This window comes from Suncus etruscus, chromosome 5 (genome assembly GCF_024139225.1).
Source record: "Suncus etruscus isolate mSunEtr1 chromosome 5, mSunEtr1.pri.cur, whole genome shotgun sequence".
NCBI lineage: Eukaryota > Metazoa > Chordata > Mammalia > Eulipotyphla > Soricidae > Suncus > Suncus etruscus.
Genome location: NC_064852.1, coordinates 129,800,383 through 129,872,471, shown reverse-complemented (window position 1 = coordinate 129,872,471; position 72,089 = coordinate 129,800,383). Strand labels below are relative to the sequence as shown.

The 72,089-nt window shown below is 36.7% G+C and overlaps 1 protein-coding gene and 1 non-coding gene across 3 annotated transcripts; both read right to left on the bottom strand.

Annotated features, from left to right (window-relative positions):
- Positions 1–28,841: 28,841 nt before the first annotated feature.
- SLC40A1 (solute carrier family 40 member 1) lies at positions 28,842–48,909 on the bottom strand. Of its 2 annotated transcripts, none has more exons than XM_049773212.1 (8): positions 48,713–48,909; positions 48,145–48,212; positions 43,060–43,219; positions 40,405–40,520; positions 38,913–39,039; positions 32,335–32,580; positions 31,057–31,713; positions 28,842–29,226 (listed from the first exon to the last, which is right to left on the bottom strand). In XM_049773212.1, exons 1-8 carry the CDS (start codon positions 48,753–48,755, stop codon positions 28,913–28,915), a joined length of 1,731 nt encoding a protein of 576 aa, XP_049629169.1. In that variant the 5' UTR covers positions 48,756–48,909; the 3' UTR covers positions 28,842–28,912. The 2 variants fall into 2 exon arrangements, with proteins under 2 accessions (XP_049629169.1, XP_049629170.1); XM_049773213.1 differs by having other exon boundaries at positions 31,057–31,710.
- A 7,442-nt stretch (positions 48,910–56,351) lies between these two features.
- Positions 56,352–56,458, bottom strand: LOC126010619 (U6 spliceosomal RNA). The gene has a single exon (XR_007496639.1). It is a non-coding gene; the product is annotated as a U6 spliceosomal RNA (small nuclear RNA).
- Between the last annotated feature and the right edge of the window lie 15,631 nt (positions 56,459–72,089).

Sequence of the window (72,089 nt, the reverse complement as noted above, 5' to 3'; positions counted from 1 at the left end):
GGGTCCCCTGAGCACTGCTGGGAGTGACCCCCAAGCTCAGTGCTCTAAGAATAGCAGGGTATGGTGCAAATTCTGCCCTCTTCCATCACACTTACATATTCTCTCTCTCTTCTCTCTCTCTCTGTCTCTCTGTTCTGTTTCTCTCTGTCTCTGTTTCTCTCTCTCTGTCTCTGTTTCTCTCTCTCTGTCTCTGTTTCTCTCTCTCTCTCTCTCTCTCTCTCTCACACACACACACACACACAACCAAAAACAAACAGAAAAAAACCCAAACCAAAAAACCAACAAAACAAAACAAAACAGAAAGGCACAGAAGTGGCTAAGGGAGTATGAAGTAGTTACCAGCAATGATGCCTAAATTTACTACTAATAGAATAGGTAGCTGTCAGATTAACTTATTGGAGGATATTATAATAGGCATGGCTCAGAGGGAGTTAAGTATTAACTTAAGTTAAGTATTAAGTTAAGTATTCCATTTGACATGATAAGTCTTAGATGTCTTTTGAATGTCCAACTAGAAAAAGTATTGCTTGACATATCTATACATTATATATGAATGTAGCCATATTGAAATCTGAGGCAAAGCAAGTACTGATATTATCACAGTTAATATGATGATGAAGCTTTAAGATTGATGATTCGGGGGGCCGGGCGGTGGCGCTGGAGGTAAGGTGCCTGCCTTGCCTGCGCTAGCCTAGGATGGACCGCGGTTCGATCCCCCGGCGTCCCATATGGTCCCCCAAGAAGCCAGGAGCAACTTCTGAGTGCATAGCCAGGAGTAACCCCTGAGCGTCACAGGGTGTGGCCCAAAAACCAAAAAAAAAAAAAAAAAAAAAAGATTGATGATTCGGAAAAAATTTGCATGGGTTTCTGTTAAACCACTTTTTTCAACTCCTACTTATATATTAACTTCAGACATGCACATGACTGCCATAATTCTTATTAAATCTCATCTTGTCAGGAAGTCAGATAATTTCTGTCACCTGTTGCAATTTTTTTCTTTTTTTTTTTCACTTTTTTTTTTTATTTAAACACCTTGATTACAAACATGATTGTGTTTGGGTTTCAGTCATGTAAAGAACACCACCCATCACCAGTGCAACATTCCCATCACCAATGTCCCAAGTCTCCCTCTTCCCCACCCGACCCACCTGTTGCAATTTTTAAGATTCTAATACCCACTAATTCTAATTCACACTTATTTTCTCTTTTCTCTCTATTCAGTTGTGTGTCTGCTGCTTTCATCACCTTGAAAAGGAACAGCAGCAGCATTACCTTAATGCAGTGCTTCTCAATTATTTTCTGTCATGTCCTCCTAGGAAGAAGATAACATTTTTCGCATAACCCTCCGTGAGTCTGTAAATAGTATCTTTATTAAAAAAAAAAGCTTTAACCTGCAAAACAAAAACATATAAAATAATTTGCGCTGATTTTTAAATCAGAGGTGATGTCTGGATTAATGGCTATAATGAGCTTGTTTTGCAATGCATAGCTTTTCATAGACTTACAGAGACATAAACATGTCGCTTAGCTTGTTATGACAGTGTTTGCTGAGGTCAAACTCGTCCCCCTTTATGGAGCTTCATGCCTCCCCTGGGAGGCGCGCCCCACTATTTGAAAACCACTGCTAATGTTTCCAAAGAATCATGCATGGGTGAAGGGTGTGGTGTTTTGTATGACTGAAACAATATCATGAACAACTTTGTAACTCTGGATAAAAGAAACCCAGCTGTATTATGAACATCTTCATCAACACAGTGTTTAAATAAATAAAAAAATAATACATTAAAACTATATAATTGTTAGGCAACTTCTTTTTCAGAAATGTTCTCCTTAAGTAAAGCTCAAGAAAAAGACAAAAATTGAAGGCAAAGTTATTGGTTGACTAATAGATTCTTTTAAGTACAGAATAGGATTTTAAATTAAATATAGATTGTACTTTCAAAGGTAAGGGAAAGAGATGGCAAATCTCTCTTATAAATATTTAAAAGTATGAGTTAATAAAACATATTAACAACAGAAACTCATACAATTAAAAATAATTTTCCAAAGAATCTATTGATAGACACAAGGAATCAAATAAGACAGAGCATGTAAGATTATGACCTCCTTCTAGAGAGCATTGATAAAGATAAGTCCATGTTCCATCAATCACAGTAACAATTAATAACCCCCTTGTTTTATTCATATTATGAGACAGGTTCTTTGCATTCATTCTCATTTAAAATCCTCTCCAAACGCATATGAGAATGATATTAGAATTAGTGTTTCACAGATAGAAACTATAGCATAGAGAGATTAAAAACTTTCTCAAGCATCTTGCTGAGTAAAATTAGATAATGCTTAGGGGTTACTCCTGGCTATGTGCTCAGAAATTGCTCCTGGCTTGGGGATCATATGGGACGCTAGGAGATGGAACCGCAGTCTGTCATAGTCTAGCACAGGCAAGGCAGACGCCTTACCACTTGCGCCACCACTTTGGACCCTAGATGAACTTTTAATTGTCACTAGGCTAGGCAAATGTAATAACCACTACATCACTTAGTTCTGATATCTTTCTCACATGTCTTTGGAGAAGATTTTAAATGAGAATGAATGAAAAGCACCTGTCTCATAATATATGCATGAAACAAGGGGATTATTGATAATGATGATGTCATATTTTCAATAGTCTAGAACATGGCACACATAATAGGAAAATTTATAAGTATCTGTTGGGTTCTTCATTGGAAGATGTAAATCTTCAGTCTCATTAAAAATTTTAATGAAAGAAACTAAGTTGAGTAAACCGTTATAGAAACATGCTGGTGAGATATCTTCAAAGAAGCAATTTTAGTCACTGATGAATATTCCCTACATGTAGAGGCACTGGTTTACTTGTCTCTTAAAACACTAGGTACCCTCCATTTTTTTTTAAGATGAACTAAGAGAATTACACAAAACTCTTCCATGTGATGAAGAAATCAGTAAATCATAGATCATCCAAGTCATGAATATTTCTTGAATTTGGAAGACCTTAGATCACAGTTTGTTAACACAAATTTGGTTTTTTTCCTCAATGTTTTCACAATTAATTCATATTCTTTTAATGACATACATCCTACCTCTTTTTGAACTAGCTCTTGGAGTTATTCAATTGAATGATTTATTATGTGTTCATCTGATTTTTTGATTGTCAGGAGGGAGTTATGCTAGCTTTCTCTCAAAAACAAGGAAGATATCAACCTCTTGTTTTGCTTTGTTTTGTTTCTGAATCTATTTCTCTCTTTCCCCTTCGCTTCTCCTTGTTTCTGTTGCAATGACTATTGGTGACACATACTTGGCTGTGGTATTTACTGGATGTTCCCACACTTAGTTTCAGTGCTTTCACACATTTGGTTGTAGTGCACCAGTGAAGTGCACATCATCACCGAGTGCAGTAGGCAGGGCAGTGTCAGAAAATGAATTTATATCTTCATGGCTACAAGGCAAGTACTTGACCTCTTTCTGGGCCCCAGACTTGTTGATAAGCTGACCTTGGAATGATTCTTTACTCGCCAAAACACAATTTGCGGCTGGGAAAGTTTCTTTTTGTGTGTGTGTGTGGTTTTTGGGTCACACCCGGCAGTGCTCAGGGGTTATTCCTGGCTCCAGGCTCAGAAATTGCTCCTGGCAGGCATGGGGGACCATATAGGGAGCCCGGATTCAAACCGATGACCTCCTGCATGAAAGGCCTTACCTCCATGTTAGCTCTCTGGCCCCAGTTTATTTTTTCTTATGGGACTTCAAATTTGGTGCGGATATTAGTTCTTGCTAAAACTCTTTCCCAAAAAAATAAAAGGCATCTCAGAAGGTGTGCTAAGAAAATGCTATGAGAGCCACCCCCCCAAGTCAGCTCATCGGCCAGCTCCATAGACTCTTTATTCTTAAAAGAGATACAAGCTGAGCTGAGAAAGTTCATGGGTACTCTGGTCTCTCAGTTGAAAACTCTTGCATACCCTTGGGAGGGGGTGGGTAGCTTCAGCTACCTTGCTGAAGCTCTGACAGCTATGCCCTTATCTCACTATCACCACCATGCCAATTCCCAACTTCACTAAATGTTGGGAGAGCCTCCAAATAACATAAAGTCCAGATATACAGGTTTTGGGGATGAAAATTCTGTAGTCTCTTCAGAGTGAGGACATGCATCTTCTCTCCCACTTTCCTCTGTACTTACTAAAGTCTGTATAGCCACACCCGCATTCCATGGCTGCCATTATGTCATCCCACCCTGCTACCTCCAAAGATCCTGGACTTCCTGGTGCAACAAATTCAAATTTTTCATTACTGACACCCCAGGAGGAATACACCAAATTAGATGTGAAAGTAGAGTAGAAATTGCTGAAGCTCAATAAACAAAAACAATAACATAAAAGATTCAACTAGCAAAAATAAATAAATAAAAACTTAGCAAGCCTTCAGAAATGACTTTGTGACACCACTGTGAATTATAATAATTTTCACAAATTTTCTTTGAATTTCAATAGCTTTTTTTTTTTAACCATTTAGTTGTAACAAGCACTGTAAAGTAAACTATTTTGTGCTTGCCAAGTGGGCAGGCTTGGGGATGGATGGTATCCTTATAGTCTACTGAGCAATGTTGGGAGTGATTCCTGAGCACAGAGCCAGAAGTAACCCATGAAAAATGCCAGGCATGGTTCAACAACAAACAATCAAAAAATAGAGAAGCACACATGCAATATAAACTAATAACTTTATGGGAAATTAAAAATGAACAAGAATGGTTTGGTGCAAAACAAAATAAAAAGATAGGCAAAAAGGAGGCTTGGAATTAGTTCAGGCATAGAATAACTAATCTGTAGTTATGGGCCTCAAGTTTGATCCCAGGCACCAACGCACATAAACATAGCAGGTAGCACTGCTGTGTGTATCCTCTATGCTGTAAGAAGATATGTTGTCTCTCATCTACTTTAGTCAAGTATGTTCATTTGAGCACTATAACTAAAGTGTGCAATTCTTTTTTTAGATTTTTTGGGCCACACCCAGTAATGCTCAGGAGTTACTCCTGGCTCTGCACTCAGAAATAAATCCTGGCTTGGGGGACCATATGGGATGCCAGGAGATCAAACCAAGGTCCGTCCTGGGTCAGTCATGTGCAAGGCAAATGCCCTACCGCTGCGCCATCACTCTGACCCCAAACTGCAATTCTTCTTTGTTTTTGTTTTTGTTTTATTTTTGGGTCACACCTGGCAGTGCTCAGGGGTTACTCCTGGCTCTATGCTCAGAAATCGCTCCTGGCAGGCTCAGGGAACCATATGGGATGCCAGGATTCGAATCACCGACCTTCTGCATGAAAAGCAAACACCCTACCTCCATGCTATCTCTCCGGCCCCCAAACTGTGCAATTCTTAAGGAGCATAGCAGTTAAGTGTGTGAGAAGTAAATGATCTCAAAAAAAGGGAAGGAAAATATACATTGTTTAATAATGAGAAAACAGCAGGCTAAATGACACATTATTTTATAAATAATAAGGAGTTTAAGGAGATAGAAAAGAAACTGCACTGTAAAATCCCCCACTCCCCCCGCCCAAATCTAGGTTCTTAGAGTCAACAAGAAGTTAATGAGAAGAGAGGTAAACTCAGGATATTTGCTGTAATGAAGCCAGAGCTACCAAGAAGTAGCAGCACTTCTTCACAAGCCAGCAGGGGGACAGGGGGAAGTTACTACCCAAGGTTCTCCTCCTTTCAACTTGGCAATTTGGGGGGAAACAGATGTCTGGTCCTAAGTCCCCTAGGAACAAACATGGATGGCTTTGCTATGCTCACAAGGACAATAGGATTAATGTGCTTACAATGTGATAGGAAAAGGAGAAAGATAAACATAAGGAAAATTAAGAATGTTTATTTACTGGTATCCAGTTACCATTAGTGTAATTTGTCATTCATGGGGTGCAGTGCTAGGCTCTTGTCATAGAGAGAAAGGAAGAATCCTGTCTTAGGGATATTATATGACATCATTAAGCTGAGAGAGGTGCTACAAAAGCTGATGGAATAAAAAATCAAAGATATAAATAGCTAATTATAGACCTATTACTATGAATTACATCGACAAAAGATGAGTGAGCTAAATTTTAAGGTCTTAAATATGAGATTTATTAAATGCTATATAATGTGAATACTCAAAAATAGATAAAAATCATGATTCCTAGAATTAAGAAGGCAACAAATAAAATAAAAAACACACAATTAAAGTAGTCTTGGGGATTGAGGGGCAGGAATGAAATATGAGAGGGTTATTTTTGCTTTCATCACACATCCTATTTACTTTGGTATCATGTGCATATAACATAAATTGATTAACACATGATTTTAAAATTAAGTGATTTCTAAGAACAGTTAAGATAAAGTAATGATTCATTTTTTATCTACCCACATGGGATTAAGTATAAAATCATTAGAGGTTTCCCTCTTACATATCTTAGTAAATATTAAAAAATAGAAACCATTTTAGTTTCTTCTCTTAGCTGTAATAAATATAGAGTCCAAAGTTCATGAAGGAAAGTGGTAGAAATGAAAGATGTTATTAGAATAGCTTGATGAGAGTTCGCCTTTTGAACTAAATTTATTTGACTCAAAAGGAACTTGCATTTTTCCATCATTTGCCTGTGCATGGCCAGTTGAACCAGAAAGTGAAGTGAATGTTTTCCTAAATGCTAATTTTGAATCTATCCTTCTGCACATAGAAAGTCACCTATCCAGTCAACAACCTTCAGAAATTGGCATTCATTTTTTTAAAAATGAGGAAACTGAAGATCAAACAGCTGGCAACAGTGGTAGTCAGTGGCAATCCAGGATGTAAAAGATATAAAGAGTCAATGTAGGGCCATGAGGCTCCATGTAGGCACCAAATAGATTCTATGTAGACTCCATGTTAACTTAAAGTATTCTCCAATGTAGAGACAATGTAGGACTATGAGGCTCCCTGTTAGTCTCCAAGTAGACTCTATGTAGATTTCATGTAGTCTCCAATAGTACAGCCAATGTAGGCCCATAAGACTCCAAGACTGTATTATTCCCACTCCTTGTGTCAGCTGGCCATTGAGATAATTCTCTTGGGCCTGTCTGTTTATTTCTCTGCTTGTTTATTTTGGGAGCTATTCCTAGCTGTGTCATGGATTGCCCTCAGTGGAGCTTAGTTGTCACTGCCAGCAGTGTTCATGGGACTACAATGGCATGAATCAAAACAAAGCAAGGTAAGTGTTCTGCCATTAAATCATATTCCCATGCTTTTTAAGTATAAATGAGAACTAATTTTGTCCTTATGGAAACCCAAATTTGTTCCTTCTCATTTCTTTGAGCTCTGCCATCCTGCCTGGTTCATCTTGCAAATAAGCTTCCTAGCATTTGCCATCACAATGCCCTTTCGTGGAAACTGTCACTCATCTATGTGGGAATAACAGACAAAAGAAGCCTTTTTTTGTCCAAACCATTTGTTTTCACAGCATCACCCTACAAAGCTGTTTGATGTGTGAGCCTTTACCAAACAATCCTGACTATTGAAGGGACTGGGCCAAGAATGGAATGGCCAGAGAAAAAGCACCTAACTTATATAAGCCCTTACAGCTATTTTTTCATGAGCCCTCCCAATAAAGAATCCCACTGCAGTTTACATATTCATGGTGTAAGTCTCTTCACTTGATGAAATCTGTGCCCCACAAATCTGCACCTTTGGGGACTATTGCTCTTAATTATAGCAGTTGCTCTTCCCTTACTGTTTATTATCTTCCCATTACTCAGAAAATTCCTCTGAGGTAGCCAGCTGGACAATTGAGAGTGGGGAATGTAGTGGACATTTTCTATGAGAACTAGTTAGCTTTCTCCAGTTAGCCAGCAAACTATGGCTCCAGGAGCGTTAAAATAATTTCCAAGAGTTCCAGGCTCTAAACCTAAAATCTGTGCAGACTTTGCAGATGTGATAAGGTTAAGAAGCTTGAGAAGGAACCTAAATAACTCAGATACTATCAATCTAATTCAATCATTCTTACAAAAGAGAAAGTTATACAGTAGAATTTGAGGTAGAAAAGAGGAGAGATTTGATGTGTTGTTGGGTTTAAGGATAAAGGAAGAGAGCAGAAAAAATTGCAATTAGGAACCTCTCAAACCTGGAAAAGAGAAGAAAATGGAGCTCTCAGTGCTCCTGAGGGAGCATAGTCCTGACAATGATCTTATTTTTAAATCAGTTGAAATCCATTCCAAAATTTGGGTCTACCAAATTTTAAGGTTGTACATCTATGTTGCTGTTCAGAAAACACCATTCCTCGTAATTTGTTATAGTGGCAAGACGAAAAGATTTGACATTTTCAAAAGTCTTTTTAACCTTTCGTAGAAAATTAGGAACTTTGTGCAGGACTGACTCACTTTTCATGGAAAAAAAAAACAGAGGAACAGCTGCTTCTTCAGAAATAAGGAGGGTACTAAGGTTCATCACCATCTCTGTTTTTCAAATCACGAGGACAAAAGCCAGATGTGAATTATGGTTCTCAGGGTGACTGTTGGGGTTTGCAGTTGTTTGCTTTCCTCCATATTCAAGACACATCAGCCTTCCCTGCCCTGCTATTGTCTAAATAGAGTCACTTAAAAGTTTAAAAAAATCTTGCAGGTTGTGCAGTCTGGATGGAAATGGAGTGTTTCAAACTAAGCAAAGTAAGTCAGAAGGAGAAAGACAAATGCCTACAGGATGATCTCCCTCAAATATGGAGTATAAGGAAACAAAGGAAAGAATTAAACAATGGTCAGTGAAATAAACCCCAAGATTCTGTCTAATGAACCGAACAGCAGCAACAGAGTGGGAGAGAGAGACCAGCATCCTAGTGGTATGATGGTATAGAATATTACATGACATGCCTAAAACATTAATATCAATGCTACTATAGATTATGACTCCTCAATAATTCAAAAATATTGTCCAGTGTTAAACAACTTTTACCTCATTAAAAACAAACAAACATCTGTCAAAGAACAAGTACTTTTGCTTCTCTCTTTTCTTTTCTCTGGTGTTGTGATGTCCAGCAAAAGCACACTGGTTGCCATTTTCTCTCCTATACTATCTCTTTATTATGTGTGCATGACACATATACACACACACAAACACACACACACACCCTTAGTTACAATGCTCACTAAGGCTAGCACATGTGGTTGTGGTGTCTTGGAGATTGCACTTTTTGTGGCCCCAGAAATCACAATGACAGTGCAAGAGGTGGTTTCTGCTCTGCCATATAAACTGGTGCTAGGGAATGCATTTCTTAGTCTCACACTTACAAGACAGGTGCTATATCATTGAGTCAAACCTGAAAACTTATTCTTCTTTCTGTAAAGCAGTTAGCAGTAATGGAACAAATCATGAGAAGGAGATAAGAGCATCCATAACTAAATTGAAAGGAGGAACAGGAGTATCAACTTAATGTCATCAGTGAGGTTCGGTAATTATTTGAATGCAGAGAATGTGTTTTACCATATGATGATCTGTAGTAAGTAGAACACACATACACAAGAATTTCACAGATTGGGCCTGAGCAGTGGCACAAGTGGTAGGGCATTTGCCTTGCAAACACTAACCTTGGACGGACTGGACTGAGATTCAATCCCCCAGCGTCCCTGGTCTTATTTAATTGGAGAGAAAAGCCTAAATTAGATTTTAGTAATATTTGGTGAATGGTAAACTTAGATTCTGTTTTATAAAATCATATTTTGAGTATAATATGTTAGTCAAAATCTGGATCATCTGTCATTTAAAGTAATAAAATCTTTGGCCACAGAACAAATCCTAAAGGTCTTGTAAATGGAAATGAATGATGAAGAATGAACTATAAGCTTCCCAATGTAAGAGCCCTGCCATGTAAGCCACCCACTCAGCATCTGGCCTGCCAGAAAGTGTTTCCACTGTATGGGGAAAATTCTTGGCCAAATACAACAATTAAATGAGATATAAATAATCAAAATCTCATAAAGGGATGCTTTATAAACTGGCAGTTGATATTTTTCTTAAACCACTGAATAGCAAAAGGTATCATAAATAATATACTTCAAGAAATTATAATATCTTCATTGACCAAAATCACTTTACTTGGGAATATGTAAATCTCATCTTTCTTCATTTTTATAAACCCTCTGATGGCTCACTTGTGCAATGATCAGCTATTGTGAACAGGTCAGCTCTATTATTAGATGGGTAGAAGAGTAAACAGTTCAGAGCAGTGAAAGAGATTTATTTTCCTAAACTGGCTGTTCCCTCTCATGGAAATCCCGATAAAAAAAGAACTTTTGTCCTTAGAAGAGCAAGTGACTTTGAAAACTAAATAAATGTTAAATTGCTCATGTAAATATGATTTTTTAGAGAGGATAAGTTACTTTTCTCTCTCTGTGGAACATAAGATTTCAAAGTACACCCTCTGGGGAAAGACATTGTTAATTGTTAATACCTAATTGCTTTGTAGTTGTAGAAAGACCATAAAAAAGGCATAAAAATCCAGTGGTTTAAACAATCTGTTTCCAAATCCAGGGGATTAAAGTCTGAGATCACGCTACTAATGATCATTTCTCCTTTTGAAAAAGCTTATAGATACTTTTTTCTTCCTTCCAATAATTTGTAAACAATTTGGTCATTCGTTGAATTTAGTGGCATTACTCCCTGCTTTCCTACATTCTGCATCCTTTCTATCCATGTCCCAATTTTTTCTTTCTAAAGTAAGGCTACAGTTATATTGGGTTATGATCCAGCTTACTCCAATATGACTTTAACTTACTAGTTTTACTCACAACAATACTGTTTCCAAATCAGGTCTTGTTCTTAGCTACTTGAATTTCAACATACAAATTTCCGATGGGCACAATTCAAACCATAACAGAACCAAATCCATGTTTTTATGGGGCCAATCTAGAAAACCAAGCTAAAAGAGAGAAATGGTAAGTGATGTTTTTCCCTCACTTTTCTTTTATGCATTACATATGCCATGTCCTCTCTGATTTGGTGTTTGGAGGAAAGAGCCATATTTATTAACAGAAGATCATTTTCAGAGTAAAAAGTAAGACACATTTAAAAATTATAAATATATTGTTAAAATTATAACATAGTAATTAGCCAGAGATTAATTGCCAAGAACTAAATCCCAAGAATGAGTAAAGTCAATGAGTAAAGCTTTAACAGATAAAATAAAATAAGAGTGTTTTAGATAACAGTTCATAAATAGATAAAATAAAATAATAAGTGTTTTAGATAAGATAGTTCATGTTATATCTTAAATTGCAGATAGCTTGATTTAGAGGTAAGGTTGGATACCTTGACTGTCATGTAACCTTTGCCTGTATTGGCCTTCTTCCTAAAATTTCTTGGCTACCTTGGGTCACACTCCTTGCCATCATCATGGTATCATGTTTATTTTTAGCAGCTAAATGTAGAATTTTCTCCAAGTTATTCTCCAATATTAACTTTCTTTTCTCTCTCGTGACTATGTTTACTTGTTGGTTTTAATGATTCTCAAGTGGATATTTATAGCTTTAATTTGATTTGTTTTATGGTTTCAGTTGTTTATATATAAAGCTCAATAAAGTTAGCTAAGCCATCTATTATTTTTGTTCACTAATTTTTTATTTTACTCAATCAGGTTCATAATCTTGGGTGCTTAATGCATTTCTTTCCCAGTTTGCTTCTATCAAGAGCCTTTCTAAAAATTATTATTGTCCCTATCTCTAATAACTACATCTTTCTTTGAATTTTCCTAGTCCAAATGCCTAATTGATTTTTGTCAAGTATTAAAGTTTCTTCTTTTAATTAGTCTTTCTTTCCTCCATTCCAAATTGTATCCTGTATATTATACCTGATCTTCCAAAAAGTCACTCCAAAATTAATGTTTCCCTCATTATCAAACTTAACCAATAAATGCATTTTTTAAATTTTTATTTTATTAAAACAATTGTGATCTACAGAGTTCTTCATAGTTGAAGAATATCATCAGATATACATGAGCCAGAGCCATTCCCACCACCAGTGTCAACCTCCCTCAACTAATGAATCCAGAATGCATCCTATCCCACCATCCTTCGACCCCTGACCTGCCAGTTTAACAGGCCCACATAAGTTTAGATTGTTAAAGTTTAGATCCCTTGATTCTATTGTTTTTGACTTTGGCTTGGATATTTAGTTCTGTCCTTATTTTTTCCCCACCAATGCATCTGAGACCATTTGGCCCCTGGTCCCCAGCCTTTCTTTATGCCTTTCTGCTTAGTTTTATAGAAAAATGTGGATATGTGGTAAAACAAAGCAATCTGTGTTCCATGGTTCTATAAAAAAGGCAGGAGCCTCTTTTTAAAAGATAAGAAATAAAGAAAAGAAAAAAAAAGGGTGTGGGGTGGCTTTTTTTTTTTTTTGCATAGGCATAGCAAAAGATGGGGAAAATATAAAAGAAAAATTTTAGGCCTAATAAACAGGGAGACCCTACCCATGAAGCATCTTGCCATAAGAACAACAATAGGGGCTTTAGGCATACTAAGTTGTCTAACCCCAGAGTCTTTACTACAGAAACCTGACTGCAACGATCATGATTATGAAGAACTATTACTGGGACCATAAAAAAATGCATTTAACTGACACCTGTGACCATTTTACCATGAGTATCCTCTTATGCTTTCCTCTATCACTTGCAAAACTACATGTAACCCTTCATTGGCCAAACCAAACTACTATATTTTTAAAATATATTTTATAGATATATGTATGAATGACAAACACATTTTATTACAAATCATAGGAGGTTATTTTCTGATAACCCAACATACTCTCTAATTGTAAGAATCGTATTTGCATCTATACTTTTCATTAACGCAAATGATAGGCATATAATATATATTCCAAAAATATCTTAACTGCCTTTCCAAGAAGGTTTGCTTTGGTGTTATTGGCATATTTGTCATCCTTTCATCTATTTTATTCATCTTGGTGCACCCTTACATTCTGTTCCCTGAGCTCTACATTTATAAATTAATAGTATATAAACGAAAAACTATTAATTGACATTGGAAAATCCATTTGGCATACAAAACAGTGTTATAAACTTCCCATCTAATATACAGAGTTGGAATTATTGTTAATCTAAATATCTGTTTTGTTTAAGTTTGCATTAATGACCAGATTATGTAACCATATTTTAAAATGTCATAACAACTCTCTTAAGACTCTTCCATGGACAACTGATGATTGAAGACTTGATAAAGCACGGAAAGGGAAACTTCATGTAGTATAGAGATTAGCAACAAAATCCTTATATAATGGGCAATCAAAAATTACTTTTATATTCTGGCTAAAGATAATTCTACAGAAGAGATTTAGCCTGTCAGATAAATGTGTCCCACATTTTTGTCTTCATTATTTCACTAAGCACAGGATGATTAATACCAGCTGTGCCTGACTAGACATTTGAAAAAGTGGGTTCTGTCTAATGTCAGCTTGAAAAGAGCACAGCATACAACTACCTGGGCAAGAAATTAAAACCAAGTGATAGTATTCTAAGACCATGGTTCTGAAATGAAGGTAAGACAGACTAAAAGCAAGACCAAAAAGTAAATAAAAGAAAACTTGAAGAACTTTGCAAATTTACCTCTGACCAGGTCAGTTCAAAACTCTTACAAACAAATCTACACATAATCAAACTTCCTAGTTCTTGCACACAAATGGAAAGCATATTGGACTTTGAATATTTTTAAACAAGTTAGGAAGTTCAAGAGAAACTGAACCCATATGTTGTTGCCAAACCTCAAAAGTTTCTTGGACAAGATCAGGCAACAGCTGCATGAAATAAATCTGACATTGCCTGTCTGCCCTGTTCTACTTCTCAGCAGGAAAGACAACGTTTTTCCCAGTTGAGTTTACTGCTTCTATCTACTGTGGATTGACTGGAGAACGTTATTTCTAGAACTAGGTGTTTTCCAAGCATAATAATGAATTTTGGCAACTAAAAAGATAGTATTAAATAATCTCCCTCCTTTGTCTGGCTTACTCCTGTTTCTCTTTTAAGACTTCTGTACTTTAACCCTGTACTATGAAATGTACTTTATTCACCTGTACTACAAAAGAAACTATTACCAATATGAGAAGAAATCTCACAATGTAATAAAATATTCACATACTAATTGCATGACAAAAGGCTAATATCACATATATATGTTTAAAGAAGTCCAAAAAGTCAACAACAGTAAAAACAACCCATCTAAAAATGGAGAGAAGAGATAGCTACTTCTTTAAAAAAAAAAAAGCATTCAAATGACAAACAAAACAAGCACATGAAAAATATTTATTATTACTATTAATTGGAGAAATACAAGTGAAAATAGAAATGTTCTTATCTCACACTTGTCGGATTGACCTTTATTAAAAAGGCCAGAAATATATAGAAGAGTGGTAGGGTGTTTGCCTTAAACACAGATGACCTGGGCTGAATTGCCAGCACTCCATATGGTCCCCTAGACCATGCTAGAAGCAGATCTATCCAGAGCAGGGAACCAGGAATAAGTTCTGAGTACAGATTTGAGCACAGTCTTGTTTTCCACCCAGCACATATGACAGGTCAATACAAATAGTCAAATAATTATATTATACAAAGATCTTCCACAAAACAACACAAGTAGTTCACAAAACCAAAAAAAAATGAATTTAAAAAATTGTAGAAACCTTTAAGTTTAGAAAAAAAAATTTTGGTGGGTCACAGTTTTGGTGGAATCACTCCTGGGTTGTTCAGGAGACCCTATTGGATGCTGGAGATCAAACCCAGTTTGACCACATGCAAGGTAAAGTGCCATACTAGTTGTAATAAAAAGACAACCTGCTATCTATTAGATTGACAAAAAAAAGAGATAAAGTTCATAGTTTATAAAGACATTCAAAAATATGGTAAGAAGGGGCCGGAGAGATAGCACAGCAGTAGGGCATTTGCCTTGCATGCAGCCGAACTAGAACGGACGGTGTTTCATCCCAACATCCCATATGATTCTCTATGCCAGCCAGGAGCGATTTCTGAGCAGAGCCAGGAGTAACCCCTGAACTGTGCCTGGTGTGACCACAAAACAAACAAACAAAACAAAACACACACACAAATATGGGAGGAAAAACATACTTTTCTAGAAAAGAGTTTGGCATTTGTGAATCAAATTTTTAGATGTGCCTAACATGGTTTAATAATTCTTCCAGAGAATTCTTTATGGAGATTTGTACAAAAATTTGAAGCTGTGCATACAATGATATGAAGTCCATTGTTTAAAAAAGCACGAACATGTATGAGAATTGTTTTAGGCATAGTTCAGTTCAGCTCCAATTTCTGCGGTGAACTCTGTCTTGATTTTGACATTAAAAAACAACATTTTGGCACTGAATACCACTCAAACTATTTCACAATAAGCTTCCTTTCTCCGTTTGTTGACTTGACCAGGCGAGATTTTAGTTTGCATAAATCACAAATGATATTCCAAGGATAGTGCTTTTAAATGATAATAACATAAATTAGTTCATTAGTAGCTAGATAGTAGCTATTTTTACTTACATGAAATATAAATCACGTGAAAAGAGAACTAGGGACCAGAGCGGTGGTGCAAGTGGTAAGGCATCTGCCTTGCTCTCACTAGCCTAGGAAGGACCATAGTTCAATCCCCGGGCGTCCCATATGGTTCCCCAAGCCAGGAGCCATTTCTGAGTGCATATCCAGGAGTAACCCCTGAGTGTCATCGGTGTGGCAGGAAAAAAATAAAAAATAATAATAAAAATAAAAAAGACTAGAAAAGACCAATAATATATCAGAAACTCTAAGAGTAAAAAGAAATCCTTCAGGGGTCCTCAAACTTTTTAAACAGGGGGCCAGTTCACTGTCCTTCAGACTGTTGGAGGGCCAGATTATAGTAAAAACAAAAATTATGAACAAATTTCTATGCACACTGCATATATCTTATTTAGAAGTGAAGAAACAAAATGGGAATAAATACAATATGTGGCCTGCGGGATGTAATTTGAAGATCCCTGCAGCTGAAGCCCTAACCTTTATAGTCATGCTCTGAATGTATTCACAAATGTTCTCCAGAGAATGATATCAGGTTTTTAGTATTGAAATGCAATAACTGCTTTTAAAAAAAATTCCATACACAGAGCTAGAAAGTAGTACAGTGGTCAGGGAACTTGCCATGCATGTTGCTTATTATGTTTGTTTCTAGCAGTCTGGTGATAAGACAAAGAGTCCACACAACAAGCAAGTGGAGTTTATATGCTTAGCTTGCTAGGGGACCAAGAAGCAGTTTAACAAGAGCAGAAACTTTCGTGGCAAAAGAGGGAACCTCAAAATCCTACAGGTGAACTGGAGTGATCTCTGACACCCTATATGGACCCCTGAGCCCACCAGGAGTGATCCCTGAGTCCAGAGTCAGGAGTAAGCCCTGATAATCTCTGGGCATCACCCCCAGAACAAACAAACAAAAAATCTACACAGGACTGAGTGGAATTAAATGAAAAGTCACTGCTTGTCCCTCCCCCTCCAGCCTATTTTGTTGGAGAGTATCACATCACATTATTCCTTGATCTTCAGGTGGTTTCTTCATTAATGGTTTTGATCCATCTGACTGAGTAGGTGTAATTTTACACAGACTTCTCTAGTCACTGAAAGTACCAACTTTCATGAGCTCAGGAGACCATATGGGATGCCGGGAATTTAACCTGAGTTGGCCATATGTAAGGTCAGCATGCTATCCATTGTGATATCACCTTGGTCCCTTTCATTTAAGTATTTACTTCATCTTTTGGAAATAAAGCTTAGAATTTCTGCAACATGTTACATTAAGAACATGTCACCATTTTTAACTAAACAACTACATTGGATTATTTATGGCCAGTTGATAAGTATTCATTGTCTTAAAAGCAATGATTTTGACATTTTCAGAAATGTAAACATTTCATAAAATGTTCATAAAAAACATTCATAAAAATATGAATGAAATGCTGTCAGGGAAGAGAAAGGTAGTGCAAATTAAAGAATAGCTAGAAATGTGAAGACTGACAAGATGAAAATAACCTACAAGCTAGCAACAACACAAATTCGTAAGATAAAAATCGGGGCTGGAGAGGTGGCACTAGAAGTAAGGTGTCTGCCTTGCAAGCGCTAGCCAAGGAAGGACAGCGGTTCGATCCCCCGGCATCCCATATGGTCCCCCCAAGCCAGGGGCAATTTTTGAGCGCTTAGCCAGGAGTAACCCCTGAGCATCAAACGGGTGTGGGCCAAAAAAAAATCATGGAACAAAATTTATGACATTATGACATATTTATATTATGAATATTGCAATCCACTTAGATGCAGTCCTAAGATCACACAGTCTTTCACTCCCAGTTTACACAAGTATAGTTTTCATTTTCAAAATAAGGTGATATTTAGTTGTCAATGACAAAAAAATAACACAATAAACTAGAAATTGTCTGTTTTAAACTTCCTAAATTTTTATTTCCCCAAAAAAGTATAGTTTTATTCTCTAACATTCACTGGATGTATTAAGAATTATATTTGGGGCCTGTCTCAGGGGGGACAAAGTTGTAGTACAGTAGACAGGACATTTGCTGTGCTTACAGTTAACCCAAAGATTGATCCCTAGCTATTCGTATGGTCCACTGAGACCACCAGGAATGATCCCTGAGCTCAGAACCAGAAGTAAACTCTGATGACTCAGAAACAAACAAAAATTGTATTCGAGGCTTGGAGAGTTAGCACAGGATGGACACTTGTCTTACATGTGGCTCACCAGGATTTGATGCTCAGTACTCTACACAGCAAAGAAGAGAACCCTGAGTGTAGGGCCAGGATTAAGTCTTGAGCACTGCCAGGTGTACCTTTTATTGAGAATTATATGATGAATTAACTACATAGTTAACTACATAATAAAATACCCAGGTTATGATTTGGATCTGCTACACTGTTGGAGTTAACCCAACTACCTAACATTTTCAATGCTTCCAATTGATCTCAACAGCTTGATTTGACAGCCTAAAACAATATATTTCACTAAACATTTGGAGAGATAATTAATTTCATATCCCTTCTATTTTTTCTAACTTTTCTAGATCTTTTTCACACTTCCCTTGCTTTCCCAAAGTAGAACATTTTTATTTAATAGGTCTTGATAAGTTATTGGTGTATCTGAAGCATTTTATCAGCATTGATTTGGGAAAAATTTTTTTAAACGTGATGCTTTATTTAAGATTTGGGAATTTTTAAAATATTCCCTCCCCCCTCCAAAAATAACCTATCAACTCCTTCAAACATTCTATTTGTTGATGGAGTGGGAACCTGAAGTTCTTTTATTGTTCATTTTCCTAATTTTAAGTGATATGCTTAGATTATATTTTTGTTTTTTCTAAGATGTCTTTAAATAATATCTTAACCTCTTATTAAAATGAGGGTGGAAAGGTCTATTTTCTCCTTCCTCAATTCACAACTTGTGCCAATTACATCAATTCTAAATTATCAGTACTAATAGTATTTACATTAACCGTCGAACTAACCTTGTTTTATGACTTTATTTAAAAGATTCTGGGGTCAGAGTGACAATGTAGTGGTTTGGGCTTTGATTGCATGCAGCTGGTCTAGGTTCCTTCACTGGTACCCCATATAGTCCCCTGGTTTTTGCCAGAAGTAATCCTTAACACAAAACCAGGAGTAAGCCTGAAGCTGCACCAGATGTGACCCAAATTTCTCCCCAAAATTTCTGACTTTTGTTTAGGAGTTAATTCTAAAAATGAAAAACAGCATATAAAATATTACTGTCATATTCTTTGTTGCAAAATCAAGTATTATAATTGCAATTCAGGAGAAAGAAATGTAAATTTATGTAAGGAAAACTTTGCCACTCAAAGAAAATAATTTGGGAATCAAAGAAAAATGAATTATTTTTGCTCTTACTGCAACAGTTCTCAGAATCATGTTTCTCAGAATTAAGGCACAGTTTGCTCTGGTTTATGTATGAAAATGACTTGAACATTTTTTCTAAAAGTTTTAGTTGTCTTTTTATTATATAACAAATTGCAAATCCTTCATCTTATTATTTTGTGGGTAGCATATTATGTCATACTTAGCCTTTCTCCTGGCTTTGTTGTCAGGATTAACTTAAACTGTGCTTGGAGACCATATGTGGTGCTAGGAATTCTTCCACCATTCTATCTTGTGTGCAAGGCAGGCATCTTAATCGCTATGCAAAACTCTCTGCCACCCATACTATTATTAAAGTAATTCCATTCTTCCCCCCATATTCCTCTCCATCACTTCCTTATTTCTCCTGTGTCTTTTTTTTTTTTGGTGGGGGGCACCTGCATTGCAAGCACTTTACTTTCCGTACTATCTCTACAAGTGCCCATGGCCTCCATTTTAACTTGATTTTTTTTCTTTCTATTTTTATTTTATATATTTTGGTTTGGGAGCCACACCTGGCAGTGCACATGGCATATTGCAAACTCTGTAGTCAGGTATCACTCCTGGCAGGGCTCAGGGATTATATGGGATGCCAGGGATAAAACCCTTGTCTACTTGCAAGGCAAATGCCCTGCCCACTGTATTATCACTCTGGTTTCTAACTTGATTTAATAGAAAAGTATATATATATATCCTAAATTAATTATTAAGGTTACTTACCTTTCTGACACCTTATTTATATCTGTTATGTTTGTTTTACATTCTATTAGTTTATTAGTATCTAATTTATAATTATGTTAATGGAATTATATGACTCAATGTTTTAATCAATTTTAAAGGTTCTAGAAAGTAAATATTTCTTTTTTATTAATATCTTTAGTTAAACACCTTATTTACAAACATGATTGTGGTTGGATTTCAGTGATATAAAGAACACCACCCCCCTTCACCAGTGCAACATTCCCATCACCAATGTCCCAAATCTCCCTCCTCCCCACCCCATCCCCCATCTGTAATCGAGACAGGCTTTCTACTTCCCTCATTCATTCACATTGTTAGGATAGTTCTCAATGTAGTTATTTCTCTAACTGCACTCATCACTCTTTGTAGTGAGCTTCATGTAGTGAGCTGGACCTTCCAGATCTCCTCTCTTTCGTCTCTGAAAATTATTGCAAGAATATAATTCACTTTTCTTAAAACCCATAGATGAGTGAGACTATTCTGCGATCCAGCTATACCACTCCTAGGGAACACAAAAATACAATACAAATATCTCTTCCTTACACCTATATTCATTACAGAACTTTTTACACTAGCCAGACTCTGGAAACAACCAAGATGCCCTTCAACAGATGAATGGCTAAAGAAACTGTGGTCCATATACACAATGGAATATTATGCAGCTGTCAGGAGAGATGAAGTCATGAAATTTTCCTATACATGGATGTACATGGAATCTATTATTCTGAGTGAAATAAGTCAGTTATCTGTTATTTTTTAATTCATCTTTATTGAATGTGATGGACATGGCAATCATTTTTCACTTCCAATAATTTTCTCCTGTTTCCTTTTTGCATAAAACTGTGTGCTTACTTTTTCTGTTTTGTGTGTTTTTTTGTTGTTGTTTGTTTTCTTGTTTCTTTTTTATTTTTTTTTTTTTGGCTACATATGATTGTGCTTAGGGTTTACTAGCTCTGCACTCAAGGGTCACTCCTGGGATTACTAGACAGACCATATGTGATTCTGGAGATTGAACCCAGGTGCGTGCAAAGCAAGAATCTTATTAGCTGTATTCTGTCTCCACCCATGTACTTATTTAATTTAAATACAGTCTTTTTTAACTTGATGGGTGCTCTGGACAATGCTTGGCTCTCTGCTAAGGGGACCGTTTGTGCTGAAGAGATTCAAACCAGTGTAACAGGAAGTGCAGTAACCTCTGCATTATCTCTCCTACCCTGGACTACTATTTCTTAAATGTCCTCTTTTCTGAATTATCTTTGGAGTCGTTTGATCTTTTGTTTTATTTTGTTTTAGGGTCCATCATTTTTCTTATTTATCTTTTCATCTTTATCCTGTTATTCAGTGTTACTGATTTTCTTGAAATAGCTGCTTCAGACTCTTAAAGGAAAGACCACATTATTGAACTCAAATAGCTTGTGTAGCTTTGGTATACTTTTGAGTGTCAGCAGGTGTCACTCTGATTGGGAATATTTCTAAGTAAATGGACTTGTCATGTTAATGTGTGGGTTTCTCATAAGATATTGATGGTCAGAGAGCACAAAAACAATACTTTCTACTCCTAATATCCATAGAGTAGGCCTTTTTCTGGAAGTATTTTCTGGAAGACACTTTTTCTGGAAGTATTTTCCCTCTGCAGATGATCTTTCCACTTACTATTTGCAAACAGTAACAACAGGTCACCAGCACTACAGACACAGACAGGAAGGAAGAAGGGGAAGAAGTGGGTAGATGGGATTTGTTTGTTTGTTTGTTTTGAGAGGTACAGGTGGTGGTGTCCAGAAGTTACACCTGGCTCTGTGCTCAGAAATCACTCTTGGCAGTACTCGAGAGATCATATAGGAATCTGGGGATCAAACCAGGGTCAGCTGCTTATGAGGCAGATACCCTACCCACTGTGCTTAAGCTCCAGCCCAGTGGTGGTTTTACAGACAATATTTTTGCCCATTACCCACCCTCAGGGTTTTCCAGACCTATAAATCCTAATAACTTTGCCAGGAAGGCACCTACCTGCCTGATGATTTTGCCTTTTGGCCTAGAGTTTCTGAATGTAACCTGACTGTCTCAAAGGACAAGCTGAAGCCATTCCATGCTCTGTCATTTCAGTCATGGGAGCATCCCTACTTTGCTAAGAACAGAAATTTAGGGAAGTTCATCTTTTTTTTTTGTCCAAAAGTACAAAGCTAGTCATTGGCAAGGTTAAATTTAAGCTCAAGTTTTTCTTATTCAGTTCCTACACTAATTGGTGGAAACTATAGTGGTTACCTGAGGGAAGGGGGTGGGGAGGCAGAGAAATGAGCAGAATTATCTTTCTGGCGGTGGGAATTGGAACTTTAGTGGTGGCTGTGGTTAAAAATTATAGAATGGGGCCACAGCAATAGGACAGTGATAAGGGAGCTTGTCTTGCATGCAGCTGACCTGGGTTTGATCCCAAGGACCTCATATGGTCCCCCTAGGCTGCCAGAGGTGACCCTTTAGTGCATAGCCAGAAGTAAGCCCTGAGCTTTGCAAACCAAAAAAATTATAGATATATTGAAGTATGAAGTAAAGCCCCTGAGAGACTATTTTGTAAACCAGTAATTTTATTTTTACCAATAACAATATTTAGATTCAGCTTATAGAGGTATTCCTGCTTTACTGAGGAGGTTAAAATATATTTGCCACAATTAAGTGAGCTCCTTTAGATTATTAAGAATTTTCAAGATTAGGGGCTGGGAGATAGCACTGGGCTGAAGGGACGTTTCTGACATGTTTTTTGGCCTGGGTTCAACACCCAGAACTATACAGTTCCCCAGCTATTGCTAGGTGAAGCCCTAGAGGTTCGTTGGGCAGGACCAGCATGACCTGAGGATCTTATATACATCAGTATTGGAGCAGTATAGAAATTTCTGGCCTTCGCTTTGAACTACCAGCACAGTTAGTCAAGAATCCCCAATTGAGAAAGAAACAAAGAAGATAAGTTAAGCATCTGCTGACACTGTCCTGTAGGGAGGGAGGAAGAATAGATAGATGCCTTTGGAGACAGAACTGGTTTGAATTCTTGTCATGCAGTCACTTCCTAGCTGAATAAATATATACACATTCTAAGACTTGGTCTCTTTATCTTCAAAACACAAGTACTATCTTCTTTACCAACTAGTAGTGAGGATTCAAGTGATAAAATGTTGATAATAGATGTTTCAATGTCAGTTCCTGTCCTCGGAAATAGTGTGTACTTAAGTACCTTAGAATTAAGAGTTATATATCTTTTTCTTTGATCAGTGCACAGTACCAAATAGTCTTGAGTCTGTCATAGAACAATTATTCTTTCTAGATTTTCATTTATTTATTGAAAGGTTCCAAGTCTTTGTACTTTTATTCAAATACAGTTTCAAATTATTAGACATCATTTTCAACTTAGCCAAAAAAATCATGGTTACCAGATGGCAAAAACAATAACAAAAAAGCAACCAGAACAAAAGCCCTAATAGGAATTACCTTAATTATTTGCTTCCTAAGGGGGAGGGGTCACAGAGCTAACAATTCACAATATTTTAACAGTGTACACTACTGCTGAACAGTTTCTAGGAGCTGAGGATGCCAGAATGCTAAAAGTAGTGGGTGCCTTATTTCATTAGGGAGCATTTAAACCCAAGCATTACTTTGGATAGGATTGACTATATTTTTAGGGACAATTTGTTGAAAAGTCTTTGAAAAATCAATTCTTTAAAATATGTTTCTCATGAACTGTGGTTCTTGTTATTGTAAAATATAGAGCAATTTTAATCTGGTTAATCTTTGTATATAATCATTACAACTACAAACATGAGTTAAGAATAACCATTTTCTGGAGATTTAGCTAATTCTAGAGCTCTTTTGGTGTAAGTTTCTCCCAGAAAAAAAATAAAATAAAGAAAATATTCAAGCAGAAAACTATGTGCTAACTCAATTAGAGGCCGGGATGGAGAATGTGGGAAAACAAAGGACTTACTTGAACTTTGAGCTCTCATTTACCCAGTATTTAGATAAAATACTTGCTCTCTTTTGGACTTGTCAAATGTAAACATGATTCCATATAAGGAAAAAGAGATTACAAGAAGCCAGTTCAGACTTGTTTGTGATGAACCTACTTGTTGTCACAGGTTCTTCTGACACTGCAAGTCCCTGTTTCTGAATTGCTATCTTGTAAAATAAAATGTTCTGATAGCAAACAGTAATTCTAAAAAAAGAATTATGAGTAAGAAGGGAGATAGTTGAAAAGTAATGCTAACTGAAGTACAAAGTTCCGCGTTGAAAAGAAAAAAAAGAGTTTCTCGTTAGTTATGGGAGGAGGAAATCTAAAGAGAGTACTTTGTCTTGGCCAAAAGAAATTTGAGAATAGAAATTTTTCATAATAAATTTATTAGATAAAGAAATTTATATACCTTTATTTTTGTTTGTTTTTTTTAATTTGTTTGGTTTTTGGGCCACCTTCAGAAGCACTCAGAAATCACTCATAACTGGTTTGGGGGACCATATGGGATGCCAGGGATCGAACCTTTATTCATGGTGAATCAGCCGCATGCAAGACAAATACCCTACTTCTGTGATATTGTTCCCACCCCCCATTTTAGAAAGTTTTAATTATATCAGTACTCAAGAAGAACATGATTTTTCATTTAACCCTCTGAGTTTACTATTTATTCAGTAATTATATTCACAGGTATGGCTACCTAGATCAATTTAGTAAAAAAAAATCAAATATAGGATAAAAATTAACTAAATCTTTATTAAAATTATATAATTAAACTTTAAAAATTCAATACTGAGAATTCTGAGTAGGATAGGTGTAAAATTTTAATTTGGTAATATATCTTTTTATTAAAACAGAAATTTCTGTGTTTGTAATTTAGACAAACTTAAAGTTTTTTATTTTTTGGTTTTTGATTCACAACCAGTGACCCCATAGAATGCCATGTTTCCTCTGAGAGAATTGTTTATGAATTGGAGAATAGTCTTTGAATCAATTGTAGGGGAGAGAAGAGTATATATACTAAATTTGTGAGGAGGAAAGAAGAAGAAATAATTGAGCAAACATAGTATTAAAAATGTTTACCTTTATTGGAGATAATTTCAGGTCAAATAATCTATTCATTGATCACTTGACATATCAATGTCAATGAGAATCTGCTCCATACTTTTATATTTCAAATGTTGTTTTCACTTATTAGGTTAAAAGATGATGATTATTATTTAATTATTTATTTAAAGGTTGGGACCAGGCAGTGCTCAGGTATTACTCCTGGTTCTGCACTCAGGAATTACCCCTGATGGGTTTGGGGGTATAAAAGGGGAGGGGTGGGAGACATATTGAATGCTGGAGATTGAACCTGGGTTGACCATGTGACGGGCACATGCCCTACTACTGTACTATTGCTCCAGCCCTGCTGCTGACCTAGGATGAACCTCAGTTTGATCCCCAGGCGTCCATATGATGCCCCAGGTCAGGAGCCATTTCTGAGTGCATAGCCAGGAATAACCCCTGAGGGTTACTGAATGTGGCCTAAAAACAAAACAAAAACAAACAAAAAAAAGAAACAAAAAAAAATCTTTAAGAAGTTGAAGCGATAACACAGCAGGTAGGATGTTTGCCTTGCACATCATCCTAGGCATCCCATATGTATCCCTAGTGCAGAGCCAGGAGTAGCCCCTGACTACACATAGTGTTTGTTTCATTAGACTAAAAATGTAGCACATTTGTAATTAAAATGTAAGAATTTTTAGATTTAGTGCAAAATCTCACTTTCCATACTTTTTAAAAATTCAAAGCTATGAAAATGCAGGTCCACTGTTCCTACATGTGCCCATACTTTTCAACTCACTAGAGCCTGACCACAGCCCTTTACTTCCATAACAGTGTGTCCACTGTTGTGTTCCCTTCAGCAACTTCTTTCATCATTCTAGCCTAAGAGTAAGCAGGAAATATATCTCTTACTCATCACCTTTTAAAGGGAGCAATAATAAAGGATATCAAGTAGTCAGATACCTCAAGAAAGATATGGGAGTCAAGCTATTTCTTTATGAAAATAAAGAACATTTTCTTGTTTTCAATATGCTAAATGAATGTCTATGTTAGAAGAACTAGGAATAGTCATAAGACAACTTCATCGGGGCAGGAGAGGTAGTACAGTACCTTATGTGCTTGTGTTGCAGATGACTGGCCTGACATTGATGCCCAATCCCTTAAAGGAAAAATCTCTGAGTACAGGGCCAGAGTAATCTCTGAGCACTACCAGGTGTGGATATTAAGATAAACAAACAAAAAATATACCAGTATCCTTCATGGAAGGATAAAAAAATTAAATTGTTTTCAAGTTACAATAAAATATGTAATACTTTTGGGAAATGCAATTAGGTTGAGTGAAAGACTACTTCCTGTGTCAGACATTACTTGTTTCGCCTAGTTTGTCCCCTTAGATGTAAACACACCCAGGCACAAGCATATTTTGGCCAACCCTACTACTATACCCCATGCAGAAAACTGCAAAGGCAGTTCAGCCCACAGTCATCTCTGTTACTTCCCACTCTAGAAGTTGGACCTGATTGACAGCATTACAGATTGATTGTGTTGATAGGGGCTGGAGCGATAGCACAGCCATTAGGGTATTTGGCTTGCATGTGGCCCCCAGGGATTGATCCCCCAGCATTCCATATCTGTGTCTGAGAATGCTGGGAATAATTTCTGAGCACAAAGCCAGGAGTAACTCCTGAGCACCACTAGGCGTGGCTTCCCCACCCCCAAAACCAAGAAAAACAAAAAGCATTCTATATTCAGCTTACATTACTCAAGTCCTGAGATATTTCCCCAAACTTAACTGGTTCTGGGATAAAAATGTCCTCCACAAGGCTGAACAGAAATACCTCCCCGCCCCCCCTGAGCTTGAGGACCTTGGATATCATCTTTTATCTACTCATAACTTTTGAGTGGACAAGAGATGCCTGGTAAGTTTTGCTGCTATCTTTTCTTTGTGTGGTGTTTCTTGACCACACCCAGCGATGTTGAGCCATCACTCCTAGCAATGCTTAGGGGACTTATACTGGATGCCAGAGATTAAATCTGGATCCACAGCATACAAGGCAAATTCCCTACCCACTATACTATCTTTCTGGCCCCTGGCTATCTTAATAGTCCTCTGATTCTTCCAGGGGTTAAATAGACTGGGAAATCTGTATGAAGTGATTGCAGCTATAACATAAGGCTGGTTACCTTGTGAGATGAATAAAGCCATAGTAGTAAAGGAAGTTCACAGTTCTTAATGTGGGCATTTGGAAAGACTATGGTGGTCTTGGAGAGGACTATGTGGGAGAAAGCAACATAAAGGGAGAGAATTACATTTGGATAGCTACTTCTCTTACTGTGCAGAGCTAGATATCATCGTTGTGATGATACTGAAATTCATCTTTTAGTCTGCATGGTGCCTCCATGTAATCTTACTTTATTCAACAGAAAAATTGTGAGGTAGGTAGAGCTGGTTTTATATCATCAACTCCAATAAAAAGAAATTAAAAATTAGCAATTAATGTAACCTCAATACCACACATTTACTATAATTGCCAAGTCATCATAACCATAACCTAGGGCAGCATTTTTCAACTGGAGGTCATGTTGTTTCAATGTGAGCTCCAGTACGTTCAAGATGAAAAACTTGCATAAATAGGGTGACAGGAAAGACTAGGGACCAACTGGTAGAAGCATCAGGGCAAATAAGGCCAAAAGGACAATTGAAGAAAAGTTGGAAACACTAAGTAGAAGTATGAACTTAGAGTACATACTAACAATGTGAGTTTTTATGACACTGTAGCCCTTTTAGAGAAAAATAATTCTGTCCAAAACTTATGTTCTGTATCAAAGAAAATGTTTAAATAACTGAAGAACACAACTCAGAAAAGAGAAATCAAGATTTAAAAAATGTTTTTATATAGAAATATTTTTACAAAGATTTTACAACATAGCAAATCATTATGCAATACTATAGGAGAAGAAGAAAGATCAGACCTCAAGGATAAAGAAAGTGCTCTTAGCAATGTATTACAGTCTCCACCAAAGTGCATCAACAGTTAAGGCAAAGTGCCAGTTGGTGCTGGCATGTTGCAAAATGACTTGTAAAACAGTGTTTTTTTTTTAATATGTACAAAAGTTTTTTTTTTAACTCCATTCTTCTCAAAGACATTTGAAAGGGATACGTTTATGAACAGACTTGCTCCTCAACAATGTAAAAATAACTCCTGGGTACAAAACAGTAAAAGTACAAATGCTCAAAGTGAGCCAGTATGTTCAAAGTAAATCAAATGATTTATACAATGAGTCCTTTCCAAGCATGGCCTTGCTTTCTACATTGGACTTGTTAGGCTTAAAAGCTTATTCCCTCATATTCCAAGATAGGGTTCCTTAATGAGAGTAGGTTAAATGCAAGTTTGGCCATTCTGTGTGTCCCGAAGCATCTATATTTTCTATGGCCAAACTGTTGGCATGTCTGAAGACCTTATGCACTAGCTGTATTACAAATCTACTTTACAGCTTTGCGTCTACCTGCAGCTGGCATCATAAGTCATTTTATTAAGTTCTCCTTATGCTTAATAAAGTAATCTGCCCTAGCTAATATTGAAAATATAAGGTGCTCTCTAAAGTTACTTCACAGGCCCTATGCAAGAACACTAGATAAGAAACTCATCTTTCTACACATACGAAAATCCCCTAAGATCAATAAGATCAATAAGGATAATACTGGTTATCAGACTTTAATCTTCACACTTGGAACAAAATTTGTTTTTATAACCAAGAATAAGATGTCCAAAATATGTAAATTAATTGGATAATTAAGTATTTTGCAGAAATATGGCATACGTCAATTCTGGCAGTTAATAATAATACCAAATTAACTTAATTTGTACAACTAGTCACTGCTTTCTGTAAAATTTAATCTCCTCGAGAAACAGAGAGAATCAATAATACATTTTGGTCTCCACACTAAAAGTGAATTTTGCTTTTTCCTTTTCTTTCCACCTCAAATTTCCCTTAAAAGGAAATTAACTACCTCATTTTTGCTGACTAAGGTTTCCTAAATAGCTTTTAGCCCTCAAGGTACAGTTGTGGTAAAACCAGAGAGAAACACCCAGCCATTTATTGGAATTTTGAAGTGTGAACTAAGCAAATGTGCTCTATATAATCTAGTAACAGGGAAAGCTTCAGTTAAAACTGCTTTACACAACAGATGTGTTGGTTTGGTTTTCAATTGTAGCATCTTTTTCATCAGGGCCACAGACAAATAACCGGTTGCCAAGAGTTTTTTGGGAAAATCGGAAATACATGATGTGACCCATTGCCACAAAGGAGACTGAAATCAATACAAGCAAGCCAAAAGCTTCAGGATTCGGAGCCAAGATCACCATGATGAAATGAAGAAGATCAAGTAGGTAGTTCATGGAGTTCTGTACTCCATTTATAATGCCTCTTTCAGATTCAATCACATTCTCTTGCAGCAACTGTGTCACAGTTAAATCAAAGGACCAAAGACCTATAACGAAAGACAAATTTAAATTGGTTTTGATTGATACTTTTATATTTCAGATTTACAGATTAAAATTCTGTTGCTATGGGGCCAGAGATAGTACAGCAGGTAGGGCACTTGCTACACATGCCTCTGATCCAGGTTCAATCCCCAGCACCTTCGTATAGTGTCCTGTGTCCACTGAGAGTGAAGCCTGAGTGCAGAGGCAGGAATAAGGCCTGGTCATGGCCAGATATGGCCCCAAAACAAAACGAAACAAAAACAAAAAAAACAATTTGTCCATGTGACCAATTCAGACTTAGCTCTAAGATTCTGTATACGTGGTTAAAGTCACAATATTAAAAATAAAAAGATATCTCATAGCTATGATATAGAGAATTATTGTCATTAATAAGTTATGCATTAATTCCAAGAAATAATTATTATAACCATCATACAAAAGTCTAATCTACAAACTTATAATTCTATTTTCCTATGCTTATTCATGTTCTCAAAGAAAAACCCTAAAATCAGAGACATAATAAATGCTATTTAAATACAGCTACTTTTAAGAAATAAAAAATAATCAGACTAAACACCAAACCCAAAGTCAACAACAACAGAATCAATATCCAACAATAACAATATCTACAACAAGCTATATACAGAGGGGACCAGTTACACTAGCAGTCCGGGGGGCAAAGGATGCAGATATGGGATGCATACTGGGAACAGGGTGGAGGGAGGACAACACTGGTGATGGGACTAGCACTTATTCATTATCACTATGTGCCTTAAATATTACTGTGATTCATAATTCACTTTGGTCACAATAAAAATTATTTTAAAAAATATATAAATACAACTACTTTTAATTTTTAAAATGAATTAACTTAATATATAGTTATGGTTAAAATGTAAAGAAACTTTAAACCATTATTACATTTATTGCTTGAATTCTAAAGCCCCTATAATAAATCTGTCTTGCCCGAATATTAATGTCTAAGATAAATTAATGAACTGCTTTATATCACAAGATAAATTAGGTACAGTTTCATTTCAAGAACAAATTTAAGAAAAGGTAATTCATTAGTACTCTATTAATGATTAGTCAAACTTGTGTTGTAAGAAGTCTTTATATTTCCTTTTAGAGCTATAAAACCTATTTGTTTGGAAAATGATACAATAAATACATATAAGTTAGAACCTTTGAAGATCCTTTTATTACTACAGTGTCTTCATTTTAAGCAAAAATCATTGCATTTTTACCTTGACCATTGAAATAGTCTCTAAATTATAGACTATTTGATAGTTATAGCAATACAAAGATTACAAATAACTAAATGACAGTATACTTATTTAGCTTTTATTTTAATTAAATTTTATAAAAATAAAACTCAAAATATAAGAGCAGCATGCTTTCAGGAACCATATGTAAATAAATGCACACACGCTGTAAAATAAAAGTCTTAGAATTAAAGAGTAGATCAAAAATAAGGAGAAATACTGGTATTTGCTTAAATTAATATTCAAGCTGGAGCTGGAGAGATAGTTTCAGTGGGTAGGTCTCATGCCTGGCATGTGACCAACATGGGTTCAACCCTTGTACCCCATAATGTTCCCCTGAGCACAGCCAGGAATGATTCCTGAGTGCAGAGCCAGGAGTAAGCCCTGAGCACTGATGGGTGTGGAACCAAAACCAAAGCAAGAGAAAAAATAATCAGGCAATATTCCAGGTCATTATCATTGACTTATCAAAGGAACTGTTCTGCAGACATATGTTTCAAATTTCAGTAATGAACTGTTGATTTCGCTGCAGATAAATGTTTTATTTAGAGACAACGTGAGATTCCTTACCGATTCTAGCAGCAATGACACCTGCAAAGAGCAGGCTGACAGAGATCAAGGACTCAGACTTAGCACTCATCGCGGAGAAAACTGTAGGGTCAGACCCATTCGTTGTGAGCATTTCGGTTGTAAGGGTCATTTCAGGTGTTTCTGTAGAGATGGCAGCAGGAAGGGAATCTACGTCGATGAATCTAGAACGGGTATCTTCAAAAGGAGAAACCGTTAAGTCTAAGGGGCTTCCAGGCATGAACACTGAGACCACACATAAGATGAGGCAGGAGAGCTGTGCAAATCCGGAGATGAGTCCTGTCCGAACTAGGCCACATCTTCGACGAAGCCAAGTAAATGCGACAGTCCCCATGATTCCCGTTATGGCAGATGCTCCCATCAAGATGCTGAGGATGGATCCGCTCAGCCCCTGAGTGTAGGCATAGCCCGTGGTGATACAATCGAAGCCGAGGACAGTCATATAGAGGAAAGCCAGAGCCATGCCTGCCAGAAACACGGGCTGGTTGTAATAGGAGATCCAACCATCTCTGAAGGTGCGGAAGGGCTCAGCCATCTGAGAGGCACAACTGGGCTCTTGCTCACGTTCAAGCTCACGGACATCAGGGTCTTTCTCACCCATTAGATGAGTTCCCTCCAGGGGTTTAGGCTCAGTTTCTGCTAATAAAAAAAAAAATCATGACTTGGGAAATCATTACTTGAAAAAGGCACATAAACAAAAGTCAATTATCTTAATATATTTTCCTTTTCTTTCTTCCCTTCCCTTGTATACAATATAGTATGCATTTTCTTTCACTAATCAAGGAATTCCAGCCAAGGTACAATTTCCAAGTAGCGATTATGTTAAACAAAATACAATTGATATCTTTCTCTTTCTTTTAGAAATTGTACTCCTACCAAAGTTAAGTAGCAGAAATTTTTATTAGACAATATTTAATATATAGAAATATACAGCATCTTGTTTTCTGGGGCCCTATCAGGATTCCATTAACCCCAAAGCCCCAACTGTCTCCACAGGAAATGACCTCACTACTGAAGGGCCTATTTAATCACATTATAGTAGTATCAGGGTTAAGAAAATTTGATGCGAGGCTGGCGAGATAGCATGGAGGTAATGTGTTTGCCTTTCATGCAGAAGGTCATCAGTTCGAATCCCAGCGGCCCATATGGTCCCCCGTTCCTGCCAGGAGCAATTTCTGAGCATGAAGCCAGGAATAACCCCTGAGCACTGCCGGGTGTGACCCAAAACCCACAAATGAATAACAAGGATGAAGCATTTACCTTTGTGTATATTCAGTTGCTTCAATTCAGCTTCCTCTACTTTAAGAGCAGCTTTCATAGCTAGAGCAGGGGTTTTTTGGTAAACTTTCCAGAGCAGAAAGTACTCCACACACATAGAAACCAAATTCCATGCTGAAATAAAGCCACAGCCAATGACTGGGGAGCCAAACGTCATAATCTGGCCAACTGCCATGGGTGCCAAGATGTTGGTCAACTGATCAATTCTTCGTATTGTAGCATTCATATCTATAGAGGTGAGTATAAAAGGCAGATGAGTGTCCAAATATATCAACAAGTGACTTCCAATTTACATAACACAGTGTCATAGACCAAGAGCACATCTTTCTGAAATGTTAAAATTCCAAAAAGAACTCTGATTAAACCATTGTATTTGAAACCATTTGGATCAAGTTACATTAGATTTACCTTAAAAATCACAATGTTCTTGAAATTGTATAAAAAAGTCTTTTAAAAACTTTTAAAATGATCAATGGCTACATTCACTTTTTTTTTTAAAACATTTTCATTTGTCTAGTAGAATTTAGCACCATAATTTAGAAAAGCAATTATGAGTATTTTTTCCTATCTTTATGAAGTTCTATTCCCATAGGAAATAAATGCATTAAGCAACAGGAGTATACATTCAGAGCATATAAAATATTCATTAAATACTCTAATAAAAAATAAAGTAGAAAAGGTATATAGATAAAGCTCATGGTAAAAGGAAAATTTCATTTAGGTGTGAGGCATGGTGGACCAGACAAAAACAAGAAGCAACAAGGCAAATAGAAAATGATCAAAGGAATGAACTAACAAAGTATCACAGAAATGAAGGGATAGTTGAAGTACTTTAAAAGTAGAACCAGGAAGATTTGTTAATAGTTTAGATAAGGAAAAAAAAATAGTTTAGATAAGGGGCATGAGAAAAAAAATTAGCTACATTTTAAAGGTTTTGCCCACTGAACAACCATTAGAAAGATCGTTACTATTAATCAAGAAAAACAAAACATCAGAAAATAGAGTTTGGGAGCAAAGAGAAAGTGTTAGGTTTTAGAAAGGTTGATTTTGATAGGCCTACTGACATTCAAGAGGTCACATAAAGCAATCACTAAATATATGAGTCTGGAAGATAAGGATAAGTGTATGCCAGCATGGGAATAAGGCCGTGATTGATTTTTGAAATAATGAGACTAAATGCGATTAAGAGAATGATCAGAGACTAGGACAAGGTCTGAGGATTGAGTACTGTATGCCAATATTTAAAGATCAGCAAGCTGAGGAAGAACAGCAACAACAACAAAAAAAAAAACAGTAAAGGAGTATGAAAAACAGGAGAATGTGATGCCTTTGAACAGGGCTATTTTCTCCTTTTTCATAATCCTTTTTATCTTAGAAATGCAACCCAGGCAATTAGATTGGACTCATTACACAATTGGTTTGGGGTTCATTTTTGGTTGCTGAAAATTCTGAAACCATTAATATGGCCAAATTTGTCTTCATTTCTACTTGCCATAGGAAGTTCATAACTGAAAGTGGAGGTAAGGAAAAAATTTAAGAAACTTAAACTTTTGAATAATTTTAATAATTTCTAGTTTAAGAAGACAGAAGAATCTAGGTTATAAAAGTACTTGCAAGAATTGAGAAGAAGCAACAGGCAAGACCTGCTGCTATCTTGATAAAGATGAACGCTATGCAGCAGTTCTGGATTGGTTACTTGAAGGTACTGGGAACCTTAAAAAGATGAGTTCTGCCAAAGAGCTGATTGGTGATGGTTATGAGATTAGTACCCACTCCACATAAAGATATCACGTGTATATTTTATATAAATGATAAACATATGGGGTACTAAAAGGGTAAGACAGGATTTTGGGGCTTCTTTGAAATTAGGGGGCCATCCTCACTCAATGATATTCATAGACTACCCCTGGCTCTGTGCTCAGGGCTCTCTAATACTAAGATTCTGTAAGAAAAAGATTACAGAAAAGGGAGACTTAGACCTGATTATAATGTCTATGGGAAGATGATGGGAACATACAGCTGAGTCAGAGTAGAGAACAAGATGAAGATGAAGGGAGGAGAGGAAGTCAAGAGAATGGCCTACTTTCTCCTTCCCTATCTCAGAGAGTAGAGCAAAAACTAATGGCAAGTCTATGAATCATTTCATAGACTTAAAACTATGGCAAATCTAAAACTACATAAAACGAATGGCAAGTCTATGAATCATTTCATAGACCTCAAGGGGAAAGCAATATCTGACTAATAAGTACATTAACCCAAAATAGCCTTTATTCTTTCTTTAGTTCTTCCTGGTCCTGAATTGCTCTCTAATTAGTCCTCTGAGTATACAGGGTTTCTATGATAACAGGAGAACTTTGATATAGTTCACCTTTCACTTGGAAGGCAAAGGCAGTTTTCAGTGATCTTGTGACCATTTTCACACAGGCTTTGCTACCCTCCACCTGCCCCTACAATTTCCAACTCATACACAACAGAAGTACATATCTGATCCAAATGACATAAGAATTTGAATCCAAACTTTAGGCATATTAGTAAAATTATACACTTGGCTCTGAAAGCTTTAGAACAAAGTTGTTTTATTTAAAATGTTTTAATTTTCTTTCAAGGTCTATGTTGTGTGGAAGTGTTTAATCAGAAATGTACAATGTAAAAAATGTTATTTTTCTGAAGCAAACTAAAAAATATTTCTAAGACTTAATCATCAAACAAATTTACAATTTTTCTTATGGAAATGTACAAAAATAATCTCATTTAATTCTGATTTAAATGTTTTTTTTGGCTACAGCTATGGCATAAAATATGCTTTTAAAGAACTTTTTTGTTTTTTTTTATATATATATTTTTATTTAAACACCTTGATTACAAACATGATTATGGTTGAGTTTCAGTCATGTAAAGAACACCACTCCACCAGTGCAACATCCCCATCACCAGCGTCCAAATCTCCCTCCTCCCCACCCCACCCCGGCCTGTACTCTAGATAGGCTTTCTACTTCCCTCGTTCATTCTCATTGTTAGGATAAAGAACTTTTTTGTTTTGTTTTGTTTGGGGGTCACATCCAGTGATGCTCAGAGGTTACTCCTGGCTATGCACTTAGAAATCGCTCCTGGACTGAATGGGATGCCATCCTGGGTCAGCCACATGCAAGGCAAAAGCCCTACCACTATGCTATCACTCTGGCCCCAAGAACCTTTTATTTTTATAAAGAACTTACTATGCTTTATGAAATACTAACAAATGGATTTCTTGAGACTCTAATAGCAAGCAAACTTGTCTCCCTCAAAGATAAAAAAATTTTTTGGTTAATAAAATATTCAGCATAAACTAACATGCCACATGATCATATTTGTTTGTCTAGGTCATGAACAAAAGAAAACTTTAGAAGATATATATATATATATTAACAAAAGAGATAAGAAAAGTAATATCACAAATGGCAGGAAAGTCTAGGAAATGGAAGTAACAGCGTTTACTGGGAAATATAACGCATTTTCTAGAGCAAATATAGAACAGTTAACAGCTATTATTTTGTCCTGAAGCTCCTGAAATGGTAAGCTTTTGAACCTTCCAGGGAATATTTCCCCTGTCTTTTATCCTCAATAAAACAGTTTCCATGCTTAAATATTTTATTAAAAATAAATTAAAAAATTAAAGAGCTTCCAATTTTTTGAAAGGGTTTATTTTGGATTCAATTTTTTGAAAGGGTTTATTTTGAATTTGTTATGCTCAGAACTTACTCCTGATTCTGAGCTTAGGGGTCACTCCAAGCTGGGCCCAGCCAACCATATGGAGTACAAAGAAAGAAAGCACCCACCCAGTATATTATTTCTCTGGCCTCTACAACTTTCAATTTTAAATCCACTCTGATATCAAGAAATGCTGTGCAAAAGGAAATGGAAGTCTTTCTTAGATAGACCACAAGCTTGCTTCATTTTTTGGCCTCCTGGCAATGCGCAGGGGACTATGCAATGCTTAAGATCAAACCAAGGGCTGCTGTAACTGTGGCTTGCCCTGACTTGCTTGGGTCCAACTACCCAGACTCACTGCCATGTCTGGGTCTAGAAATCTTTGCCAGCAACCTCAAAAATCAGCTTGCAGAAGCAAAAACTATTCCAGGCTGGAGTTGGTACATCTGTGTCTGGGTACAGACACAACTTCATGAACCCAAGGCAGAACCAAGGAGGCTCCTTTCCCTTCTCTTTTCAAATTTCCTTTAGCTTCCATTTCCCTTTTATCTCTAACTTTGCTTATGGCAGTAAAGGCACCAAATCTTCACCCTCAAAACTATAGAAGTTTTCTATTCTGTTTCAAATCACTGTTTTTAACATTAAACTAATTTAACATAAGAGGAGACAACATGGAGGTTTTCCTACTGTAGGCTACTGTACTAGACTGCTGGCTGGAGACAATTATACTGCATAGGAAATCACAAAGCCAAGAGTTCAACATGCAGCTTCCTTCCTTCCTGAAAACTTGAGAAATTTAGAAAACAGACGGGTTGTTTATAGACTCTCCTATCCTATAAATCTTAATATTAAAAAAAAGATAACTGAAAATGGCAACTGAAAACTGGTCATATCTGTTGTTTTGGGAAAATTGAAAAATCACTTTATAAGCAGGAATGCCCCCATGAAGCGAGGTGGAATGTTTGGTTTTATTTATTTATCTAAGACAAGATAAAGATTCTGGGAAAATATCTTTACAAAGAGTCATTCAAAATGACTTAAAAAATTCAAGTAAGGGGCCAGTACAGAGGGTAGAGAATTTGCTTTGCATGCACCAACCCAGGTTAAATCCCTGGTATTCCACATAGATCCACCAGGAGTAATTCCTGTGTGCAGAGTAAGAAGTAACCCCTAAGCACAACCATGTGTAACTCAAAACCAACAAAAACAACATAATTTAAATAAGGGAAAGTTTTACAAGCCAACTTCCCACCCTATAGACTATCTATTTTCAAATCATACTCTTTTGTACCTTTTGAACTTTAAGATATAAACATCACTACATACTTAAAATATTCTAATAAAAGAAAAGATGAACCAGGAAATAAAAGGACAAAGTCTTAGATGATAATTTAACATGACAAAAGGAACCAGGAACTATTTTCAATTAGTAAATAATCACAGAAAGAAAAGTAATAGAAAATAGGTATTTTAGCTCTAAAACAAACAAACGAAAAATATTCTGCAGATCCATGTAGACTAAGATCTTTCTCAGCATCCTCCTATAAATTCACTATTATTTATGTCAAGTATATAAAACTGCTGACACAGGGCCGGAGTGATAGTACAGCAGTAAGGTGTTTGCCTTGCATGAGGCCAACCTGGAATGGACCCAGGTTTGATCCCCAGCATCCCATATGGTCCCTGAGCCTTCCAGGAGCAACTTCTGAACATAGAGACAGGAGTAACCCCTGAGCGCCATTAGGTGTGGCCCCAAAATAAACAAAAATCCCCCAAATTATGGACACATTAATGATTTAAGAAAAATCTTTTTTATTTTTTCATTTTAAAATCTTTTAGTGATTTTTCCTTTCTCAATACCTCTTTACTATCTTTTTTTTTTTTTTAATACTGGCAGGATCATTTAAAATGCTCCTGGTGTACAAAGCTGCTTGCTAATTCCAGCACCTGAGCTGGCTTTCAGTTCTCTGAGGTAAGTCATGTAAGTCATGGATAACTTGTCTGTCAAGATGGTGAAGCAATGTTTATGATACCAATAGATTCTATTGACCAAGAGCTGGGGTTCAGCTGATCTGATTACTAGAACAGCTGATCTATTATATAGCCAGCAAACTCTTCTTCCTTCCTCTTGTGTAATGATCAATCCAGTTGATGTCTGCATTCTTTAAGAGACAGGTAGGGAATATTTAATGAGGTAAAGTATTCTCACCCCAAAGTAATACTAATGTAAAGAGACCTGACTTTGAAAACACTTAATCTCTCTGTGACCTCTTTTATTTGTTTTCCATGAACAACTAAGTTTCCTAAAAAACTACATTCTTCCCTCTCTTTCTTTAATCTAAAACAGAAATTATACTACATTAGATGGGCAATGAAAGTTACGATGTGAAACCCACTCAAAATGTTAAAGATCATAATTTTAAAACTAAAAAAGTAACTACTAGAGACTCCTAGAAATAAGTTGTTTTCATTTATTTTGAAGAAATATGATATCCCTAGTAAGATTACAAACACCTGGCAATTATATCCATTAGCATGACTGGTAAAATATTATGTCACATTTTCACCATTCTAAGTTTTAAGCAACTGTTTATAAACAGTTAAAAGAACATTACTAAAAGAAAGAAGCAGGTCAAAAGAAATGGCCTTTATTTTCCTGGCTTGCATAGGATCAAAGAAAAGTTCATTAAATTTCTAATGAACTTCATAAGCAGAGAGACAAATCTTTGAGGTAAGACTTTGTAAGAAAAAAGACTATGCTTTCAATGCATGATTCTTTAAAATATCCAGAAAATAATTTCTACTTCATCATTTCTACTAAGTTTAAGTAAATCCGAATATAAACATTTTGTTGAAATATAAAATCTAATTACCTGCCAATCTGCTTCTGTCTTCTCCTGCCACAACAACAATCCAATCTCTTTGTATTGTGATTGTAGTAGCTGTACTGGCCAAATTTGCAATATTTGCAATTGTTATGATCATGATATAACAGGAAGTCTAAGGAATGTCAAGAAAAAGTTTAGTTAAAATGTCAGTTTATCATAGTAAACTAATTATGGTACAATTAGAGTTTTAAATGGACTAGTGTGAAATCTGGCAACATAATAAAACACTTCAATTTTAATTTAATTTCTAGGAAATAATTTTTTCTTGGAGCACATGAAACACTAAATATCAGTGATAAAGTTAAAGAGCATATCACCTGTAGTATGCATGATATAAACACTAACCTGGTGAGGTGCACACTTGTGAGACAGTTACCATAAAGTTTTAACGTAAGAAAAGATTTTAATATTTCTCTATAAATACCTGTTTTTGAAAAACTGAAGGGTCAGAAGATGTGAATTTCTGTATTTAATATCTAATTCAGATATTCTCTAGGTATACTCACATAGGCAATCAGCTAGTATCACTTTGTCTCATTATTTTCATCAACAAATTGAAGGGAATAGACTACATAGATGTTTCTCAACCTTTTTCCAAATATTGTTTCCTGTTCTGTTTCCTTCTTATGCTCCCCCCCCCCACCTTACTGGTTGGCCACTTTTCTCATGCTCTTGTCCTTCGTTTATATCTGTGCTGCCCTTTGGAATATATTGAGGACCATAGGGTTTTGAAGTGTGGCTCTAGAAGTTTTCTAATGTCCTACTTGGTTTTGAAACTCTTTATTATCAAATTTGAATATGTGCAAAAAATTCAAATTTGACACAAGTTCATTATTTTCCCACCATACACAAACAAATTTTTCCTCTTTTCTGTCAATTTATCATGAAATCAGTATGAGATGATACCTAGTCCCTAACAAAAAGGCCAATTAGAAGAAGACATTACATTCATTAGTATATAAATGAACAACACTTTTTATAGAGTATGAACAAATTAAGGCTAATACTAATGAACTGAAAACTAATAACAATAATATAAAGTATTAGAAATGAGATTAAAAGCCTATGAAAAACAATAATAACAGGACAGTAGTTAATGTCTGTTGTGGGGAAAAAATCTACAGAGGAGACCAAAATAAATAAACAAATCAATACTAAAAGGTCCCATTTGCAGAAAACACTTTCCAGCCTCAAAGTTGTTTTTTTGTTTTGTTTTGTTTTGTTTTGTTTTGTTTTTGTTTTTGGGCCACACCCGTTTGACGCTCAGGGGTTACTCCTGGCTATGAGCTCAGAAATCGCCCCTGGCTTGGGGAGACCATATGGGACGCCGGGGGATCGAACCGCGGTCCGTCCTACGCTAGCGCTTGTAAGGCAGACACCTTACCTCTAGCGCCACCTTCCCGGCCCCTTGTTTTTTTTTTTTTAACCATTCCTGGCTATTCCATTTTCTGACATCAAAATCTTATGGAGAACTTACAAGAACCCATCCATGGTACATGGTCAGAAGCTCATTTTTATGCAAGAAAACCATCATCAGGATAATTCCACACAGGATGACTGAAACATTTTGCACCACCAATGAAGTCTGGGCCACTAGAAAAGAAAAGAAATAAATTCTTCACTACAACAAAACATCACAACTCTATTTTAACAACACATCACATTCTAGCAGTTAACATATTCACACTTACTATAAGCAAACATCATTCTTGAGTAAATTCTGCACCAACTATTTCCAGAATGACTGAATATCACACCAAAGCAGATAAAACTCACAGATAAAATTATGAAATATCATTTTGTCCTGGGGCCAGAGAGATAGCACATCAGTAGAGCATTAGCCTTGTATGAGGTCGTCCCAGGAGGTCCCCCAGTCTGCCAGGGGCAATTTCTGAGTGCAAAGCCTGGAGTAACCTCTGAGTGCCACTAGGTGTGGCCTAAAAACCAACCAATCAACCAATCAATAAAGTTTTAAAAAATAGAAATATTTTGTTCAAAGCAATTCAAAACAATAGTTTGCATTTAGTCTCTTGAATAATTAAATTCTCGTGATTTAGTATCATGAAGAAAGCTAAATTAAATGATGGTCTGCATTTATTCTTTTGAATAATTAAATTCTCATTATTTGTTATCATGAAGAAAGCTAAATTATAGAGATACTATCTCTTGCCTCATTTCTTTGTTGCTTAAGCCAAAGTAAGAACATGGAAAAGAAGGCTTTGCAGGTTAATGACGGTCATGGAATCCATAACCTCCTACATGGTAGGCTGAGTCTGCTCAGATAAGACAGTATGAAAAATAGAAAATGCTTATAAAAATCTGTCAAGAATAAGGCAGCTGTGTTATTTCTTTTGGACAACTAATGCTCTATAGACATAGAGCATTAGTTACTAAATTCTAATCAACGCCTTTGATCATAGAATGTGCCAACTTCTGAATGTGCTGATGAAGATACACAATCCAAGGCAGGGCATCTAGTGTCTCTTATGCTTGTATCTCTAAGGTAACACTGATAATATATACCTGTTTCCTTACTTTATGGAGCTATTAGGATGCAAAAATAAAATGCACATAAAAGCCCTTTGAAAATTCAGAGTTGTAAATAGAAGGTGTAATTACAGCTCTTGTCTTCAAGGACTATGAAACTCATTTCAGCTTAGGAGACCATATCAAAGGCTCAAGACAAAACATGGCTTTCAGAAATTAGTTTTAAATAAATTCCAACATGACATAAATTCATTCATATAAACATTTACTTGATAAGTGTTAAATATTAACTGAACAGAGATCTTAGTTTTCAGGGTCCAAACACCAAAGAAATGATAGACATATCAACTAATAATTAAAAATAAAATAGCAAATGTATAAACATCAGAGTACAGAAGAATAAAAATTAACTCAAGAAAGATGGTTTTTGTGGATAATGACAAGATCTAATCACATGGAACAAGTAGTAAATCACTATTCTACCAAACTCTTATTTGGGGTGCCTCCCAAATAGTGCTCAGTAGAGATCCCTCTTGTTTACCTTTGGCCACCTGAAATGGTGTTTGTGGCTGCACTGTTCACTCATGTGCTGGGGACCATAAAAACTGTCCAGTCAGTGCTCAGGGCAATCTCCAGCAATATTCTAGGGACTACCTGGATTAATCTGGGTCAGCAACATTTAATGTTGACACTTCAACCCCTATGCTATATCTCCAACCCAATGTAATAGAAATTTACAATATATAGCAAGCTAGTTTTTCTCTATCCAAGAGAAGAACGTGCATTGAAAGGATCTATTGACAACATAATGTTGGTTAGAAATAATATAGGGGGTAAGGCACTTGCCTTGCATGCGGCTAACCCCAGTTTAATCTCTGGCACTACATATGGTCCTGAAAACCAAAGGAGTAACCCTTAAGCACAGACCCAAAATAAGTCCTGATGACCATACTACCAGGTATGGCTTCAAAACAGAAAAGGAAAAAGAAAAGAAAGAAAAGAACAATTGACAACTGCAACATCATACCCAGGCTTTTAGCATGATTAACTGAGCAATTCAAGAAAATTTTACCCTGAATACTGATTGTTCACTTTCCTCAGATATTCTGAATAACTGAATTGATCAACGAACATTCTCTCTTTCATACATAGCAATAAATGATTTCAATATTAACACAGTACATGGTAATACAGTAGTCCCCATGTCTCAAAAATGTGAAACTCGATCCCTGTAAACCAGACTCAATATTGTTATTGAACCTTCAGCTTTCAAGTGCCCTATACACAGCTCTGAGAAACACAGCAGCCCAGGGTACGGATGTCAAAATTGTCACAGGACACTACCACAGAGGGACTTCCTTTAGTTAATGTGGGGTAGGATGTCTGGGTTAAGCACACTTTTAATGTTTAACATAGTTCCCAGAAAAGTGCTGCCTTGTTAATCATTACCAGTTAGAATTTATAGACAGGCAAAGAATTTTTTTAAGAAGACACACACACACACACACACACAATCTTTAAGATCCAAGCATCCCAGCTCTGATCAAGAGCCCCAAGACATCCAAGAAAAAGTTTGTTATATGTGTTGCAACAAACATTCGTGCACTAGTTGTACAAATATAAACTTGGTTAGAGCACCACTCACCTTTAAGCCTGGCATTCTTGTCCACCCAATCGCCAATGATGGCTCCTAGGACCAGAACAGAGCCAGCCACCACCAGCCCGTAGACGGCCGTCAGGAGAAGACTGTTTCCATAGAGCTCCACCAGAAACAGGGACACAGCAAAGTGCCACATCCGATCTCCCTTAAAGAAGAAGACACTTTCCAGTCATTTCTACACAGAAAGCTGCTTCCTTCACGAAAGAGCACTTTCTGGTTCCATCAGAGACATTTTTACATTTGCAACCAATGGTCAGGAGTTAAAATTGTCCAACCTGGGGCCAGAGCAATAGTGCAGCAAATAAGGCACTTATTTGCCTTGCTCAAGGCCAACCTGACTTCAAGCCCCACTCAAAACACGGTATGGCCCCCAGAACCTGTCAGGAGTGATCCCTGAAACTAAAAATTTGTATTCTGTCACCATCAAACATATTGCCCAAGGTCTAAACAAACTTTAAAATTACTATGTTAGTAGTGAAATACACATATTTATCATCGTAGAAAAAAAACATGGACCCAGGAAGAATTTCTGAAACAAAATGTGTGTGCCCTTTTACTTTGCAACTCTGGTCTGATATAAAAGTACATCATTTTCTTCTAATCTAGATTAGAAGCACAGGACAGTATTCACAGACTTGCATTTGTGCCTTGAATGTCAAAAAAAGGTCAGTTTTTCAATCTGTAAAGTGTTAAGACTGGAATATACAGTTCTGACCCAGTTTGAAGATTTAGAGAAATAAATACAAAAACCAAGCACCTCTCGTAACACAGATGGGTTTTGAAAAGTATAAAAAAACAACCTTTGTTTCCTCACACCAGTGTATATAGAGATTTTGGAATTTATAAAGGGAAAAAATGAAATAAGTGAGATACGTTAATATGTAAAATAAATTCTATAAAGGACCTTAGATCCCTCACTTCTTGATGTTAACATAAAATAACAATGTTTTTCTCTTAACCTATATCTGGAAATAACTAAAGAAAACTAAATTCCCAAGGTAGGTTCCTTGTGGACTTGGCAGGATATTAAAAGTACTTAAAGTCTTAGTTCACTAAAAGTCTATTAATATCTTTCTAATCAATTTAATATACAGATGCATGAATTTAATGTATATCCTAGATCAAAATAGTTTTATAAACTTAACAAAACAATGAACTTAAAACCAATAGCAACATTTAAGACCTATATTGATGCAGAGATACATCATCCATTGTTTTACAATGAACAACATGCAAAGCCTGTCTCGAGTGAGGGGTGATATAATCTTCCAAAGGCTAACTTAGAAAATATGAAGCTGTTTGGGTTTGTTATGACTCTGTGTATATGGGGGGTGGGTAATATGTTGGGGTATGAACGACATATACAACATACAAAGCAATTCCCTATAGCAAAGAACTATTCAACCCCAAGGCACAGAAATATTGGTGTGGAGAATTTAAAACAATCAAGAATTACAACTCCAAATTATAATTATAATAATAAGGTCCCAGGGACCAGGGTAGATAGAGTCAAGTAAATGTTAAAACAAACACATGCAAGTAGCCAGTGGAGGTACCATGTTTGTAAGACATGACATGACAGTGAAGAATGTGAAATCTAGAACCTTCTTCCTTCTTAATTCTCAACATAATGGCCCACACAAAAGACTGGCATCAGTTTAAGAGAGAATATGCCACTGTTTCCAGCTGTGAATGAGCAAAGTTAAGAAAAGGAGGCAAAAGAACAACTGAAGGAATTTGTTCTGTGACTTTGAAAAAGCTTGAGAATCAACAGGTATATGATTGATGTTTCCGCAATAGCTCATTTGTGTAAATTTGCTTTAATAATGGAAAGTTTTTTCACTAAAGTCAAAATTAGGCTGCAAATACTATGGTACTAATTAAAAGTGTATCATACATATAATTTTATTGAAACTAATAAAAAGATAAATTTATAAATTAAGGAAAAGATGTCATTATGAGCCACAAATTCAATTGCTTTGTAATCTTTAAGTATGAGCAGCAAATGTGGATTTGACTAGGAAAATAGGTGATGAGACAGGAAAACGTTTGATTCTAACCTCCACTCCTTTGTAGCTTCACGTAAATGCCCTAAAAGACAGGTTGCTCACTGAGTCAAATTTCTCTTTCTTGGCATTAAAATTAAAAGAGTTTACTATTTCTTTTTTTAATTACTGTATTTTTTTCCAAAAAATTATTTTAAAATTCTTATCTCTCTTGCTTATTCCACTATGGATACAGGGGAACAAAACTACTCTCATTACTGAAATTTCCCAAGGATTTGGGCTTTAAGAGGCAATAGATTCATATTCACATAGCCTAAAATACTGTTCAATTCTAACTGCTAACCAAGAACTACCTCAAGCCTGGCCATACTTTTCTTATATTCATTTCCTACCCTCCCACCAGATTCTAGTGTTTGTCTACACCAGTACTGAAAAGCTGAGAACCAGGGGAATATAAATATAAATGAATGATTATAGGTACTAATCACTTAACACTGATTAAGTGATTTCTATATGCCCAATACTATTTCAGGCACTAGATATTCAATCATTCACCAAAATCAAGGCCCATTATTTCAAGCAGTTTGTATCCTCATGATCAGAGCCACATACAAATCTAGAGCAGGTCAAGAGGTTTAAAGACTATGAGAAAAAAATTAAGTAAAATGGGGCCAAAAGTCAGCATTTCATATGGAATTGTGAGAGCGATTTTTGTGAGGAGGGAAAGATCTGGGGTATAAATAGAGACAATCTGGAGGTAATATAAGATATAAACAACTATTCATGGTTAGTTATATTTGTGACAAGCTCTTCTAAAGTCAATACATGGACCAGAGAAATGATATTGTGGATAATTCATATGATTCCCTGATCACTGCCAGGAGTGACACCTGAGCACAGAGCTCACAGCCAATGAGCACTACTGAGTATGACCCCCAAAACTAAATAATTAAATAGTTAATACTAAATTATAAGATTGTTAAATAACAGGACCCACTTCTTAGAGTAATTTTTATGTGGTTAATTCTAGAATACAAAGCACTCATCTTCTGGCAGAAAAATATGAAAGCAGAAATACAACATTCAACCCTGCACAAATTTAACCCAATATTACCCTGCACTCTAAGACCTTTATGTGCAGTGTATAGGAGACCAGAATTCAGAAGAATGAGAAGAGAATAGATTTATAAGTATGTATATCTATATATATGCACATCCATGTATATATACACATACACATAATTCATTGTAGAGTTTATCATGGGAAATAAAACATAACCAGTAGAATTATCTAGTGGTAGAATGCATTCCTGTTCTATATTTCTTTATGATGAGAAGAGGAAATCTCCACAGAATCTTAATATGATAGTAGCTGAGCTTTTACATTCTTCTTTTTGAGAAATACCCACAGATCTCCCTTTGTTCTTTTTTAAAAATCCAATTTACCCAGAAAGCTCCCTTACTGTAAAATTAGAATGTCAGTCACTTTTCTTGATTATTGGTCACAATTCGATCGTGAGCTGACATGACCAAAAAAAAAAAAAAAATCCACCTGAAATCACCACAGGTTCACTCTTCAAGAAAATCTGACCTCCCTACATATTATTGAGAAGCCATATCAACTTTAAACTTTAACAGTGTTAGAAACTGAAGCATTTCCTTTTCAAGAGATCAACCCAGTTATGAAGATAAAAATGTCAGATCCTATCTCCATCACTGTTTTTTTTAATATCTCACACTTGATTAATTAAATAAAAAAACAAGCATTGGCTTAAATTAATTAAAGAGAGTGTAACTGGGTTTCTCTTGGACTCAACAGCTAACAGACATGAAACCATTTCATACCAGTTGCACTTAGTTTATACATATTTGCAGAGTCACCCTTCTCTGAGTTCTGGGAAGATAGGTCTGCCTTTCTAAAACGTCATCCTTGAACTGGCATTTCTTAAAGAGCTGATAACCTCGCTTAATCATTTTCCAAGGCCATAGGGTACACATTTCCTCTCACAATAGTTCCCAATAAATGCCTTTTAGATGATCCAAAAGAAGTTCTAACTGAAAAAAAAAATAACATTTCCAAACCAGACTCAAAATCTTTCAGATTATGGTTCTGTAAAATAAGTATCCATGTGACTAGAACATGCTCAGATTAATGGCTTTAAGATACTGAAACAATTAATTTTTTGTTAATCAATTTTTTATTCATTTATTTTTTAAAGCCACAAAATTTATGTAACTCCTTTAATACTAAAGGCAGAGTTTTTTGTTTTTTACAGTTCCATGCACATGCATATTAAAGTTAACCTCAAAAGTTTAAGTTTTTTTTTAAGAATTAGAGTCAATTTGATTTTAAAGAGTCAATAGGTGTACATCCAGTATTCTTTGCACTTTTTTGTTGTTGTTGATGAGGAGTAAACTTTTTTTATATTTATATTTATATAAATATAAAAGCTCTAGCTCAAGAAATCTCTTCTTCTCAGACCACATAGGAAATCTGGGAAGAATTAGGCATCAGTTGCTGATTGAATGATACTTTTTAACAATGCTCCTGATAAATTCATCTACAGATAATATTTTAAAGGCCAAAATTTTCACCACTTAGATATCAAGGATATTGATAACCTTAGCATGTTAATGTTAATTCGAGTCAGTCACTACACTGTTCTGTAGTATTGTCCTAGTGCATAATGCTAAAATCAATCGTTTTTAACTGAAAGTTCAAGATTAGAATAGGCATCCGTCATTTTATAAGCAAATGTTTCTATTTAATGTAACATACAATTTACAAGCAATGCAAATATCCTTATGCTTGTTCATTCTTTTCTTGAGTAGCTATCAATCTACAGAATGCCTTTTATAACCTTATAATTAAATAGCATTTACTAACACCTATGGGAAAATACTCCAGGACAAAATAACTTGTACATTAAAGTCTGCTTAATCTAGATGATTTGTTTCTTAAGCTGCATGACAAGACTGGATGATGGCTTAACACAAAGACTCAAAAGAAAGGAAACAAAATTGTGCAAGTATGTTGTAACAATTATTGTATATTTTGACTTACCCAAGTCGATAGAGAATGGCCAAGGTAGAGAAGGAATTTTGCAGAGGTGAGGTAGTTTGCGACGGATCCTGCAAATACAGAATATATATAAAAAAAAAAAATTGAAGGGAGGGGGTGGAAGCAGCAAGCAATCACTTAGGTGAGTAAAGGCTGGGACGCTTTCAAACCTATTCCTCTGCTCCTAGTAAAAATTACTTGGTGAAGTAAACAATATGCAGCTTCACCAGATTATCTAGGAATGCCGGCTGGAAGTGGAATTGATATACCACTCCAATTCAGCCAAGAGCTACCTAAATTCACCATGAAGAATGCTCGACGTTCCTTCAATATCCTTTCACACACCCTTTAAATAAGTCCATCTCAACTCCCCAAGTCTGAACCATCCTTGTCCAACTCCAAGCCTCTGTATGCCCGGACTTTCAAGCTGGGCATCCTACAAAAGAGCTGGAGACAAAACCCCCCACTGAGTGAGCCACCTTCTGCGGATCCCCGGGTCCCTCTCCCTGAAACCCCAGGTCTCCGGGGGGACCCCCAAAGTGGTTGCTGGGTCCGTGCAGTCTCCACTCACCGCAGCATCCTCCCTCGTTCCTGGGCTCTCTCGTCCTGGTCATGACACCAGGCTGTCCCCTTCTTGGTCCCTGTGCTGCTGCTGTCGCTGCTGCTTTCGCAGAGGTGCTTGTTGATTAAGAGGAGTGTAAGCAACTGAAGAAAGCACCACTAAAAATCATAAACAGCCTTTTGCAAAACAAAACAAACAAGCACAAAAAGACCCCCAACGACTCGGCTCGTTTGGGGAGGGGGGGAAACAACAAAGAGCCGAGAGGCTCGCGGGGTCTTCTCCGGGTCTTCTTTCCAAACTTAGCTAACACTGTAGCTGAAGTTGGAAAGGGAAAGCCTTATGGACGCGGGTCCGAGGCTCAACAAGCCCAAGGAAGGAGCCGCGCGGGGCGCCCCAGTGCCAGATCGCACCGCTGCAGCTGCACCGCCGCCGCCGCCCCGCTCGGGCCGCACTTATACCGGGCCGGGGGCGGAGCTCGGGGCTTTCGGCCGCGCGGGCCGCCCCCTCGCCAGCCGGCCGGGTCAGGCGTCCCCGCGGCCAGGCCGGGCGCGCTCCACGCCCTTCCCGGCCCGCCGCCCGCACACACAACACACACACACCCTGCGCAGCCGGCCTGCTGAGAGCTGCCGGGAGGGACGCGAACCTTGCAAGGGGAAGGCTAGCAGACAGTGCTCGCTCAGGGGTCCTGGGGCTATTTACTCCATGCAACCTGCGGTCCCCCGGGTTCCAGGAGCCTCTGGGCCCCAGACAGATAGGTGTCAGCGTTGCAGGTTGGAATAAGGGGACCCTCTACGGTTGCAGGGGCACCAGCCCTTCCCCCTGGCCAGCATGTCATTTTCCACCTGGGCTGCGCATAAATGCCATCCTGGTCCCGGAGGGAGTCCGCTTTCCTTGCCTGGCCCACTCCAACCCTTCCAGACTGGGAGTCTTTTTATTCCCAGGACGGCAAAAGGGGGTTCTCTCTAAGAAAGGCAAAAGGGAGCTTCCCTCCAAAAAGCGGAATCAAAGTTCAGGCAGGGGTGCCCCCCCCCTTTTGAGCACGGGAGGGGAGGGGAATGTGAGGCCCAACAGTGAGTTAGAGCCCCACGCCCAGCCTGGGGTAGCAAGAGGAAGGGGGGCGCGTCCCCAGGATCTCTGCAAGCCACAACAGGGCCTTGCATTCTGCATCAGTCCTCGCCTGGCTCTTCCCCGCCAGGTCTCCTCTCCTCCAAATGCCCTGCATTGCATCGCCCACAGGCATGCATCAGGAATACTGGTTATCCCAGCTGATCCGTCCTGGTGCGCTCCTGGGGGCCAGGAGGTTGTTAGGCAAGAACAACAACTCAAGAACAACCTCCAAGCTCCCCAAACAAACCATGAGACTCAGGCTTCTGTGGATCTCACTTCCCCGCATCCATTCCTTGCAGACAGAACTCCTTGATGCTTACAATCCCCTTGGCTCCTCACTTCCAGTTTGGACCTTACCCCTTCCAAATCTCACCCAAACCCAGGAGTGGATCCTCCACATGGAAACAGCAGCCAGATAACACGCCCCATGCACAGCGCGACTGAAGCCTAGTGCCCAGGAGTTTGTCTGAATAATTGCTCTGTATCTGGACGCGCCATCAGGAGCCCCATACGTCTGAGGGAGGGGTGCCCTTAGATTCGGTTGGTAAGTGGTCTGGAAGTTAGAGATAGGGGTTACAGTTTAGCTATGTCTGTTGTTAGCTGCATCTCGTCTCTCTCTCTCTCTCTTTCTCTCTCTCTTTCTCTCTCTCTCTCTCTCTCCCTCTCTCTCTTCTCTTTCTCTCTCCCTCTCTCCCTTCCTCCTTCTACCTTCTTTCTTTCCCACAATACATTCACCACCTTTCTCTTAACTCCTAGAATTTCATGACCCTGTGAAGCTGGAGAATGGGTCCCTGGAGCTCGCCACATTGTGAGGATGACTCCTTAAAGATTTTTTAAATAGTATCTTTATTTAAGCACCATGATTACAAACATGTTTGTAGTTGTGTTTCAGTCATAAAAAAGAACACCCCCCTTTCACCAGTGCAACATTCCCAACACTAATGCCAATGCCTCCATCTCCCTCCTCCCCCACCTCTGCCTGTATTTGAAACAGGTATTCTACTTCTCTCACTCACTGCTGGTGAGAATGCCCTCTAGTCCAGCCTTTATGGAAAACAATGTGGAGATTACTCAAAAAACTGGAAATTAAGCTCCCATATGATCCAGCTATACCACTCCTAGGTATATACCCTAGGAACACAGAAACACAATACAAAATTGCCTTCTGCATACCTATATTCATTGCAGTGCTTTTTACAATAGACAGAATCTGGAAACAACAAAGATGCTCTTCAACAGAATAGCTAAAGAAACTGTGGTACATATACACAGTATAATATTATGCAGCCATCAGGAGAAATGAAGTCATGAAATTTTCTTACACATGGATGGACATGGAAACCATTATGCTAAGTGAAATAAGTCAGAAAGAGAGAGAGAGACACACACATACAGAATAGTCTCACTCATCTATGGGATTTAAGAAAAATAAAAGATAATAGAGATGAAGCTGAAAGGTCTTTAAAGATTTTTTTTAAACTTGAATCACCTTGAGATATAGATACAGGGGCTGGAGAGATAGCACAGCGGTAGGGCGTTTGCCTTGCAAGCAGCCAACCCCTGAGTAATGCCGGGTGTGAACCAAAAACCAAAGAGAGAGGCGGGGGGAGGGAGGGAGAGAGAGAGTGAGAGAGAGAGAGTATTACAAAGTTGTTCATGATTGAATTTCAGTTATACAGTGTCGAACATCCAGAAGGTGGGTTTTACTGTTAACCCTCCCAGCCCTCCTGCCTAGGTACATACAGTGATGCCCAAGAAACAAGGGAGGTTTGGGCTCTGACAAGTCAATCCTTAGTAGGAATAGTTAAGAGCCTCAATATATTTTACCTTGTTTCAGAAAATGGAAAGGAATTGAAAATTAAAATGGAGGACCAAGAAAAGAGCTCAGAAACTGGAGCATGTGCTTTAAGTGTTCGTGTTTTACCCCGAGTGATCCACCATTGCATGGTTTGGTGTTGACCCAAAATAAACACCAACAAACCAGTGAAAATGGACTTTGAAAACCCTCATCACAGATGCAAATACAAAGAGTAATCCACTGGCCTGGGCAATATAGGTCACCAAGCACTACATAAAATATAGGACTCAGCTGGCTAGTACTCTAAAATTTTTTTATTTGAATATATGTGAAATACACCTTTACAAAGTTGTTCATGATTGAATTTTCTGCAATGTTCCAACATCTAACCCTCCAGTACTTTTGATTTGACTGGCTGAAAATTCACATTTATTTTAAAGTTTTATGTAGTTTTTCAAGAACTCAGAACAGTTTTGTAATACTAAGCAATGTGAGTCTTACTTACATCACACACTCATATACAAACTCACACAAATTTTCTAAAAGTCATATCCAGCTCACTTAAATATTTTTAATGTTCTAATGTTAACATTTAATAAAGTACAACTGGAATAAAATATTCTATTTAAAACTGATAACAGCTTATGGCTGGAAGATAAAAGATATTTTTATAATTTTATTGCCAAATTGCTTATTTTTAGGCCAGAAAACAATAGTACAGTGGGCATAGCCCTTGCCTTGTAGGTGGGCCAACTTTGATTCAGTTCTCTGCACCCCATAGTGTCTCCAGAACCCCATCAGAGCCAGAGGTAAGCACTGGGCTTCTAGGTGTGACTCCCCAATATAAATAAACCAAATGTGGACTTAGGAAATATTAAGCAAAAATAAAAATTTAGGAAGAAGTTTTAGAGAGGATACCCATCACACTCATTAGAAATGAACAAAGCATAGAACTGACTTAATTACAGTTACATTTTATCCAATCAGAATTTTATCCAACCAAAACAAAAATTTTACTTGATAGTATTTTTATCTCTGAACTTTTGCTGTAAGTAATTTCATTTGTTGTCAACCTAAACTCTCTCATGTCGTAATGCAGTATTCTCACATTCTGTCTTCAGTAACACAGAAACATGAGTGACAATGTTGTGGTGTTTCCTTCATATTTTCAAGAACTTATTAGGCCTCCTACATATCTACCTTCCAGGCCTTATGAGCAAGAGAGAATCTTCATATTTTCAATCACTTTCCTCATTTTCTGGGCCCCCTTTTCATCTCACCAAGATAACGCAAAGGGCCCTACCAATATTGGAACAAGGGTCTGTCTTCATTGTTCTGTCTGGCACTTCAGACTGCACAACCAACTTCTGAGTTGCACTTTGGAGCTGTCTGAGCGGAACATGAAGTTTGCATTCTGGGCCATCCGCAAAAATTTCAGAGCTCCTCATATGACATTGAGGACTTAATTCACGTGTTCAGTATAAGAGTTTCTGCTTTCAAGTTGCCTTCAGACCTCTTCCTTGTACTGTTGGAGCCATTGTGTCTGCCTGCCTTTTTTTTTTATTTTAGTGAGAATTCTACTTCCATACTGTTGGCATATTCTTTTTATCTGTTGAGTTGCTTCATTATAATAATGTCACATTATGAGACATAGCAAAGTTACAGATAATGTTGGTGCACAGGCATAAAATTCTGATTTATCAAAATTCCTAAGCCAGGGTGCTTGAACTTGTGCTAGTTGGGAGACACTAATATAATTAATGGGATAAAAATATCCTTGTTGAGTGTACTAGACGAGAAAAAAGTACTCTTTTCTGGAGATCTTTAGAAAATGCTAACTAAATTGTTTATTTCAACATTTCACAGTTTAGAATACATTAAGATAATCCCAAGGATGTCTGTGAGAAATGTTTTATTGCATTGTTATCTGCCCACATATATAATAAAAGACACTGTGCCAATAGCAGATATGGACAAGGTGCTTATCAGATATTATCTCTTGATGCTTCACAGCACTCCCCTGAAGCAATGCTGTTATTATCCCCATGATACCCAGAACTGAGGCAGGAGAGGTTAAACAACTCATCCCAGGTCACCCAGCTGGAACAAGGCAGTGCTGGCACTCGAGCCTAGGCTTGCCTGTTTGCTTTGTTATTTATTCTACCTCCCACCACTTAACGAGCTTGGGACAACATAGGTGACCATTGAGCTTAAGTAGGGCCTTTTCTTCCTGTTGGTTTCCTGAAAGATAATGAGAATCAGGTACCTTCTGGTAAGGTGTTTAGAACTTCATATGGATGGTGGAAGCTGTAATAAAATGTGGTGTGAGTATTATCCTATGGGGATTACCATCAATTGGGTGGGGTAGGAGTCACTTAATACCAGGGATTGCTGAGGATCTTTGGCATGCCACTAGGTGGAATCCCAGTGAAGAGTATGTATGGCAATAAAAACTGATCAAATAACATTAAATAGACTCATAGAAAGCCCAAGTATGTTTATATTAGATCTGTAAAAAAAAAAAAAAGGGAGGTAGGTTAAAATAAATATTGGGAGAAGGAAGGTTTCTGATTTTAATTTTATATTATTTACTATTAAATTATTTTTTGTTTTGGTTTTGGAGCCACAGTTGGCAGTGCTCAGGGCTTACTCTGGACTCCTCATGAATCAGGAGAACAAAGGGTGTGCTGGGGGTTGAACCCAGATAGACCTCTCTTCCTGCTGTATTATCTCTTTTGAATCAGCACTTAAAGTTGGGAATTTAGAATTGCATATCAAAAATGGGCTGAAGGAATTGCTTAACTAACACCCCTGTCTCCAAAACATACAGATTCATTTAAACTTTCTGTGGTTTCAATGCCTTGAGCCACAAGAAGGCTTTTCTGTACTCGTTTCTGTCACCTCAGGCTTGAACGAGGTGAACTATAAATTCTCTTTAAGGACATGGATTCATAAAGAGCTAATTAACCAAATAAAACTGAAATCTGTGCTGTAATAGTAGTTTTAAAAGAAATCTCAATAAATCTCTACTACATACTTGGGTATTAATTCACTGAAGTGGAAAACTGGTGAGGTTTTGTTTTTAATCCTGCCCTTGACTTGGTTCATCTCCACAATATTGAGACAGTCATGAGACAACTAATGATTCTTGCTTATTTTTAGTCCATTTACTAGATCAACTAAGTATAAACTAAAAAATCCCATTACCAAATAAAGAAGCTCAGTGTGATTGTTGGGTCTCTGCTACTGCTGCCTCTACTTTAAATCTTGACTATTGAATATGACCAGGGTCATATTCTTGCTCAGTTGTTGTGCTCAGCAGGGGTCAACCACATTTTGTTGGGGGTGCTTTTGGACATGTTCTCTTTATCATTTTGTTGTGATGCTCCCCCACATTCTGGTTTCAGTGCTCGCCCAGTGTTGATATGGCACTTATACAAACATGCTCTTTGAGGAGGAGCATGTATCACACTCCAGGCTGTGGTGATGACTTCTCTTTTATTGGGGGTGATCACCAGATGCCTCACACATCCATTTGGGGACTCACAGACACCTAGCTACAGGATGCCAGGGATTCCACACTCTGGTGCAGCACCAGCATCCCAAGCAAAGATCCCAAGTTCAGTGCATGTAAATGGCACCAGTTTTCAAAATCTTGGCCTGGGGTTTCTAAGGTAAAAACATTTTGGTCACTGAGTCCTAACCAGGACTCTAATTGCTTTTGTAATATGTTAGTCCATTTCTTATCTGACCTGTAATGGATCTCCACCATAGGTTTGCTTCCAGAAAGGTCCATGTATAGGTGAAGAATGGTTTTTGGTGTCTTCCCAAATTACACAAAAGTTGTTGTCAGAACTAATGCTATCAGAAAAGATTCTAGTATTGTAAAAAAAAATGTCTTTAAACTTTCAGATTTCATTTTATTTTGAAAGTTCATTTTAGTTCAGTTTAGTCTTATTTCAGTTCTTCAAGAACTGCTTCCTTCGGTTTTGCCTAAGCCTCCATCCATAACCAACTCTGAATCTCCTATCCATCCCCACCCTGGAATTTTGATAGATGCTCATAGCCAATTACTGTGCTGTGGCAAGCTCAGCAGCCCATTTCTTGTGGTCACCGAATATGTGCTTTTTTGTATAATCAACTCTGTGTTCTCTTGCACATAAAGTTCATTCCATCCTTTGAAAACACAATAATACAACCCTAGGATGTCACACTGGAAAACATTAATATTTTGATTAATTTAAAACTGCCCATGAAAAGCGTCTAGTCTACAATTATCAGTTTATGAGGATGTAGCATATTATTAAATAGATTTAGTTGTTGCTTCTCAGTACCAATTACTTTAGACATGCCTAATTTGTTTTTCCTTTGTAGGTGCAACCTATTGCCCTTTAAGGTATATGTAGATTGTTGTAGAATGGTGAGTCATTGTTTATCAGCAATTCATCCTGTGGACCATTTATACCAAAAACGAATATAAAATAGTTTAGGAAGGTTCATATTCATTTCACAGTTATCTCTTTTGTCTCCACAAAAGAGCCGCATCAACTTAACTTGATCAGAAACAATTGTGATCATAATTGTTAATCTACCTTTTGTGAGTTTATACTGAGCTAATGAATAGATACTTAGAAAATACTAGTGAGAACTAAAATCTCATGAATGGCATTAGTTGATAGTTATCTTAATTTGATTGTGCCAGTTGGTCCAGGGAAAAATATGACGTATTTTCTCTCTCTTTTTTTAAATATGGAACGCTTCACGAATTTGCATGTCATCCTTGTGCAGGGGCCATGCTAATCTTCCCTGTATTGTTCCAATATTAGTATGTGTGCTGCTGAAGCAAGCACATATTTTCTCCTTTAAACTGTTGATATTCTTTTATTTTTATCAATGTATCATCTTAAACTGTAAAAACGTTTATTTTGATGTTTAATGGATTTTATTGATCAATTCAACTCAAATTAAATACAAATTCATTCTCAATGTGGCCTCTTTCTGTAATATATATGGCTTAAATCGAGATTTTTAAAATATGATAGACACTGAATTTGCCTTATAGATAAACTGGAGTTGTTGAATAGATTTTCCAAAGGGTCTCTTTAGTTTTTTTCAAAATAAGGTTAAATGTGCCAATAAAAAATACATTAGGGGCTGGAGTGGTAGTTCAGCAGGCAAGGCACTTATTTGTTTTGCACACTGCTGACCCTGATTCCATACACCACATTGCATATGGTCCCCTAAACCCACCAGGAATGATTCCTGATTGCAGAGCCAGGAGGAATCCCTGAGCTCTGCCGGGTGTGGCCCCAAAACAAACAAACAAAAGTAGGACATAATTAAGATATTGTTTCTGATCCTCACTTGACTCTTTCTAAAGCAAAAATTAAAACTTAAAATGATCTATTTTACCATGGTGTGTATATACAATGTAGCCCCAAACCAAAATACCTTTTCACCACAAATAAGTCATTCAATAAAATAACTGCCATGGAAAAGTGACTGTGAATGGGGCAGTTTTGGAGTTCAGTATTATCTTTACTTATCTTCAGCATCAAATAAGACATGAATATCCATTGGATTTTTGTTGCTCTAATTGGTAGTTTTCATTTATTAGTTTTTACATTTTTTGTGCTATTAAATTAGTATTACTTAATGTAATGCTAAATAATATTACTTTGTTACTAAGTGGAGTTTTGACTAAAAACATTAAAAAATGTTAGTGTATCTTTAGATAATTTTATTTAATAAAGAACCTTGGTTTATAGTTATTTGTAGATGAGTTTTATGCATATAATATTTCAACAATAATTCTACCACCAGTGTCAATTCCCATTACCAGAACTATTGATACATTTTAAGATAAAACTGTATGACTTTTTAAAATATGGTTCACATATTTTAAAATGAGTCATCAACTGCTTGCAAATCTTGAAAGTATACAAAGTTCATATGATAAAAATATCCCAGAAGTTTCAGTCATGTAAAGAACACCACCCATCACCAGTGCAATGTTCCCATCACCAATGTCCCAAATCTCCCTCCTCCCCACCCGACCCCCGCCTGTACTCTAGACAGGCTTTCCATTTCCCTCATACATTCTCATTATTAGGACAGTTCAAAATGTAGTTATTTCTCTAACTAAACTCATCACTCTTTGTGGTGAGCTTCCTGAGGTGAGCTGGAACTTCCAGCTCTTTTCTCTTTTGTGTCTGAAAATTATTATTGCAAGAATGTCTTTCATTTTTCTTAAAACCCATAGATGAGTGAGACCATTCTGCATTTTTCTCTCTCTCTCTCTGACTTATTTCACTCAGCACAATAGATTCTGTGTACATCCATGTATAGGAAAATTTCATGACTTCATCTCTCCTGACAGCTGCATAATATTCCATTGTGTATATGTACCACAGTTTCTTTAGCCATTCGTCTGTTGAAGGGCATCTTGGTTGTTTCCAGAGTCTTGCTATGGTAAATAGTGCTGCAATGAATATAGGTGTAAGGAAGGGGTTTTTGTATTATATTTTTGTGTTCCTAGGTTTCATGACTAAAACCCAAACACAATCATGTATGTAATCAAGGTATTTAAATAAAAAATATATATAAATATCCCAGAAGTGTCCATTCTTCTTGTTAAATTATCTACTGTTGTCTTCAGATTAAAAAATAAATTTTTGGGGGGCCAGAGAGATATCACAGTGGTAGGACATTTGTCTTGCATGTGGCCAATTCAGGATGAACCTGAGTTTAATTCACAGCATCCCATATAGTCCCTGAGCGGGCTAGGAGTGATTTCTGAGTGCAGAGCCAGGAGTAACCCCTGAGCATGGCCAGATGTGGCCCAAACACAACAACAATAAAAAGGATTTTTTCTTTTTAGAAAGTATTATTTGTTTTAATAGCTCAGTGAAAATACTTTAATTTCTTTATCAGTATGTCTGTAGAAAGTCTGTCTGCCACTATTTATAGGGCAGGATGCTTATAAGGGGTTATAGTGACTTTAATCCTGGTTCTGCTCCCCAGCATTACCTGTGATCTCCTGAGCATTCAAGGGGTCACCTTGAGAGCACCAACTGTGGCCCTAAACAAACCCCTTAGCTAGTTTTTTTTTTTAATTTTTATTTTTAATTATGAGAACAAGGGTGCAAAGAAAGAGGACAAGGTAAAGTTACAGTGGAAGGACAATCACCCATAACATAATTCTCAGAAGTCCCCTTTCTGATATCTTAACTTTGAAATTTCAGCCAAAGAACATTAAGATAAATAAGACAGAATCCATGTACAATTACTTTGTCCCTCAAGTCCCCAGATTGTAACACATTATAATATTTCTTAACAGTACACAAGGCAATCTAAAGCCATAAAACTTACGTAACTCCTTAAACATTACAGGCATAGTATTTTCTTACATTTCCATATACATGCATATTAGCTTAAATTAACCTCAAATTTTAAGTGAGTTCTTTTTAAGGATTAGAGTCAAAGGAGCACAGTAAGAATGGTGTTAGAGTGGCAATTGTTGTTTGCATAGGCCCACCAAAATATGAGGGACATGGAAAGAAATAACCTTGGCCTAAGTACAAAGAGACCAGACCCCTGAAGTTTCCTGGCACAAGACCAAGTCTAGGCTCCAGGCAAGCTAGATTGTCCAATCCAATACATTGTCTGTAGTGCCAACACACTTTTATTTTTCACACAGTCTCTGTTGTTGGTATCATGTTTCTTTATTAAAGATCCTGGAATCTGCATATCTTACATTGAAGTCAGGACGTGGAGCATCCTCTCCTTTCACCTCACAATCAAAGGGCAATGCAGGGAGCCCTGTCCTGTAAGCAGGTCGCCCTTAGCTAGTTTTGCTTGTGCAACTAACTCTAACGACCAGGCATGCATACGAATTATTGCAGCAACCAGTTGAAAAGTAGTTAACCATTTGGAAGATGTTTATCAAGATCACTAGCTAAAAGATCTCCTGATCTTAGAAATAAACACATATATCTTTAGGAGAGTTATTTTATAGAAGAGTATTATATGTATGTATCTGGGAATAAATATTGGATAAATTATTTCTATAGAACTACCACCCCCTGACAAGAAAGGCAACTTCCCTACTGAAATCAGTTGTTTTGAAATTATAAATCTTTGAGGGGGACACACCTGGTAACACTCAGGGGTTATTCCTGGGTCTGGGCTCAGAAATTGATCCTGGCTTGGGGAACCATATGGGATGTTGAGGAATTGAACCATGGTTCATCCATGTGTAAGGCAAATGCCCCACCACTGCACCACAGCTCCAGTTGCTATAAAGAAAATCTTTAAAAAAATTTATATTTACATTCTTTTTATATTTACTGTTGATTCTTTGAATATACTTTTTTTTTGTTGATTGCTATCTGGAAGACACTTTTTGGGATGGGATTGGGTTTAGGCCCAAAAACCAAAACAAAGAAACATTAAAAGTTGTTCTCATAATATGCCTCTGAGTAAGATGACTTCTTTCCCAAACATTAATATTAATATTTAAGCATTTCCAGATATTTGAATGAGTATCAAATCATTTCATGTGTATACATATATAGATAATCTAATTGTTTACATTATATGGCAATCGTGCCACCAAATGTATCAATATTTACGTTTAATTGCACAGGCCTATCTTCAAGCAAACAGCTTTGAAACCAAAATCCTACTCTCATTTCTAACTACCTTTTAAAAATAGAATCAATATGTTAAAAGCCTTTTCCTTTTATAAAAGACAGCCCTTAAAATGCTTTAATGCTTTACATTCTTCACAATTGTTTTTTTTTCACACTTTTCAGAGAGTGTCAGATAAAAAATGAGGCCATGTCATAAGTAATCATCGAGCAATCATGTTTTTACCACTCTAGTAAATATTATTTACTTAACTTTGAAAGTGAAGCTTACAGGATGTGAAGTTTTCCTAGTCAGATTGGCAATAGTCCATAGCATGCAGGATGGGCGGTACCCTAATGGTTTCCTCGTCATTAGAGTATAGAAAATCAGAGAGTTTAACAATGTAATTTAAAATATCTATTTACTCTCTTTTTAATATATATATGTATTTCCCAAGCTACACTTTATGGATTGCTATATATAAAATACATATAAGAAAATGCCTTTTCTGAAAATATATCGATGAAATGAAGACAATCTCAATTGATTTGTTAAAGTAGCATTAAAAAATCTGATAAACTTCGTATTTGTGGACAAAGAAAAACCAACTGAATTATGAACAACTTTGTAATCTCAATGTTTACATAAAGTAATTTTATAAAAAAGAAACTATTCCTGATAAGCAGTTGTTCCTTTCATTACCAGTTGGGTTCAGCTGGTTGCCAAATTCTTAAGTCCTTTTTAAAGTAAAACACCCAAAACAATTTTTCATTAACATAACCATAAAAATTGGGAGTTTGGGCCCGGAAAGATAGCACATCGGCATTTGCCTTGCAAGCAGCCGATCCAGGACCAAAGGTGGTTGGTTCGAATCCCGGTGTCCCATATGGTCCCCCGTGCCTGCCAGGAGCTATTTCTAAGCAGACAGCCAGGAGTAACCCCTGAGCAACACCGGATGTGGCCCAAAAACAAAAACAAAAAAAAAATAAAAAAAATTGGGAGTTTAACAAAGGAGAATGATGAGGATAATAATTGTTATGGTTGAATTGTTTCCCACCCAAATGCATATGTCAAAGTTTCTCAGAGTGTAACCTTATGTCACCAAAGGTTTAATTAGTTAAAAAATGACATACAAGACGAGGTAAAACACACATGTTAAGGATTCCTGAACCCAATATAACTGATATCATAATAAAAGGAAAAATTTGAGAGATACACACACACATAAATACACACAGAAACCAAAGTTTGTCATAAACTACCAGAACTGGGGCTGGAGTGATTGTACAACCGATAAGGCATTTGCCTTGAATGCAGCTGACCCAGATTCAATTCCCAGCATCTTTTGGGTATCATCAGAAGTAATTCCAGAGCATAGAGCCCAGAGTTACCTAAACATCACCAAGTGTGGTCAAAAAAGTAAAAGAAATAAAAAAAAAAAACTACCACTATAATAGAGGCACAGAATAATTTCTTTAAACTACTTTATTTAAATACTATGTTTGCAAGGTTGTTCATAATACAGTTGGGCTTTTTTTCATGGAGTTGTTCATGATGGAGTTTTAGTTATACAATGTTCAACATCAATATTCAATATCCCTCAGGAGCACACATTTCCCACCACCAATGCTCAGAGTTTCTCTCCTGTCCTTTCCCTCACATGCCTTTTAGTAGACATTTTTCTTCTCTCTGTTTCTCTTTTTCCCTCTCTTCCTTTTTTCTTTTTGCTTTTAGACACTATGGTTTGAAATATTGTTACTGAAATGTTTTCATACCTATCAATTAATCTCCTTTCATCACCCAGTTCTTACCCAGAGTGATCATTTCCAACTATCATTATCATAGTGGTCTGTTCTTGATCAGAGTATTAAGGAGAAAATTACCCTCTTCACACCTTTTTTTTTGGTTTCGGGCCACACCCAGTGACACTCAGGGGTTACTCCTGGCTCTGTGCTCCTGGCTTGGGGGGACCATATGGGACCCTGGGGGATCGTCCCGAGGTCCGTACTAGGTTAGCCACATGCAAGGCAAACACCCTACCACTTGCTCCACCGCACTGGCCTCCTCTTCACACTTTTATTTTGGACTTCATCCACAACTGTGAAACAATAAATATGTTATTTTTAAGCCATCCAGTTTGTGCTAATTTACTGCAACATTCCTAACAATGGAATATTATGATAAATTAAAATTAACTTTCTTGGGCTCAGAGCAATAATACAATAATAACAATAATATAGTACTATAATAACATAATAATACAAGGGCATTTGCCTTGCATGTGGCAGACCTGAGTTCAATTCCCAGCATCCCATATCGTTACCCAAGCCTGCCAGGAGTGATACCTGAGCACAGAGACAGGAATAACCCTGAACACTGCCAGGAATGTCCCCCAAACCAAAAAAAAAAAAAAAAAATTAAAAATTAACTTTCTTTCATCAGAATAAAACTACTTTTGCATTCTCACAAGAACTGAATTTTTTGAGAATTGAATATAATCAAAGTGATTGTGACTACTAAAACAAACTCCTTGTGTCATTTCTACTACTTTACTTACAGTTAATGCTTTGTAATGAAAATTATTAGTAGGAGGTTGGAGAACTAGGTCAAAGGTTAGTGTTCTTGCTTGTGGCCATTCCCAGTTCAATCCCTATTCATTTAGTTTTGAGCACTGGGGTTCAATCACGTTTGTTTAACCCAGTGTTTCTCAAATAATGGGGTGTGCCCCCCAGGGGGACGCGAGTCTCTGCAAAGGCAGGAGCATTTGACCTCGGCAAACACTGTCATAACAATCTAAGCCCCGTGTTTAAGTCTCTGTATGTCTATTTACAGTCGTGCGGGGTCTCAAAAAATGTTTTTTCTTCCTAGGGGGGCATGACAGAAAATAATTGAGAAGCACTGGACTTCAGTTTAATCTCTATATAGTCAGTCTGCAAACTGGAATTAAATTCCAGTTTAATCCTTTTTCATTTTTTTAATATAAACTCTAAGCATCATGATTACAAGCACGATTATAGTTGGGATTCAGACATTAACAGAACACCATCTTCACCAGTACAACATTCCCACCGTCAATGCCCCCCCCTTCCCATTCCATTTAATCCTTTTTCAATTCCAAGTTAAGCTCAATGCACTTGCCTTGAATGTAGTCAGCCCCATTTCAATCTCATACAATCTTAGGAATAGCCCTTGAGTCCCATTAGATAATTCTGGTTATCATTCATAGTCATGAGTACTCAGTTTTTAGTGTAACATATCACAGAAAAGAGCATTATGTCACCTTGGTATCACATGATTGGTCTCTAACATCCAATAAGTAAATTTTCCCCTTAGAGCTAAAGAACTAAACCTTTTCACTTAGTACAAGAAGATGAAGCAGCTTGATTTATTTATTTATTATTTATTTATTCATTATGTAATAAGAATAGAAGCGATTGAAGAGTAATTGGCTTTGGGGGGGTTGTTTTTTGTTTGTTTTTGGGGTCACACCCAGCAGCACTCAGGGGTTACTCCTGGCTTTATGCTCAGAAATTGCCCCTGGCAGGCACAGGGGACCATATGGAATGCCAGGATTTGAACCACTGTCCTGCATGTGAGGCAAATGCTTTACCTTCATGCTATCTCACGGGCCCCAAGAGTGATTGTTCAAGGAATTTTCTTTTTCAGAGTCCATAAAAGCAAACTTCAAGAAGTTTTCTTCCTCCTCTTTGGGCCAGGGTTTGAATATGGTGTTGAATAACAAGAGCTATGTGGCTTATCTGGCAGATCACTGGAAACTTCAGTGACAGTAAAAAATATAGAGCTAAAGTCAAGAAATCTGTGATCCTGTTTGAGGATGAGCAAAGTTCTCTGGGGAGATTAAATCTTTCCTGGAAAAGAATGGTTCCTACTGAGGAAAGACAGACACAGGGATATCAGCTTTTGACAAGAAAAAGGGACCTACGTGACAGTTATCCCTAGAGAGATTACAATATTAAATACAATTATTATCTGATTTTGTCACATTTATATAAAAAGTCTTTTCAAGCCATCCCTTATTTCACTTTTATTTAATTCTCATCAAGTAACCTGGGGTTTATTAACTTAATTAACTTAACAGGAAGTGTATTCTTTTCCCCAAAATGAATATGCTTTTATACAAATTAAAACTATTGTAAATCATTAACCTTGATTTTAGCCAAGATGATTATTATGATACTAACTTTTTAAAAAATATTAATAGCTAAATTTTACTTTTTAATTTATTTTTACCTGGATCTTCTCAAATGATTTCTCTTCACCTACTGATATGATCGTACTGAATTACCATGAATTACAGAGTTACAAAGTTGTTCATTATAAATTTTAGGGGAAAAATATTCTAACATCAGTTTCCACTTCCCTTCACCAAGGTCCCTAGTTTCCTTTAGTCCCCCAACCTGCCTTTATAACAGGAATTTTTTTCTCTTTAATGTTCTGTTCCCTAATATCCCCACCACTCTTACACTAGTGTCAAGCTTCCTATTAAGGACCAGTTCTCTTGTTCTTCATTTCTATTGACTTTTGGTAGACAATAATTTCTAAAGTACCTGGACCAGGGAAATAGCTCAAAAATTTGGGACACATTATATATATATATATGTATATATACACATATACATATGTGTATATATACATGAGCCTTAGGTTTATTTATTTATTTATTTTTGAGCCTTAGGTTTAATACCCAGCACCAGTTTCCTGGCAGTGCTGGGAGAGACCAACCCCCTCAAGGATATTATCAAGCACTACCAAATATGGCTCCAATCATCCAACCAATAAACAAATGTAGATAGGGGAGCTTACAATAGAGTACCATGTTTCTGACACTCTCTAAGTACTTGATATATATATGAATTTCCATTCGTAACAATGTAAATCCTATAAGGTAAGTATTTTATTGTGCCCTTTTTATAGACAAGTATGTGGAAGTTTAGTCCTCTGGATTTAATTTTACTGTTTCTAGACATGAGTGCAAACAAACTAAACCCTTGGCCAATAATGATGCTAGTGTCCTTCATTTTCTTAAACCTGACTTAAAATAGTCTCACACATTGTACTACCAAACTAGGTAGTGACTGCATTATCTCAGCAACTCCAAACAACAGCTCCATTTTCTCTTGACTGTGTGGTTCTGGGGATCAAACTGAAGTCAGTCACATGCAAGACAAATGCCTTAACCTTTGGACTATGTGCCTTTCTCTCCCAAAGAGAACAATGCCTGGATATTGCCTGAAGTTTTCTTGTAAATGCTTAGAGATGTTAGGGTAGGATGAAGTCTATTTAGGCAGGCACTCCAGTTTCTTAAATCCAGGAAAAGAATTTACAAACAAACAGTATGAAGTAACCAGATGCTCTTCACTTGAAATACAGGGGTGGCAGGTTCACTCTTATCTTCAAAATGAATGATGTTGAGACCCAAGAAATAAACAATGAGAAATGTTTTCCTTTCTGAATTCAAAGAATACCTCACCTTGAGGAGCAAGAGTCCAGAGAAGGAATTTAGTTTGCTCAGTGAAAACAAAAGAAACTATCCAGGAAATCTGGGGCTTTACTGGTTTGAGTGTTGGTGTTGAGACGGGTGGAGAGTAAAGAGAAGTTTGGTGATTGACTAGATTGTTTCATTGGAAGACATTTAATACCTAAGAAAAGAAATATTTGTCATTGCATTTTTCTAAGTCAAACATGAATACCCATGTTTAGTATAAAACAATATGAATTTTTGTTAAAAATATGAATATATATTTACTCTTTCTGTCATTAGTAGCAGTATGTAATTGCTTTCTTTGAACAACTTAATTGGTTCCCACTAGCCAAAAGAGAAAGGAAAATAATTATGTTTTTAATCTAATGCTAATAATCTGAATTTTTTTGAGTTTTACTTTATTGAAACAATTTTGATCTACAAGAGTCCTTCTCTTCTAAGTTAAATTTTAGATATACAAAGTTAAATTTTAGAAATACAATAAATCAGGGCCTTTCCCACCACCAGTGTCAACCTCCCTCTACCAGTGGACCCAGTGTGCATGCATCCTATCCTACCACCCTTTCCCCAAAGGCCTGCTGTTACCAGTGTAACAGGTCCCTTTGAATTTAGGTTGTTAATGTTTAAGTAAAAGGGAAAATGTTTTAATTATCTCTATTGAGAGTGAACATTTTCATTAACCTTGCTAAGAAATTTGGAAGGAAAGAACAAGTAGAAATCATCGCTCTGTCTGGGAGTGGAGATATTTGCCTCTGCTTAGGTCACCTGAAAATTCTGCTCATTGTCACTTGAGGGAGACAGCAAGACAGAATTAGAGTTAAGCAAAAACCCCGAGGATAAGGAAAATGGGTAGTTAGTATTTCTGATGTCTGTGTTATGATGAAACTTCCTTATTTAACCTGAATCATTACAAATTTCCAATATAACATGTTAAAATATAAACCCAAAACATATTACAGAGAACGTGTAACTGCAGAATCATCGTTAATTGTCCCTTCTAAAGAAAAGTGGTAAAGATAATCCAAATTATCTTTTAGATATCAGTTGGGCAGTTGATATAGAAAATTGAAGGCAGAAATATTCCTCTGAATATCTCTGCGTTGCATATATCTGGGTTCCATCCTCAGAATTGCATATTAATAATAACAATAACAATAATCATGAGAAATGTTGACATACAATCAAAACTACAACCTTAGGGTTGTTGTTGGGAGATATGCTCTCATTTTTACAAAAATATATGCTCACTGAAAGGATAAAACCTAAAGGGAGATAGAAATAAAATGAGGCCTGAAAGAATATAAAATTCAAGTAGTAGGGGCTGGAGCAGTAGTACAGCAGGCAGGCCATATGCCTTGCATGTGGCCATCAGTGTTTGATCCCACCCCATGTAGTCCCCCAAATCTGACTTGAGTGATTTTTGAGCGCACAGCCACGGGTAATCCCGAGTGTGGCCAAGAAATAAAATAAACAAACAAAAATTTTTGAGAAATTTTTTAAACGTCTCTTCCAGATCTGAGAAATCTGGGGGGTTGAACTGGGTGGGGGACTGTGGGTGAGCTAAGAAAAAGGCATTTGTCTTACTCACTGCTGATTCTGGTTTATTCCCCTGTATTGCAAAGTCTCCCAAGCACCTCCAAAAACGATGGCTGAGCACTGCTTGGTGTGGCCTCCAAATCTCTCTCTCTCTCTCTCTCTCTCTCTCTCTCTCTCTCTCTCTCTCTCTCTCTCTCTCTCTCTCTCTCTCTCTCTCTCTCTCTCTCTCTCTCTCTCTCTCTCTCTCTCTCTCTCTTTCTCTCTCTCTCTCTCTCTCTCTCACACACACACACACAGAGTTAGACTTTTATTTTAAAATAGTTGAAAATAACTAAAATGTAAAATTAAAAATTAAAGGTTTCTTCCAATATAATGTTTATAAATTTGTGTCTGGGCGACAAATTGAATAGGCTCTCACAGAAAAGCGGAAAAGTTTTCTAAGAACCTTTGATCTTCAAAGCCAGAAATAAACTAAATGAATCTGAGAGGAAGTCAACCTAGGGAGACACCAGGTGGCAAGAAGCCACTGGCTTAGCACCAGCTGGCTCAAGAGCAGAGAAACAATTATTATAGCAATGAAACTAGGGAAAAACATTATTTTAAAAGGCAATAAATGGGAAATTTGTTTGTTAATAACTTCTATCTGAAAACTTCCAAAAGCACATCTCTTTTCACACACATTTTATCTACACACTCAGAGTTTAAGAATCAAAGTCAATCTTTTCCTCACACTTATATTTATGGAGTTTGATCCTAATATCTTAATTAAATGATATTCTGAAACATAATTCATTCAATTTAATGGCAAATCCCTAGACTGAAAACAGGGTAAAACCAAAGAAGCTACTTTTCTTGCCAGAGTAAACAGTAGGCAGTTATGAGATAATTAAAATTTCTTGTACAATGTTTCTTGTAAATAGAAGTGAGATTTTCTTCATCTTGGAAACTAATACCTATTTAAATTCTTCGTAAACAATGATTACTTGGCAAGTTTTAATAATTGTGCACCTTATAGATCTATAGCCATCTGGATTGGGAATAAATTACAGGCTGAAATTCAAATTATGTTGGTAATAAAAAAAAAGCTGTGATGAATCAGCTCCTTTGTATTTGGTCTGCTATCAAAAGCCTACCTGTTGGAATGTTTAATATATTTAGTGTACATTGACCCGCTTGTAAAACTATCAATTACTTTTATTAACCTAAGAAATAATGATGTCTGTGAAATTGCCTTTCATCCAAATACTTTGCAGCATCCAGTAGTGCTAAATTATTTCTAATATTTCTCTAAAGCATCAACACATTTTAAGAACCAAAAATATACCTATAGCTTTCCCTTTGAATTAATATAATTTTCCCCAGTCTCAAGTGAATAACCATTTTTAAATACTCTTTCTGTTCTCTTATCATTTATAAATTAATAAAATATTCGTATTTAAAGAGGAATCAGATTAAAGGGAATAATAATAGGATCTTGGACTCACTATCAAGTCAAGAACATTGTGACTTTAACTTGGTTCATTGTAGCTAGTCTTGGTGTGTTGAAAACTTTTGTCATTCTACAGAAAAGCTCTGCAGCATCACTTATCCTAGGAACATAGATCAATTCTAGAGGAGAGAACTTCTAGAGTCAATAAAAAAATATGAGTAAAAATCTGAGTCCTTAAGGACCTCTAAAATGCATTTAATTTCTTGGGTACCTGAGACGCCAGATGGTTACCAAAACAACATCTCTTGGGCCATCTACTCATGCTCATCCACTCAGGACTAGCTCTACTATGGATTCACATTCATTTCTCATCATCCCTCTGAGGGTCATTTGAGGTCCAGTTCTTGATTTGTGCAAACATTCCTTGCTGAAAAGAGAGGAAAGTGATTAACACACAGATTTTCTTTTTAATCTATGAGAGTGTTTCTTGTTAGCAACTCCCTTCCTTTTCTCAGTAGAAGAAAGAAAAGCTCAAGACCTGTTTTTCATAAGTCTTGAATGTACAGCATAGTTCTCACCAATGATATTTCCGGAGTCTATGGGTGATGTTTAGGACATTTCTTTCCTTTCTGATATAAGAACTAAATGAGGTTTGCAACAGCGCCTTCCTTTTCTGCAGCAGCAGAAAGGTAGGTGGCAGAGTGTTAAAATAAAAACACGTACTTGACAGTGTCATATTAGAAAAATTTTCCCCAAAGATATAAATCATGAATGAAGCACTTCTCAGTTTTTAATTCCACATATAATAGCACACATAGTATTCTTGCATTAAAATACTTTTGAGTAACATTTTAATAGTCTTTTTTTTTTTGGTTTTTATTTGCTGTTTTCAAAGACATTTGGGAGTAGGGAAAATTATAATTATATATAAAATATATAATAAATTTAATTATAATGTTTAAATTAGAACAATAGATATATTTTGATCCTTAAAATGTATTAATGTTTTAGAAAAGTATTGAAAACAAAAACTATGGAACAAAACATCCTAATTCCATTTAATCATAATAAATTATAGTTTATTAAATGTGAAACTATCAGTAACCAATGATTCATTGTGCCTTTAACAAACCTGATTATTATATACATATTTTTTCCAAAATTAAATACAATAATGAGGTCCTTGCTTCGGCATGGATATAGGCATTATAATTATAGGACTGTACAGGCTTAAGGTCAAAACACTAGGCCAAAGCCAGTAGGTGAGATCTTAAAACACCCTGATCAAACCACTTAAAGTTTATCACTATATAAAAATTAAAGAAAAACACAACAAATCTTGTTAATGTAAGATAATATATTTCTACTACTTCTTAATTTTATTTTGTTTGGGGGTCATACCTATGATGCTGAGAGCTTACTCCTGGCTCTGTGCTCAGTGCTTAATTCTAGCAGTACTTGTAGGATTCTATGCAGTACCAAGGATAGTACCAAGGTCAGTCTTGTGCAAGGCAAGTTAAGTGCCTTAACCCCTGCATTCTTTCTCCACCCCTTGGACTAATTATTTGATTCAAACATTTCTGCTCTCAGATGGCTAAATTCATTAGAAGATACTAGTTAAAGTCAGATTTCTTTTTTTAATTTTTTATTTTTAATTATAAGAACAATGATGCAAAGAAAGAGGACAAGGTAAAGTTACAGTGGAAGGACAATCACCCATAAACAGAGTTCTCAGAAGAAATCCCCCTGCTGAGGCCTAAATTTTGAACTTACAAAGAACATTACAAATAAAACAGAACCCATGTACAATTACTTTTCCACAAGTCCCCAGACTGTAGTATATTATAACATTTCTTAGCAGTACACAAAGCAATCTAAAGCCATGAAACTTATGTGACTCCTTAAACATTGAAGGCACAGTATTTTTTTTACATTTTCATGCACATGCATATTAGTTTAAGTTAATATCAAAAGTTTAAGTGGTTTTTTTTAACATTTAGAGTCAAAGGAGCACAGTAAAAACGTTGTTAGAGTGGCAAATATTGTTTTCATAGGCCCACCAAAATATGGGGACATGGAAAATATGGGGGCACAGTATTTTTTTTTACATTTTCATGCACATGCATATTAATTTAAGTTAACATCAAAAGTTTAAGTGTTTTTTTTAACATTTAGAGTCAAAGGAGCATAGTAAAAACGTTGTTAGAGTGGCAAATATTGTTTTCATAGGCCCACCAAAATATGGGGGACATGGTCTAAATACAAGGAGGCCCTACTCCTGAAGTTTCCTGTCATAAGACCAACTCTAGGCTCCAGACAAACTAGTTTGTTCAATCCAAGTCATTGTCTGTAGTGCCAATACAGTTTTACTTTTCACGCAGTCTCTATTGTTGGCATCAGGTTTCTGTATTAAAGATCCTGAAATCTGCATATCCTACATTAAAGTCAGGCTGGTGTGGAGCATCCTCTAGCTTCACCTCACAATTAAAGGGCAATGTAGAAAGCCCTGTCCAGTAAGCAGGTCATTGTTGTTGTTAAGTCTTCTCAGTGTTAAGGGAAGTCTCTTTTGAGTAGGTCAATGTCAGAGCAGCGGTAGGGTAGAGGATTGCTTCCAGGTGATGTTATAGACAACCTGGAATGTTTCGTAGATGGCTTCCCTAGATCAGGTGTGAATGGAGAATGCCCATTCTTCTGAGGCCTGTGCCAGATCATTATGTCAATGTTCAGGGCGTAAGGTCCCATTGCACTACAAGATTTGTGTGTTCCCATCTTTATTAGATAAGAACTTATTTGTATGTATAGTATTTTCCCGTTTTAATGTGCCTATGCAAACAAGAAACAAAGCCACATGGCGTTATCAATAATATGGGGGCATAAGAACACGTCCAACAATACCCGTGACTTGGTTCAAACATAAGCATTAAACTGAGGGACTCTTTCACTAAATTCCCTATTGAACAGTTCACAAAGAGAAGAAAAAATTAAAAAAATGAGGAAAATCGTCACTGTATAAGAAAATATTCAGCAAGAGCTATAGCTGTCAAAGAAAACACACATAAAATGTTGAAAAGACATACGTGTCCATTTTATGCCTTTTGAAATAGTTGGGGCGATGTTAACTCCAGTGCACCACTTTGGTCTGTGACTTAGGGCTCTGTAGTACTGAAGTTAAAAAGGGTAAATGTGGAGTAATGATGGTAGGGGGTGAGAGAGTTGAAGAGAAAAATGAGCTTTTGTAGGGGTGTGCGAAAGGGCAGATAACAAATGGACATTCTGCATACACAAAAACATAATTCAAGGATAGGGAGTACTATTAATGTATATTGTGTGTGCGGGGGCACTAGTCCCCGTGCAGTTTTGAACATATATAATGGTAAGAAAT

Bases quoted from the DNA above. Each gene is read 5' to 3' on its own strand.
- SLC40A1 (XM_049773212.1), bottom strand. From the start codon at position 48,755: ATGACCAGGACGAGAGAGCCCAGGAACGAGGGAGGATGCTGCG. The intron at 40,521-43,059 runs GTGAGTGGTGCT...TTTCTTTTCTAG, and splicing joins CAAGAATGCCAGGCTTAAAG to TGGCCCAGACTTCATTGGTG. The intron at 39,040-40,404 runs GTAAGTTCTCCA...GACATTCCTTAG, and splicing joins TGTACCATGGATGGGTTCTT to ACTTCCTGTTATATCATGAT.